Below are 68,503 nucleotides of genomic sequence, written 5' to 3' on the forward strand. Positions count from 1 at the left end.
GTGGTGTATCACTTTCAACACACAATTAATTGGTATCACACAGTAGTGGTATATCACTTTCAACATACAGTTAAATAGTACCACACATTAGCTGTGTATCACTTTGAACACACAGTTAATTAGGATAAAAAAGTAGTGGTGTATCACTTTCAACACACAGTTAATTAGGATAAAAAGTAGTGGTGTATCACTCTCAACATACAGTTAATTAGTATCACACAGTAGTAGTGTATCACTTTTAACACTCAGTTAATTATTATCAACCAGTAGTAGTGCATGACTTTCAACACACAGTTAATTAGTATCACTCAGTAGTGGTGTATCACTTTTATCACACAGTTAATTAGTATAACACAGTACTAGTATTGAATCACTTTCAACACACAGTTAATTAGTATCACACAGTAGTTGTGTATCACTTTCAACACACACTTAATTAGTATCACACAGTAGTGGTATATAACTTTCAACACACAGAAAATTAGTATTACAAAGTAGTAGTGTATCACTTTCAACACACAGTTAATTAGTATTACAAAGTAGTAGTGTATCACTTTCAACACACAGTAGAGGTGTATCACTTTCAACACACAGTAGAGGTGTATCATTTTCAACACACAGTAGTGGTGTATCACTTTGAACACCCAATTAATTGGTATCACGCAGTAGTGGTATATCACTTTCAACACACAATTAATTGGTATCACACAGTAGTGGTATATCACTTTCAACACACAGTTGATTAGTATCACACAGTACATGTGTATCACTTCGAACACACTGTTAATTAGTATCACACAGTAGTGGTGTATCACTTTCAACACACAGTTAATTTGGATAAAAAAGGAATCATGTATCACTTTCAACACACAGTTATTAAGTATCAGTATAACTTTCAAAACAGAGTTAAGTAGTATCACAAAGTAGCAGTGTATCACTTTCAACACACAGTTAATTAGTATCACACAGTAGTGGTGTATCACTTTCAACACACAGTTAATTAGGATAAAAAAGTAGAAGTGTATGACTTTCAACACACAGTTAATTATTATAACACAGTAGTGGTGAATCACTTTCTACACAATTAATTAGTACAACACAGTAGTAGTGTATTAATTTCAACACACAGTTAATTAGTATCACACAGTAGTAGTGTATCACTTTTAACACACAGTTAATTATTATCATACAGTAGTAGTCTATCAATTTCAACACAAATTAATTATTATCACACAGTGGTAATGTATCACTTTCAACACACAGATAATTAGTATCGCACAATAGAGGTGTGTCACTTTCAGCACAGTCAATTCGAATCACAAAGTTATAGAGTATCACTTTAAACACAGTTATTCAGTGTCAGACAGTAGCAGTATTGTATCACTTTCAACACACAGTAAACCAACATCAAGAAATAGTGGTGTATCACTTTCACCACACACTTAATTGACATGAAAAAGCGGTGGTCTATCACTTTCAACACACACTTAATTGACATGAAAAAGAGGTGGTGTATCACTTTTAACACACAGTAGAGGTGTATCACTTTCAACACACAGTAGTGGTGTATCACTTTCAACACACAGTTAATTAGTATCACACAGTAGTGGTGTATCACTTTCAACACACAGTTAATTAGGATAAAAAAGTAGTGGTGTATCACTTTCAACACACAATTAATTAATATCACAAACTAGTGGGGTATCACTTTCAACACACAGTTAATTAGTATCACAAAGTAGCAGTGTATCACTTTCAACACACAGTTAAGTAGTGTCACACAGTAGTGGTGTAACACTTTCAACACACAGTTAATTAGTATAAAAAGTAGTGGTGTGTCAGTTTCAACACACAGTTGTGGTGTATCAGTTTCAACACACAGTTGTGGTGTATCACTTTCAATAGAATGTTAATTAGTATCACACAGTAGTAGTGTATGAATTTCAACACACAATTAATTAGTATCACAAAGAAGTGGGGTATCACTTTTAACACACAGTTAATTATTATAAAAATGTAGTGGTGAATCACTTTCTACACAATTAATTAGTACCACACAGTAGTAGTGTATTAATTTCAACACACAGTTAATTAGTATCACATAGTAGTAGTGTATTACTTTTAACACACAGTTAATTATTATCATACAGTAGTACTCTATCACTTTCAACACAAGTTAATTATTATCACACAGTGATAGTGTATCACTTTCAACACACAGATAATTAGTATTGCACAATAGAGGTGTGTCACTTTCAGCACGGTTAATTCGAATCACAAAGTTATAGTGTATCACTTTAAACACAGTTATTTAGTGTCAGGCAGTAGCAGTATTGTATCACTTTCAACACACAGTTAATTAGTATCACACAGTAGTGGTATATCACTTTCAACCCACAGTTAATTAATCCCATACAGTAGTAGCGTATCAATTTCAACACACAGGTAATTAGTATCACACAGTACTGGTGTACCACTTTTAACACACATTTAATTAGTATCACACAGTACTCGAGTATCACTTTCAACACACAGTTAATTAGTATCACACAGTAGTGGTATATCACTTTGAACACACAGTTAATTAGTATCACACAGTAGTAGTATTGTATCAATTTCAACACACAGTTAATTAATGTCACAAGGAAGTTGTGAATCACTTTCAACTCAGAGTTAATTAGTGTCACAATGTAGTTGTGTATCACTTCGAACACACAGTTAATTACTATCACACAGTAGTGGTGTATCACTTTCAACACACAGTTAAATAGGATAAAAAAGTAGTGGTGTATTATTTTCGACACACAGTTAATTAGGATAAAAAAGTAGTGGTGTATCACTCTCAACATACAATTAATTAGTATCAGACAGTAGTAGTGTATCACTTTCAACACACAGTCTATTAATACCACACAGTAGTAGTGTATGACTTTCAACACACAGTTAATTAGTATCACGCAGTAGTGGTGTATCACTTTTATCACACAGTTAATTAGTATTACAAAGTAGTAGTGCATCACTTTCAGCACACACTTAAATGACATGAAAAAGAGGTAGTCTATCACATTCAACACACACTTAATTGACATGAAAAATAGGTGGTGTATCACTTTCAACACACAGTAGAAGTGTATCACTTTCAACACACAGTAGTGGTGTAGCACTTTCAACACACAGTTAATTAGGATAAAAAAGTAGTGGTGGATCACTTTCAACAGAATGTTAATTACTATCATACAGTAGTAGTGTATGAATTTCAACACACAATTAATTAGTATCACAAAGTAGTGGGGTATCACTTTTAACACGCAGTTAATTAGTGTCAAAAAGTAGTGGTGTATCACTTTCAACATGCAGTTAATTAGTATAAAAATGTAGTGGTGTATCACTCTCAACACACAGTAGTAGTATATGACTTTCAACACACAGTTAATTATTATAACACAGTATTGGTGAATCACTTTCTACACAATTAATTAGTACCACACAGTATTAACTAATTAATAGTCTATTAATTTCAACACACAGTTAATTATTATCATACAGTAGTAGTCTATCACTTTCAACACAAGTTAATTATTATCACAAAGTGGTAATGTATCACTTTCAACACACAGATAATTAGTATCGCGCAATAGAGGTGTGTCACTTTCAGCACATTTAATTCGAATCAAAAAGTTATAGTGTATCACTTTAAACACAGTTATTTGGTGTCAGACAGTAGCAATATTGTATCACTTTCAACACACAGTTAATTAATACCATACAGTAGTGATGTATCACTCGCAACATACAGGTAATTAGTATCACACAGTAGTAGTGTATCACTTTCAACACAGAGTCAATTAATACCACACAGTAGTGGTGTATCACTTTCAACACACAGTTAAATAGTATCACAAAGTAATAGTGTGTCACCTTTAACACACACTTAATTAGTGTCACAAAGAAGTAGTGAATCACACAGTTAATTTGTATCACAAACTAGAGGTATATCACTTTCAACACAAAGTTTATTAGTATAAAAAAGTAGTAATGTATCACTTTCAACACTCATTTAATTAGTATCATACAGTACTCGTGTATCACTTTCAACACACAGTTAATTAGTATCACACAGTAGTGGTGTATCACTTTCAACACACAGTTAAATAGTATCACAAAGTAATAGTGTGTCACTTTTAACACACACTTAATTAGTGTCACAAAGAAGTAGTGAATCACTTTCAACACACAGTTAATTTGTATCACAAACTAGTGGTATATCACTTTCAACACAAAGTTTATTAGTATAAAAGTAGTAATGTATCACTTTCAACACACATTTAATTAGTATCACACAGTAGTCGTGTATCACTTTCAACACACAGTTAATTAGTATCACACAGTAGTGGTATATCACTTTCAACACAGTTAATTAGTATCACACAGTAGTAGTATTGTATCACTTTCAACACACAGTTAATTAGTGTCACAAAGAAGTTGTGAATCACTTTCAACTCACAGTTAATTAGTGTCACACAGTAGTTGTGTATCACATCGAACACAGTTAATTAGTATCACACAGTAGTGGTGTATTACTTTCAACACACAGTTAATTAGTATCACACAGTAGTGGTGTATCACTTTCAACACACATTTAATTAATATCACACAGTAGTGGTGTATCACTTTCAACACACAGTAGTGGTGTATCACTTTCAACACACAGTAGTGGTGTATCACTTTCAACACACAGTAGTGGTGTATCACTTTCAGCACACAGTAGTGGTGTATCACTTTCAAAGCACACTAGTGGTGTATCACTTTCAACACACAAATAATTGGCATCACACAGTAGTGGTATATCATATTCCACACACAGTTAATTAGTATCACACTGTAGTTTTGTATCACTTCGAACACACCGTTAATTAGTATCATACAGTAGTGGTTTATCACTTTCAACACACAGTTAATTAGGAGAAAAATGTAGTGGTGTATCACTTTCAACACACATTTAATTTTGATAAAAAAGTAATGGTGTATCACTTTCAATACACATTTAATTAGTATCACCCAGAAGTGGTGTATCAATTTCAACACACAATTAATTAATATCACAAAGAAGTGGGGTATCACTTTCAACACACAGTTAATTAGTATCACACAGTAGCAGTGTATAACTTTCAACATAATATTGATCAGTATCATACAGCAGAGGTGTGTCACTTCAAACACACAGTTAATTAGTGTCACACAGTAGTGGTGTATCACTTTCAACGCACAGTTAATTAGGATGAAAAAGTAGTGGGGTATCACTTTCAACACACAGTTAATTAGTATCACAAAGTAGCAGTGTATCACTTTCAACACACAGATAATTAGTATCACACAGTAGCAGTGTATAACTTTCAACATAATATTGAAGAGTATCATACAACAGAGGTGCGTCACTTCAAACAAACAGTTAAATAGTGTCACACAGTCGTGGTGTATCACTTTCAACGCACAGTTAATTAGGATAAAAAAGTAGTGGTGTACCACTTTCAACAAACTGGTAATAAGTATCACACAGTAGTAGTGTATCAATTTCACACACACAATTAATTTGTTTTAAAAAGTAGTGGTGTGTCACTTCAAACACACAGTTAATTAGTATCAAAAAGTAGTGGTGTATCACTTTCAACGAACAGTAGTGGTGTATCACTTTCAACGAACAGTAGTGCTGTATCACTTTCAAAGCACAGTAGTGGTGTATCACTTTCAACACTTCATTAATTAGTATCAACCAAAAGTGGCATATCACTTTCAACACACAGTTAACTAGTATCAAAAACTAGTGGTGTATGGCTTTCAACACACAGTTCATTAGTAAGACACAGTAGCGGTATATAAATTTTAACACACAGTTAATTAGTATCACACAGTAGTAGTAGTGTATCACTTTCAACACACAGTTGATTGGTATCACACAGTCGTGGTGTATTACTTTGAACACACAGTTAATTAATATCACACAGTAGTTGTTTATCTTTTTCAACACACAGTTAATTAGAATTACAAAGTAGTAGTGTATCACTTTCAACACACACTTAATTGACATCAAAAAGTAGGTTGTGTATCACTTTCAACACACAGTAGAGGTGTATCACTTTCAACACACAATTAATTGGTATCACACAGTAGTGGTATATCACTTTCAACACAAAGTTAATTAGTATCACAAAGTAGTTGTGTATCACTTCGAAAACACAGTTAATTAGTATCACACAGTAGTGGTGTATCACTTTCAACACACATTTAATTAGAATCACACAGTAGTGGTGTATCACATTGAACACACATTTAATTAGTATCACCCAGAAGTGGTGTATCAATTTCAACACACCATTAATTAATGTTACAAAGTAGTGGGGTATCACTTTCAACACACAGATAATTAGTATCACACAGTAGCAGTGTATAACTTTCAACATTCAATTGATCAGTATCATACAGCAGTGGCGTGTCACTTCAAACACACAGTTAAGTAGTGTCACACAGTAGTGGTGTATCACTTTCAACACAAAGTTAATTAATACCATACAGTAGTAGCGTATCACTTTCAACACATAGGTAATTAGTATCTCACAGTAGTGATGTATCACTTTCAACACACAGTTAATTAGTATAACAAAGTAGTAGTGTATGACTTTCAACACTCAGTTAATTATTATCAACCTCTAGTAGTGTATGACTTTCAACACACAGTTAATTAGTATCACACAGAAATGGTGTATCACTTTCAACACACACTGAATTAGTATTACAAAGTAGTAGTGTATCACTTTCAACACACACTTAATTGACATGAAAAAGCGGTGGTTTATCACTTTCAACACACAATTAATTGACAAGAAAAAGAGGTGGTGTATCACTTTCAACACACAGTAGTGGTGTATCACTTTCAACACGCAATTAATTGGTATCACACAGTAGTGGTATATCACTTTCAACACACAATTAATTGGTATCACACAGTAGTGGTATATCACTTTCAACAAACAGTCAATTGGTATCACACAGTACTTGTGTATCAATTCGAACACACAGTTAATTAGTATCACACAGTAGTGGTGTATCACTTTCAACACACAGTTAATTAGGATAAAAAAGTAGTGGTGTATCACTTTCAACACACAATTAATTAATATCACAAACTAGTGGGGTAACACTTTCAACACACAGTTAATTAGTATAAAAAGTAGTGGTGTGTCAGTTTCAACACACAGTTGTGGTGTATCACTTTCAATAGAATGTTAATTAGTATCACACAGTAGTAGTGTATGAATTTCAACACACAATTAATTAGTATCACAAAGTAGTGGGGTATCACTTTTAACACGCAGTTAATTAGTCTCAAAAAGTAGTAGTGTACCACTTTCAACATGCAGTTAATTATTATAAAAATGTAGTGGTGTATCACTCTCAACACACAGTAGTAGTGTATGACTCTCAACACACAGTAGTAGTGTATGTTTTTCAACACACAGTTAATTATTATAACACAGTAGTGGTGAATCACTTTCTACACAATTAATTAGTACCACACAGTAGTGGTGTATTAATTTCAACACACAGTTAATTAGTATCACACAGTAGTGGTATATCACTTTCAACCCACAGTTAATTAATCCCATACAGTAGTAGCGTATCAATTTCAACACACAGGTAATTAGTATCACACAGTACTGGTGTATCACTTTTAACACACATTTAATTAGTATCACACAGTAGTCGGTGTATCACTTTCAACACACAGTTAATTAGTATCACACAGTAGTGGTATATCACTTTGAACACACAGTTAATTAGTATCACACAGTAGTAGTATTGTATCAATTTCAACACACAGTTAATTAATGTCACAGGGAAGTTGTGAATCACTTCGAACACACAGTTAATTAGTATCACACAATAGTGGTGTATCACTTTCAACACACAATTAAATAGGATAAAAAAGTAGTGGTGTATCATTTTCGACACACAGTTAATTAGGATAAAAAAGTAGTGGTGTATCACTCTCAACATACAATTAATTAGTATCACACAGTAGTAGTGTATCACTTTCAACACACAGTCTATTAATACCACACAGTAGTAGTGTATGACTTTCAACACACAGTTAATTAGTATCACTTTTATCACACAGTTAATTAGTATTACAAAGTAGTAGTGTATCACTTTCAACACACACTTAAATGACATGAAAAAGAGGTGGTCTATCACTTTCAACACACACTTAATTGACATGAAAAAGAGGTGGTGTATCACTTTCAACACACAGTAGAAGTGTATCACTTTCAACACACAGTAGTGGTGTATCACTTTCAACACACAGTTAATTAGGATAAAAAAGTAGTGGTGTATCACTTTCAACAGAATGTTAATTACTATCATACAGTAGTAGTGTATGAATTTCAACACACAATTAACTAGTATCACAAAGTAGTGGGTATCACTTTTAACACGCAGTAAATTAGTGTCAAAAAGTAGTGGTGTATCACTTTCAACATGCAGTTAATTAGTGTAAAAATGTAGTGGTGTATCACTCTCAACACACAGTAGTAGTATATGACTTTCAACACACAGTTAATTATTATAACACAGTATTGGTGAATCACTTTCTACACAATTAATTAGTACCACACAGTAGTAGTGTATTAATTTCAACACACAGTTAATTATTATCATACAGTAGTAGTCTATCACTTTCAACACAAGTTAATTATTATCACAAAGTGGTAATGTATCACTTTCAACACAAAAATAATTAGTATCGCGCAATAGAGGTGTGTCACTTTCAGCACATTTAATTCGAATCAAAAAGTTATAGTGTATCACTTTAAACACAGTTATTTAGTGTCAGACAGTAGCAATATTGTATCACTTTCAACACACAGTTAATTAATACCATACAGTAGTGATGTATCACTCGCAACATACAGTTAATTAATACCACACAGTAGTGGTGTATCACTTTCAACACACAGTTAAATAGTATCACAAAGTAATAGTGTGTCACTTTTAACACACAGTTAATTATTGTCACAAAGAAGTAGTGAATCACTTTCAACACACAGTTAATTTGTATCACAAACTAGTGGTATATCACTTTCAACACAAAGTTAATTAGTATAAAAAAGTAGTAATGTATCACTTTCAACATACATTTAATTAGTATCATACAGAACTCGTGTATCACTTTCAACATACAGTTAATTAGTATCACACAGTAGTGGTATATCACTTTCAACACACAGTTAATTAGTATCACACAGTAGTAGTATTGTATCACTTTCAACACACAGTAAATTAGTGTCACAAAGAAGTTGTGAATCACTTTCAACTCACAGTTAATTAGTGTCACACAGTAGTTCTGTATCACATCGAACACAGTTAATTAGTATCACACAGTAGTGGTGTATTACTTTCAACACACAGTTAATTAGTATCGCACAGTAGTGGTGTATAGCTTTCAACACACAGTTAATTAGTATCACAAAGTAGTGGTGTATCACTTTCAACACACAGTTAATTAGTATCACACAGTTGTGGTGTATCACTTCAACACACAGTAGTGGTGTATCACTTTCAACGCACAGTAGTGGTGTATCACTTTACGCGCACAGTAGTGGTGTATCACTTTCAAAGCACAGTAGTGGTGTATCACTTTCAACACACAGTTAATTAGTATCACACAGTAGTGGTATGTATCACTTTCAACACACAGTTAATTAGTATCACACAGTAGTTTTGTATCACTTCGAACACACAGTTAATTAGTATCACACAGTAGTGGTGTATCACTTTCAACACACAGTTAATTAGTATCACACAGTAGTGGTGTATCACTTTCAACATACAGTTAATTAGTATCACACAGTAGTGGTGTATCACTTTCAACACACAGTTAATTAGTATCACACAGTAGTGGTGTATCACTTTCAACACACAGTTAATTAGTATCAAAAAGTAGTGGTGTATCACTTTCAACACACAGTTAATTAGTATCACAAAGTAGTGGTGTATCACTTTCAAAACACAGTTAATTAGTATCACACAGTAGTAGTGTATCACTTTCAACATAATATTGAATTAGTATCATACAACAGTGGTGTATCACTTCAAACACACAGTTAATTTGTATCACACAGTAGTGGTGTATCACTTTCAACACACAGTTAATTAGGATAAAAAAGTAGTGGTGTATCACTTTCAACACACTGGTAATTAGTATCACACAGTACTAGTGTATAAATTTCACACACACAATTAATTTGTATCAAAAAGTAATGGGGTATCACTTTCAACACGCAGTTGATTAGTATCAAAAAGTAGTGGTGTATCACTTTCAACACACAGTAGTGCTGTATCACTTTCAAAGCACAGTAGTGGTGTATCACTTTCAACACACATTAATTAGTATCAACAAAAGTGGTGTATCACTTTCAACACACAGTTAATTAGTATCAAAAAAACTAGTGGTGTATCACTTTCAACACACAGTTAATTAGTATCACACAGTAGTGGTATATCACTTTCAACACACAGTTAATTAGTATCACACAGTAGTAGTAGTGTATCACTTTCAACACACAGTTAATTAGTATCACACAGTAGTGGTGTATAACTTTCAACACACAGTTAATTAGTATCACACAGTAGTGGTGTATCACTTTCAACACACAGTTAATTAGTATCACACAGTAGTTGTGTATCACTTTCAACACACAGTTAATTAGAATTACAAAGTAGTAGTGTATCACATTCAACACAAACTTAATTGACATCAAAAATAGGTTGTGTATCACTTTCAACACACAGTAGTGGTGTATCACTTTCAACACACAATTAATTGGTATCACACAGTAGTGGTATATCACTTTCAACACACAGTTAATTAGTATCACACAGTAGTTGTGTATCACTTCGAACACACAGTTAATTAGTATCACACAGTAGTTGTGTATCACTTCGAAAACACAGTTAATTAGTATCACACAGTAGTAGTGTATCACTTTCAACACACATTTAATTAGTATCACACAGTAGTGGTGTATCACTTTCAACACACATTTAATTAGTATCACCCAGAAGTGGTGTATCAATTTCAACACACAATTAATTAATGTCACAAAGTAGTGGTGTATCACTTTCAACACACAGTTAATTAGTATCACACAGTAGCAGTGTATCACTTTCAACATGCAATTGATCAGTATCATACAGCAGTGGTGTGTCACTTCAAACACACAGTTAATTAGTGTCACACAGTAGTGGTGTATCACTTTCAACACACAGTTAATTAGTATCACACAGTAGTGGTGTATCAATTTCAACACACAATTAATTTCTATCACAAAGTAGTGGGGTATCATTTCCAACACACAATTAATTAGTATCAAAAAGTAGTGGTGTATCACTTTCAACACACAGTTAATTAATATCACATAGTAGAAGTGTATGACTTTCAATACACATAAATTAGTATCACACAGTAGTGGGGTATCATTTCCAACCCACAGTTAATTAGTATCACACAGTAGTGGTGTGTCACTTCAAACACACAGTTAATTAGTATCACACAGTAGTGGTGTATCACTTTCAACACACAGTTAATTAGGATAAAAAAGTAGTGGTGTATCACTTTCAACACACAGTTAATTAGTGTCACAAAGAAGTAGTGAATCACTTTGCACACACAGTTAATTAGTATCACACAGTAGTGGTATATCACTTTCAACACACAGTTAATTAGTATCACACAGTAGTAGTATTGTATCACTTTCAACACACAGTTAATTAGTATCACAAAGTAGTGGTATATCACTTTCAACGCACAGTTGTGGTATATCATTTTAACACACAGTAGTGGTGTATCAATTCAACGCACAGTAGTGGTGTATCACATTCAAAGCACAGTAGTGGTGTATCACTTTCAAAGCACAGTAGTGGTGTATCACTTTCAACACACAATTAATTAGTATCAACCAAAAGTGGCATATCACTTTCAACACACAGTTAACTAGTTTCAAAAAGTAGTGGTGTATCACTTTCAACACACAGTTAATTAGAAAGACACAGTAGTGGTATATCACTTTCAACACACAGTTAATTAGTATCACACAGCAGTAGTAGTGTATCACTTTCAACACACAGTTGATTAGTATCACACAGTCGTGGTGTATTACTTTAAACACACAATTAATTAATATCACACAGTAGTTGTGTATCACTTTCAACACACAGTTAATTAGTATTACAAAGTAGTAGTGTATCACTTTCAAAACACAGTAGTGGTGTATCACTTTCAACACACAATTAATTGGTATCACACAGTAGTGGTATATCACTTTCAACACACAGTTAATTGGTATCACACAGTAGTGGTATATCACTTTCAACACACAGTTAATTAGTATCACACAGTAGTGGTGTATCACTTTCAACACACAGTTAATTAGGATAAAAAAGAAGTTATGCATCACTTTCAACACACAGTTAATTAGGATAAAAAAGTAGTGGTGTATCACTCTCAACATACATTTAAGTAGTATCACACAGTAGAAGTGTATCACTTTCAACACACAGTTAATTAATACCACACAGTAGTAGTGTATGACTTTCAACGCACAGTTAATTAGGATAAAAAAGTAGTGGTGTACCACTTTCAACAAACTGGTAATAAGTATCACACAGTAGTAGTGTATCAATTTCACACACACAATTAATTTGTATCAAAAAAGTAGTGGTGTATCACTTTCAAACACACAGTTAATTAGTATCAAAAAGTAGTGGTGTGTCACTTCAAACACACAGTTAATTAGTATCAAAAAGTAGTGGTGTATCACTTTCAACGAACAGTAGTGGTGTATCACTTTCAACACACATTAATTAGTATCAACCAAAAGTGGTGTATCACTTTCAACACACAGTTAACTAGTATCAAAAAGTAGTTGTGTATGGCTTTCAACACACAGTTCATTAGTAAGACACAATAGCGATATATAAATTTCAACACACAGTTAATTAGTATCACACAGTAAGAGTAGTGTATCACTTTCAACACACAGTTGATTAGTTTCACACAGTCGTGGTGTATTAGTTTAAAGACACAGTTAATTAATATCACACAGTAGTTGTGTATCACTTTTCAACACAGTTAATTAGTATTACAAAGTAGTAGTGTATCACTTTCAACACACAGTTAATTGACATCAAAAGAGGTTGTGTATCTTTTTCAACACAGTTAATTAGAATTACAAAGTAGAACTGTATCACTTTCAACACACACTTAATTGACATCAAAAAGAGGTTGTGTATCACTTTCAACACATAGTAGAGGTGTATCACTTTCAACACACAATTAATTGGTATCACACAGTAGTGGTATATCACATTCAACACAAAATTAATTGGTATCACAAAGTAGTTTTATATCACTTTCAACACAAAGTTAATTAATATCACACAGTAGTTGTGTATCACTTCGAAAACACAGTTAATTAGTATCACACAGTAGTAGTGTATCACTTTCAACATGCAATTGATCAGTATCATACAGTAGTGGTGTATCACTTTCAACACACAGTTAATTAATGTCACAAAGTATGGGGTATCACTTTCAACACACAGTTAATTTGTATCACCCAGAAGTGGTGTATCAATTTCAACACACAATTAATTAATATCACAAAGTAGTGGGGTATCACTTTCAACACACAGTTAATTAGTATCACACAGTAGTGGTGTATCACTTTCAACACACAATTAATTAGTATCACACAGTAGTGGTGTATCACTTTCAACACACAGTTAATTAATATCACAAAGTATGGGGTATCACTTTCAACAGACTGTTAATTAGTATCACACAGTAGTGGTGTATCAATTTCAACACACAATTAATTTCTATTACAAAGTAGTGGGGTATCATTTCCAACACCCAATTAATTAGTATCAAAAAGTAGTGGTGAATCACTTTCAACACACAGTTAATTAATATCACATAGTAGAAGTGTATGACTTTCAATACACATATAATTAGTATCACACAGTAGCAGTGTATCACTTTCAACACACAATTGATTACTATCATACAGTAGTGGTGTGTCACTTCAAACACACAGTTAATTAGTATCACACATTAGTGGTGTGTCATTTTCAACACACAGTTAATTAGGATAAAAAAGTAGTGGGGTATCACTTTCAACACACAGTTAATTAGTGTCACAAAGAAGTAGTGAATCACTTTGCACACACAGTTAATTAGTATCACACAGTAGTGGTATATCACTTTTAACACACAGTTAATTAGTATTACACAGTAGTAGTATTGTATTACTTTCAACACACAGTTAATTAGTGTCTCAAAGTAGTGGTATATCACTTTCAACGCACAGTTGTGGTATATCATTTTAACGCACGGTAGTGGTGTATCAATTCAACGCACAGTAGTGGTGTATCACATTCAAAGCACAGTAGTGGTGTATCACTTTCAAAGCACAGTAGTGGTGTATCACTTTCAACACACAATTAATTAGTATCAACCAAAAGTGGCATATCACTTTCAACACACAGTTAACTAGTATCAAAAAGTAGTGGTGTATGGCTTTCAACACCCAGTTAATTAGAAAGACACAGTAGCGGTATATCACTTTCAACACACAGTTAATTAGTATCACACAGTAGTAGCAGTGTATCACTTTCAACACACAGTTGATTAGTATCACACAGTCGTGGTGTATTACTTTGAACACACAATTAATTAATATCACACAGTAGTTGTGTATCTCTTTCAACACACAGTTAATTAGAATTACAAAGTAGTAGTGTATCACTTTCAAAACACAGTAGTGGCGTATCATTTTCAACACACAATTAATTGGTATCACACAGTAGTGGTATATCACTTTCAACACACAGTTAATTGGTATAACACAGTAGTGGTATATCACTTTAAACACACAGTTAATTAGTATCATACAGTAGTGGTGTATCACTTTCAACACACAGTTAATTAGGATAAAAAAGAAGTTATGCATCACTTTCAAAACACAGTTAATTAGGATAAAAAAGTAGTGGTGTATCACTCTCAACATACATTTAAGTAGTATCACACAGTAGAAGTGTATCACTTTCAACACACAGTTAATTAATACCACACAGTAGTAGTGTATGACTTTCAACACACAGTTAATTAGATAAAAAGTAGTGGTGTATCACTTTCAACAAACTGGTAATAAGTATCACACAGTAGTAGTGTATCAATTTCACACACACAATTAATTTGTATCAAAAAGTAGTGGTGTGTCACTTCAAACACACAGTTAATTAGTATCAAAAAGTAGTGGTGTGTCACTTCAAACACACAGTTAATTAGTATCAAAAAGTAGTGGTGTATCACTTTCAACGAACAGTAGTGGTGTATCACTTTCAACACTTCATTAATTAGTATCAACCAAAAGTGGCATATCACTTTCAACACACAGTTAACTAGTATCAAAAAGTAGTTGTGTATGGCTTTCAACACACAGTTCATTAGTAAGACACAATAGCGATATATAAATTTCAACACACAGTTAATTAGTATCACACAGTAAGAGTAGTGTATCACTTTCAACACACAGTTGATTAGTTTCACACAGTCGTGGTGTATTAGTTTAAAGACACAGTTAATTAATATCACACAGTAGTTGTGTATCTTTTTCAACACAGTTAATTAGAATTACAAAGTAGTAGTGTATCACTTTCAACACACACTTAATTGACATCAAAAAGAGGTTGTGTATCTTTTTCAACACAGTTAATTAGAATTACAAAGTAGAACTGTATCACTTTCAACACACACTTAATTGACATCAAAAAGAGGTTGTGTATCACTTTCAACACATAGTAGAGGTGTATCACTTTCAACACACAATTAATTGGTATCACACAGTAGTGGTATATCACATTCAACACAAAATTAATTGGTATCACAAAGTAGTTTTATATCACTTTCAAAACAAAGTTAATTAATGTCACACAGTAGTTGTGTATCACTTCGAAAACACAGTTAATTAGTATCACACAGTAGTAGTGTATCACTTTCAACATGCAATTGATCAGTATCATACAGTAGTGGTGTATCACTTTCAACACACAGTTAATTAATGTCACAAAGTATGGGGTATCACTTTCAACACACAGTTAATTTGTATCACCCAGAAGTGGTGTATCAATTTCAACACACAATTAATTAATATCACAAAGTAGTGGGGTATCACTTTCAACACACAGTTAATTAGTATCACACAGTAGCAGTGTATCAATTTCAACATACAATTGATCAGTATCATACAGCAGTGGTGTGTCACTTTCAACACACAGTTAATTAATGTCACAAAGTATGGGGTATCACTTTCAACACACAGTTAAGTAGTGTCACACAGTAGTGGTGTGTCAATTTCAACACACAATTATTTAGTATCACAAAGTAGTGGGGTATCACTTTTAACACGCAGTTAATTAGTGTCAAAAAGTAGTGGTGTATCACTTTCAACACACAGTTAATTAGGATAAAAAAGAAGTGGTGTATCACTCTCAACATACAGTTAATTGGTATCACACAGTAGTAGTGTATCACTTTCAACACAATTAATTAGTATCACAAAGTCATGGTGTATCACTTTCAACAAACAATTATTATCACACAGATGTAGTGAATCACTTTCAACACGTAGGTAATTAGTATCACAAAGTAGTGGTGTATCACTTTCAACACACAGTTAATTAGTATCACAAAGTAATAGTGTATCACTCAACACACAATTGATTAATATCATGCAGTAGTGGTGTATCACTTTCAACACACAGTTAATTAGGATAAAAAGTAGTGGTGTATCACTTTCAACACAGTTATTTAGTGTCACACAGTAGCAGTATTGTATCACTTTCAACACAATTTATTAGTATCACAAAGTTGTAGTGTATCACTTTTAACACACATTTAATTAGTATCACATTGAACACACAGTTAATTAGAATCAAAAAGTCATCGTGTATCACTTTCAACACAAAGTTAATTAGTATCACAAAGTAATAGTGTAACACGTTCAACACTCAGTTAATTATTATCACACAGTAGTGGTGTATCACTTTCAACAAACAATTATTATCACACAGTTGTAGTGAATCACTTTCAACACACAGTTAATTTGGATAAAAAAGTAATGGTGTATCACTTTCAACACACAGTTAATTTGTATCACCCAAAAGTGGTGTATCAATTTCAACACACAATTAATTAATATCACAAAGTGGCAGTGTATCACTTCAAACACACAGTTAAGTAGTGTCACACAGTAGTGGTGTATCAATTTCAACACACAATTAATTAGTATCACAAAGTAGTGGGGTATCACTTTTAACACGCAGTTAATTAGTGTCAAAAAGTAGTGGTGTATCACTTTCAACACAGTTAATTAGAATAAAAAAGTAGTGGTGTGTCACTCTCAACATACAGTTAATTGGTATCACACAGTAGTAGTGTATCACTTTCAACATGCAGTTCATTAGAATAAAAATGTAGTGGTGTATCACTTTCAACATACAGTTAATTAGTGTAAAAATTTAGTGGTGTATCACTCTTAACATACAGTTAATTAGTATCACACAGTAGTAGTGTATCACTTTCAACACAATTAATTAGTATCACAAAGTTGTACTGTATCTCTTTTAACACATTTAATTAGTATCACATTGAACCCATAGTTAATTAGAATCAAAAAGTCATCGTGTAACACATTCAACACACAGTTAATTAGTATCACAAAGTAATAGTGTAACACGTTCAACACTCAGTTAATTATTATCACACAGAAGTAGTGTATGACTTTCAACACACAGTTAATTAGTATCACACAGTAGTGGTGTATCACTTTCAACAAACAATTATTATCACAGAGTTGTAGTGAATCACTTTCAAAACGTAGGTAATTAGTATCACACAGTAGTGGTGTATCACTTTCAACACACAGTTAATTAGTATCACAAAGCAATAGTGTATCACTTCGAACACACAGTTAATTAGTATCACACAGCAGTGGTGAATCACTTTCAACACACAGTTAATTTGGATAAAAAAGTAATGGTGTATCACTTTCAACACACAGTTAATTTGTATCACCCACAAGTGGTGTATCAAGTTCAACACACAATTAATTAATATCACAAAGTAGTGGTGTATCACTTTCAACACACAGTTAATTAGTATCACAAAGTAGTGGTGTATCACTTTCAACACACAGATAATTAGTATCACACAGTAGCAGTGTATCACTTTCAACATACAATTGATCAGTATCATACAGCAGTGGTGTATCACTTCGAACACACAGTTAATTAGTATCACACAGCAGTGGTGAATCACTTTCAACACACAGTTAATTTGGATAAAAAAGTAATGGTGTATCACTTTCAACACACAGTTAATTTGTATCACCCAGAAGTGGTGTATCAAGTTCAACACACAATTAATTAATATCACAAAGTAGTGGGGTATCGCTTTCAACACACAGTTAATTAGTATCACAAAGTAGCAGTGTATCACTTTCAACACACAGATAATTAGTATCACACAGTAGCAGTGTATCACTTTCAACATACAATTGATCAGTATCATACAGCAGTGGTGTGTCACTTCAAACACACAGTTAAGTAGTGTCACACAGTAGTGGTGTATCAATTTCAACACACAATTAATTAGTATCACAAAGTAGTGGGGTATCACTTTTAACACGCAGTTAATTAGTGTCAAAAAGTAGTGGTGTATCACTTTCAACACAGTTAATTAGAATAAAAAAGTAGTGGTGTATCACTCTCAACATACAGTTAATTTGTATCACACAGTAGTAGTGTATCACTTTAAACATGCAGTTAATTAGTATGAAAATGTAGTGGTGTATCAATTTCAACATACAGTTAATTAGTGTAAAAATTTAGTGGTGTATCACTTTCAACACACAGTTAATTAGTATCACACAGTAGTAGTGTATCACTTTCAACACAATTAATTAGTATCACAAAGTTGTACTGTATCACTTTTAACACATTTAATTAGTATCACATTCAACACACAGTTAATTAGTATCACAAAGTAACAGTGTAACACGTTCAACACTCAGTTAGTTATTGTCACACAGAAGTACTGTATGACTTTCAACACACAGTTAATTAGTATCACAAAGTAGTGGTGTATCAATTTCAACACACAATTAATTAGTATCACAAAGTAGTGGTGTATCACTTTCAACACACAGTTAATTAGTATCACAAAGTAATAGTGTATCAATTTCAACACACAATTAATTAATATCACAAAATAGTGGTGTATCACTTTCAACACACAGTTAATTAGGATAAAAAAGTAGTGGTGTATCACTTTCAACACAGTTATTTAGTGTCACACAGTAGCAGTATTGCATCACTTTCAACACAATTAATTAGTATCACAAAGTTGTAGTGTATCACTTTTAACACACATTTAATTTGTATCACAAAGTAATAGTGTAACAATTTCAACACTCAGTTAATTAGTATCTCACACTTGTAGTGTATCAATTTCAACACACAATTAATTAGTATCACAAAGTAGTGATGTATCACTTTCAACATACAGTTATTTAGTGTAAAAATTTAGAGGTGTATCACTCTCAACATTCAGTTAATTAGTATCACACAGTAGTAGTGTATCACTTTCAACACAATTAATTAGTATCACAAAGTTATAGTGTATCACTTTAACACACATTTAATTAGTATCACATTGAACACAGTTAATTAGAATCAAAAAGTCATTGTGTATCACTTTCAACACACAGATAATTAGTATCACAAAGTAATAGAGTAACACGTTCAACACTCAGTTAATTATCATCACAAAGAAGTAGTGTATGACTTTCAACACACAGTTAATTAGTATGACACAATAGTGGTGTATCACTTTCAACAAACAATTATTATCACACAGAAGTAGTGTATGACTTTCAACACACAATTGATTAGTATCATGCAGTAGTGGTGTATCACTTTCAACACAGTTATTTAGTGTCACACAGTAGCAGTATTGTATCACTTTCAACACAATTATTAGTATCACAAAGTGGTAGTGTATCACTTTTAACACATATTTAATCAGTATCACATTGAACACACAGTTAATTAGTATCACAAAGTTGTAGTGTATCACTTTTAACACACATTTAATTTGTATCACATTGAACACAGAGTTAATTAGTATCACAAAGTAATAGAGTAACACGTTCAAAACTCAGTTAATTATCATCACAAAGAAGTAGTGTATGACTTTCAACACACAGTTAATTAGTATGACACAATAGTGGTGTATCACTTTCAACAAACAATTATTATCACACAGAAGTAGTGTATGACTTTCAACACACAATTGATTAGTATCATGCAGTAGTGGTGTATCACTTTCAACACAGTTATTTAGTGTCACACAGTAGCAGTATTGTATCACTTTCAACACAATTATTAGTATCACAAAGTGGTAGTGTATCACTTTTAACACATATTTAATCAGTATCACATTGAACACACAGTTAATTAGTATCACAAAGTTGTAGTGTATCACTTTTAACACACATTTAATTTGTATCACATTGAACACAGAGTTAATTAGTATCACAAAGTAATAGTGTATCAATTTCAACACACAATTAATTAGTATCACAAAGTAGTGGTGTATCACTTTCAACACACAGTTAATTAGGATTAAAAAGTAGTGGTGTATCACTTTCAACACAGTTATTCAGTGTCACACAGTAGCAGTATTGTATCACTTTCAACACAATTAATTAGTATCACAATGTTGTAGTGTATCACTTTTAACACACAGTTAATTAGTATCACAAAGTAATAGTGTAACACTTTCAACACTCAGTTAATTATTATCACACAGAAGTAGTATATGACTTTCAACACACAGTTAATTAGTATCACACAGTAGTAGTGTATCAATTTCAACACACAATTAATTAGTATCACAAAGTAGTGGTGTATCACTTTCAACACACAGTTAATTAGTGTCACAAAGAAGTTGTGAATCACTTTCAACACACAGTTAATTAGTATCTCAAAGTAGTGGTATAACACTTTCAACACACAGTTAATAAGTATCGCACAGTGGTGTTGTATCACTTTCAACGCACAGTAGTGGTGTATCACTTTCAAAGCACAGTAGTAGTGTATCACTTTCAACGCACAGTAGTGGTGTATCACTTTCAAAGCACAGTAGTGGTGTATCATTTTCAAAGCACAATAGTGGTGTATCACTTTCAACACACAATTAATTAGTATCAACCAAAAGTGGCATATCACTTTCAACACACAGTTAACTAGTATCAAAAAGTAGTGGTGTATGGCTTACAACACCCAGTTCATTAGTAAGAGACAGTAGCGGTATATAAATTTTAACACACAGTTAATTAGTATCACACAGTAGTAGTAGTGTATAACTTTCAACACACAGTCGTGGTGTATTACTTTGAACACACAGTTAATTAACATCACACAGTAGTTGTGTATCTCTTTCAACACACAGTTAATTAGAATTACAAAGTAGTAGTGTATCACTTTCAACACACACTTAATTGACATCAAAAAGAGGTGGTGTATCACTTTCAACACACAGTTAATTGGTATAACACAGTAGTGGTATATCACTTTCAACACACAGTTAATTAGTATCACACAGTAGTTGTGTATCACTTCGAACACACAGTTAATTAGTATCACACAGTAGTGGTGTATCACTTTCAACACACAGTTAATTAGGATAAAAAAGAAGTGGTGTATCACTTTCAACACACAGTTAATTAGGATAAAAAGTAGTGGTGTATCACTCTCAACATAAGTTAATTAATACCACACAGTAGTAATGTATGACTTTCAACACTCAGTTAATTATTATCAACCAGTAGTAGTGTATGACTTTCAACACACAGTTTATTAGTATCATGCAGTATTGTGTATCACTTTCAACACACAGTTAATTAGTGTCACAAAAAGTACTGAATCACTTTCAACACACAATTAGTATCACACAGTAGTGGTGTATCACTTTCAACACACAGTTAATTAGTATCACACAGTAGTGGTGTATCACTTTCAACACACAGTTAATTAGTATCACATAGTAGTGGTGTATCACTTTCAACACACAGTTAATTAGTATTACAAAGTAGTAGTGTATCACTTTCAACACACACTTAATTGACATGAAAAAGAGGTAGTGTATCACTTTCAACACACAGTAGTGCTGTATCACTTTCAACACACAATTAATTGGTATCACACAGATGTGGTATATCACTTTCAACACACAGTTAATTAGTATCACACAGTAGTTGTGTATCACTTCGAACACACAGTTAATTAGTATCACACAGTAGTGGTGTATCACTTTCAACACACAGTTAATTAGGATAAAAAGTAGTGGTGTATCACTTTCAACACACAATTAATTAGTATCACAAAGTAGCAGTGTATTACTTTCAATACACAGTTAATTAGTATCACACAGTAGTAGTGTATCACTTTCAACACACAGTTAATTAATACCACACAGTAGTAGTGTATGACTTTCAACACTCAGTTAATTATTATCAACCAGTAGTAATGTATCACTTCGAACACACAGTTAATTAGTATCACACAGTAGTGGTGTATCACTTTCAACACACAGATAATTAGTATCACACAGTAGCAGTGTATCAATTTCAACATACAATTGATCAGTATCATACAGCAGTGGTGTGTCACTTCAAACACACAGTTAATTAGTGTCACACAGTAGTGGTGTATCACTTTCAACACACAGTTAATTAGAATAAAAAAGTAGTGGGGTATCACTCTCAACATACAGTTAATTGGTATCACACAGTAGTAGTGTATCACTTTCAACATGCAGTAAATTAGTATAAAAATGTAGTGGTGTATCACTCTCAACACACAGTAGTAGTGTATGACTTTCAACACACAGTTAATTATTATAACACAGTAGTGGTGCATCACTTTCAACACACTGATAATTAGTATCACAAACTAGTAGTGTATCACTTTCAACACACAATTATTTAGTATTACACAGTAGTAGTGTATCACTTTCAACACAATTAATTAGTATCACAAAGTTGTAGTGTATCACTTTTAACACACATTTAATTAGTATCACATTGAACACACAGTTAATTAGTATCTCAACAAATAATAATGTAACACTTTCAACATTCAGTTAATTATTATCACACAGTAGTAGTGTATCACTTTCAACACACACTTAATTAGTATCACACAGTAGTGGTGTATCACTTTCAACACACAGTTAATTAGTATTACAAAGTAGTAGTGTATCACTTTCAACACACACTTGATTGACATGAAAAAGAGGTGGTGTATCACTTTCAACATGCAATTAATTGGTATCACACAGTAGTGGTATATCACTTTCAACACACAATTAATTGGTATCACACAGTAGTGGTATATCACTTTCAACACACAGTTAATTAATATCATACAGTAGTGGTGTATCACTTTCAACACACAGTTAATTAGGATAAAAAAGTAGTGGTGTATCACTTTCAACACACAGTTAATTAGTATCACACAGTAGTGGTGTATCACTTTCAACACACAGTTAATTAGGATAAAAAAGTAGTGGTGTATCACTTTCAACACACAGTTAATTAGTATCACACAGTAGTGGTGTATCACTTTCAACACACACTTAATTTGGATAAAAAGTAATGGTGTATCACTTTCAACACACAGTTAATTTGGATAAAAAGTAATGGTGTATCACTTTCAACACACAGTTAATTTGGATAAAAAGTAGGGTGGTATCACTTTCAACACACAGTTAATTAGTATCACAAAGTAGTAGTGTATCACTTTCAATACACAGTTAATTAGTATCACACAGTAGTAGTGTATCACTTTCAACACACAGTTAATTAATACCACACAGTAGTAGTGTATGACTTTAAACACACAGTTAATTATTATCAACCAGTAGTAGTGTATCACTTTCAACACACAGTTTATTAGTATCACGCAGTAGTGGTGTATCACTTTTATCACACAGTTAATTAGTATAACACAGTACTAGTATTGTATCACTTTCAACACACAGTTAATTGGTGTCACAAAAAGTACTGAATCATTTTCAACACACAGTTAATTAGTATTACAAAGTAGTAGTGTATCACTTTCAACACACACTTAATTGACATGAAAAAAAAGTAGTGTATCTCTTTCAACACACAGATAATTAGTATCACACAGTAGCAGTGTATCAATTTCAACATACAATTGATCAGTATCATACAGCAGTGGTGTGTCACTTCAAACACACAGTTAAGTAGTGTCACACAGTAGTGGTGTATCACTTTCAACACACAGTTAATTAGAATAAAAAATGTAGTGGGGTATCACTCTCAACATACAGTTAATTGGTATTACACAGTAGTAGTGTATCACTTTCAACATGCAGTAAATTAGTATAAAAATGTAGTGGTGTATCACTCTCAACACACAGTAGTAGTGTATGACTTTCAACACACAGTTAATTATTATAACACAGTAGTGGTGCATCACTTTCAACACACTGATAATTAGTATCACAAACTAGTAGTGTATCACTTTCAACACACAATTAATTGGTACCACAAAGTTGTAGTGTATCACTTTTAACACACATTTAATTAGTATCACATTGAACACACAGTTAATTAGTATCACAAAGTCATCGTGTATCACTTTCAACACAGTTAATTAGTATCTCAACAAATAATAATGTAACACTTTCAACACTCAGTTAATTATTATCACACAGAAGTAGTGTATCACTTTCAACATACACTTAATTATTATCACACAGAAGTAGTATATGACTTTCAACACACAGTTAATTAGTATCACACAGTAGTAGTGTATCACTTTCAACATGCAGTTAATTAGTAAAAATTTAGTGGTGTATCACTCTCAACACGCAGTAGTAGTGTATGACTTTCAACACACAGTTACTTATTATTACAAAGTAGTGGTGCATCACTTTCAACACAGATAATTTGTATCACACACTAGTAGTGTATCACTTTCAACACATAGTCAATTAGTATCACACAGTAGTAGTATTGTATCACTTTCAACACAGTTAATTAGTGTCACAATGAAGTTGTGAATCCCTTTCAACACACAGTTAATTAGTGTCACAAAGTAGTGGTATAACACTTTCAACACATAGTTAATTAGTATCGCACAGTAGTAGTGTTTCACTTTCAACACACAATTAATTAGTATCGCACAGTAGTAGTGTTTCACTTTCAACACACAATTAATTAGTATCACAAACTTGTAGTGTATCACTTTTAACACACAGTTAATTACATATCAAGTAGTAGCGATATATCACTTTCAACACACATTTAATTAGTATCACACAGTTGTGGTGTATCACTTTAACACACAGTAGCGAAGTATCATTTTCAACGCACATTAGTGGTGTATCACTTTCAAAGCACAGTAGTGGTGTATCATTTTCAACACACAATTAATTGGTATCACACAGTAGTGGTATATCACTTTCAACACACAGTTAATTTGGATAAAAGTAATGGTGTATCACTTTCAACACACAGTTAATTAGTATCACCCAGAAGTGGTGTATCAATTTCAACATACAATTAATTAATATCACAAAGTAGTGGGGTATCATTTTCAACACACAGATAATTAGTATCACAAAGTTGCAGTGTATCACTTTCAACACACAGTTAATTAGTATCACACAGTAGTACTGTATCAATTTCAACACACAATTAATTAGTATCACAAAGTAGTGGTGTATCACTTTTAACACGCAGTTAATTAGTGTCAAAAAGTAGTGGTGTATCACTTTCAACACACAGTTAATTAGGATAAAAAGTAGTGGTGTATCACTCTCAACATAAGTTAATTAGTATAACACAGTAGTAGTGTATCACTTTCAACATGCAGTTAATTAGTAAAAATTTAGTGGTGTATCACTCTCAACACACAGTAGTAGTGTATGACTTTCAACACACAGTTAATTATTATAACACAGTAGTGGTGCATCACTTTCAACACACAATTAATTTGTATCACACAGTAGTGGTGTATCACTTTCAACACACAATTAATTAGTATCACACAGTAGTTGTGTATCACTTTCAAAATACAATTAATTAGTGTAAAAATGTAGTGGTGGATCACTCTCAACATACAGTTAATTAGTATCACACAGTAGTAGTGTATGACTTTCAACACACACTTAATTATTATAACATAGTAGTGGTGCATCACTTTCAACACACTAATAATTAGTATCACACAGTAGTAGTGTATCACTTTCATCACACAATTAATTAGTATCACACAGTAGTGGTGTATCACTTTCAACAAACAATTATTATCACACAGTTGTAGTGAATCACTTTCAACACGTAGGTAATTGGTATCACAAAGTAGCAGTGTATCACTTTCAACACACAGATAATTAGTATCACACAGTAGCAGTGTATCACTTTCAATATACAATTGATCAGTATCATACAGTAGTGGTGTGTCACTTTCAACACACAATTAATTAGTATCACAAAGTAATGGTGTATCACTTTCAACACACAGTTAATTTGGATAAAAAGTAGGGTGGTATCACTTTCAACACACAGTTAATTAGTATCACAAAGTGGTAGTGTATCACTTTCAATACACAGTTAATTAGTATCACACAGTAGTAGTGTATCACTTTCAACACACAGTTAATTAATACCACACAGTAGTAGTGTATGACTTTCAACACTCAGTTAATTATTATCAACCAGTAGTAGTGTATGACTTTCAACACACAGTTAATTAGTATCACGCAGTAGTGGTGTATCACTTTTATCACACAGTTAATTAGTATAACACAGTACTAGTATTGTATCACTTTCAACACACAGTTAATTAGTGTCACAAAAAGTACTGAATCATTTTCAACACACAGTTAATTAGTATTACAAAGTAGTAGTGTATCACTTTCAACACACACTTAATTGACATGAAAAAAAGGTAGTGTATCTCTTTCAACACAGATAATTAGTATCACACAGTAGCAATGTATCAATTTCAACATACAATTGATCAGTATCATACAGCAGTGGTGTGTCACTTCAAACACACAGTTAAGTAGTGTCACACAGTAGTGGTGTATCACTTTCAACACACAGTTAATTAGAATAAAAATGTAGTGGGGTATCACTCTCAACATACAGTTAATTGGTATCACACAGTAGCAGTGTATCACTTTCAACACGCAGTAAATTAGTATAAAAATGTAGTGGTGTATCACTCTCAACACACAGTAGTAGTGTATGACTTTCAACACACAGTTAATTATTATAACACAGTAGTGGTGCATCACTTTCAACACACTGATAATTAGTATCACAAACTAGTAGTGTAATACTTTCAACACACAATTAATTAGTATCACACAGTAGTGGTGTGTCACTTTCAACACACAATTAATTAGTATCACAAAGTAATAGTGTATCACTTTCAACACACAGTTGATTAGTATCATGCAGTAGTGGTGTATCACTTTCAACACACAGTTAATTAATACCACACAGTAGTAGCGTATCACTTTCAACACATCGGTCGCACAGTAGTGGTGTGTCACTTTCAACACAGTTAATTCGAATCACAAAGTTATTGTGTATCATTTTCAACATACAGTTATTGAGTGTCACAAAGAAGTAGTGAATCACTTTCAACACACAGTTAATTAGTATCACAAAGTAATAGTTTATCACTTTCAACACACAGTTAATTAATATCAACCAGTAGTAGTGTATGACTTTCAACACTCAGTTAATTATTATCAACCAGTAGTAGTGTATGACTTTCAATACACAGTTAATTAGTACCACACAGTAGTGGTGTATCACTTTCAACACACAGTTAATTAGTGTCACAAAAAGTAGTGAATCACTTTCAACACACAGTTAATTAGTGTCACAAAAAGTAGTGAATCACTTTCAACACACAGTTAATGAGTGTCACAAAAAGTAGTGAATCATTTTCAACACACAGTTAATTAGTATCACACAGTAGTTGTGTATCACTTTCAACACACACTTAATTAGTATCACACAGTAGTGGTGTATCACTTTCAATGCACAGTGGTGGTGTATCACTTTGAACGCACAGTGGTGGTGTATCACTTTCAATGCACAGTAGTGGTGTATCACTTTCAACGCACAGTGGTGGGGTATCACTTTCAACGCACAGTGGTGGGGTATCACTTTCAACGCACAGTGGTGGTGTATCACTTTCAACGCACAGTAGTGGGGTATCACTTTCAACGCACAGTAGTGGGGTATCACTTTCAACACACAGTAGTGGTGTATCACTTTCAATGCACAGTAGTGGTGTATCACTTTCAACACACAGTAGTGGCATATCACTTTCAACACACCGTTAAGTAGTATAAAAAATTAGCGGTATATCAATTTCAACACACAGTTAATTAGTATCACACAGTAGTAGTAGTGTATCACTTTCAACACACAGTAGTGGGGTATCACTTTCAAGATGCAGTTAATTAGTATCAAAAAGTAGTGGTGTATCACTTTCAACACAGTTAATTAGTATCACAAACTAGTTGTGTATCACTTTCAATACACAGTTAATTTGTATCACACAGTAGTAGTGTATCACTCCCCACAGCCAAAATTAAGTTATGTTATGTTTTCTGCTTCCCAAAAGTTACCAAATCTTTAAGTGACAGTTTTGTATGAATGAGAGAAAAAATTGAGAAAGAGTACAGACTAGACAAATTTATTCATCATTAGTAAATCACCCATTATTTACATATACAACCGTTTTTAAAATCCTACATAGATATTTATTTCACTCATATTGTAAGTAAAGTTGTCCACTCTTCAGTAAAATGTTGTAAACCCCAAAATGTTCATGTTAAGTTAACCAATCATAGTATTAGTAAAGTGCTACTGAAAAGCATTTCTGAGTTCTACTACTCTCTGCATGAGCATCATTGGCTATTTCTTTTGAAAAGTGAATATTAAAAATATTTTCTGTAAATTAAACAATTTTTAATTACTGCAGTCAGAAAAGAACTCGCTGTATTGTTATATTATATTTTGATATTACAAAAAAAAAGCCTAAACTTCAAAAATCTGTTAAGGTGAAGTTTTTTAAATTATGTTGACACAAGAGAAAACATTAAACTTATCTTTTCGTCACTGTGCTGATCCCTCACAAGTGACATTCTGAATTAAGTGTTCAATACAATGCATATTTTGTACATGCACAATGGTAATTTTACAGTACTTTGTCATATATTTATCACCAGTAAATTTTAGAATGCAAGATGAGGAAAATGTCACCTCTTAAAACCAAAAATACAAAACATGGGTTAAAAATTCATTCTTAATGAATTGTTTATTGTAGCATTTCATATGGCTTCCCTGTAGATTTGGTTTGTGTGATATACATTTCTTCCTGAATATTCCATGAAACAGTACCTATATTCTGAAAAGAATGCAAACATTTAAACCAAAATCTTCTACTGACATAACAGTATCAGTTAATAAGTAGTGTACAAATAAAAATGAAAGGGTGGGGTGATTTGTTGTTCTTATTTTTATGTTAAACTCATTTTTAATTGAAACCTAGCCCATACTTTTTTTTCTTCTCACTTTGGTAGAAAGTGATTTAGAGAAAATATCAGAGTACCACACTTCTGTTCTTCTTGGTTATTTTGCATCTTGTTCTAAAGGGTTGTCAGATCCATTTATCAACTTAGTTTGACAGCACTGAGATTAAGATCTTGTTTACTTGCTCTTTTAACTTCCCGATCCAATTTCCTCCTCTGGTGTTCTTGAAACTTACGTTCTCGTTCAGCTTGTCGACTTTCTTTCAGTACGCTATCCGAAACCCATACATCTTCTGAAGCCATAACATCTTCCCAACTTTCTATATTGTCTTCTAATTCTCCAAGCTCAGAATTCTAAAAGAAAAAAAAGCAACTAGATTTATACAATAAACTAAGTAACATAAGAGTAATTAAAAATCAATTGTTCCTTTTTGTTTTACGACAATTCATAATAAAATCATTTAAAATGAACAGTCCAACGAGCTCAAAATGTAAAATTGTAATGTTATCCAAAAAACACAGTAATACTCGATATAATAAAATTTCTTCACAATGTATGCTTATGAACAATGTGTGCATTACATAATTCAATACAGTAACTTGAGCTACACTTTTGCTGAATGATTTTCAACTTGTATGGTGAAATTCTTTGTTACTTATGAATCAAAGGGTTGTCAAAATAATAAAAGGATAAATAAATGCATAATGTTATGAGCTTTAAGCTATTTAAGAAAAACAACTGTACTATCCTTTTACAATTGATAACCATTTTTAAAAGAAAAAAGGGTAATTTAAAGTTCATATTTTTTATGCTGGTTACAAGGTCAGTCAAATTGACCAAATGCATATAGAGTTTAAGATAGAGAAAATAGCATACAAAATATAGTTTTACTGAAAAACACAAAAACATATTTATGTTGGAGGTTTCAGAGATTACAATGAAATTCGACAATTTTCAGATGAAGAAAAGTATTTTTAATCTTAACAAAAAAAATAATAATTTTCCACTTGAGCACTCAGCACTTTGACTATATATTCAGAGACAATGTTTTTGTAAAAATACTTATTAAAATTTTTGTGATATTTTCGTGCGTAAAAGACATGTAATGTAACTGTAGGATATTAGAATATTCATTCACACATAAAACTGTTATGTTCTGTTTAATGAGTCTGTAATAATGTGCATCCAACAATGTATAGATTATTATTATTATTACAGTTTCATCATTGTTCTAATACTATAGTGTAGTTATAATACAAACAATACAGCTATACTAACATTTAACATAAATTACTTTTATATGATATAAAAACAAAGAGAACCACAATATGTTTTATGGTTAGCTAAATAAATGCCTAGATGGAAAACAGAGGCTGCTAAGAAACAATGAACAGAAAGGATTCAAAATTTAAGAGCATTAAAAACAAGTTTGTAAAGAAGTGTTCTGCTGGAGCACTTTCATATTGGTCATACACACATAATGCATTGATGATATGTTCCAAGATGCAAGTGTGCAAAAACTCTTCCAGTTTCTTCTATATGTGCCTCTCCATATTTATCACAAATGAATTGATAGGTGAAATATTGGTTAAAATAATTCTTTTATATGTATCTGTAACATAAAGGGTTGTTTTATTCTGAACTTTTTATCAAGTGTTAATTTTAAAACCTACATGTAGCTCTTTCTGTGAATGAATTACATAACAAAAAAACTTGTGTAATTCTGTAACAACCAGCTTTACTCATCTTACAAACCAAATGTGAATCAATTAACTCGTTTGAATACATGTAATTCTATAAAATAAAAAAAAAACAGCTTGTATATAAAACAAACACACTCTTATCCAAGTGTTCAACTTAACTTTTCAGTATCTATGGCCTTACCTGTATGATTAAACCCTTGGTATCCAAAGCTAGTCTACTTGACAAACCTTGGAATTTTGTGTTTTCAGTCTCTTGCTTCCGTACAAGTAGCTTTTAAAAGATAACATTTCATGAATAATAGTAATTTTGCAAAAATAACTACTCATAAGGCAATCAAGATATATATGTTTCAAATCACTTTCAACATCATTTTTGGAAACTTGGTATCTTATGATAAAGTCACTTAATAGTTTCCCTGTGAAGGATTTTTTTTTACATTACTAACCCCTCCCGTGCTAACAGTTTTTCCACAAATTTTCAATCTTATGGATATAATGAAATAAAGTTATAAAAGGTTTTCTTCCAACTTCACATTATGTCTTTTATTCTTTTTTAGCTCTTTATGACCAGTAGATTTTCTTGGAATGATACACTTTGAAACACATTTGGATGACAGGAATTTTACAGTTTTTAGAATACAAACAAGACTCTTTCCCTTTTCCAGTTTCCTAGCACACCTGACATGGCCCAGTTGATCTTACCTTCTTTCCAGTTTTTGAATATTTTTCCAGTAATTGCCTCTTTACTTCTTTGGAGAGCATTGTGGGTTGATCAGATCTAGGTATTTTTATGACAACTAGTCCTCAAAGCTCATAATTCTTTGTCGAAGAGTCCTCTTCTGCTGTGATACACTGTTCAAACACTAATTTTATGCAGCTCATAAGAATATCATATAACCTCTTCTTTTGCTTCTGCTGTTTGTTATACAGCACTTGAACAAGATGAATACCAACAAATTCATCAGATGGAACACAAGTTTCTTAGTTCACTTTGCAATTCATCTAATGCAGGGATAGTGGGTTGGTTGATTTAGTGTTTTATGGCACAAAGCAGCTAAGCTATCTGCACCAAACATTCGGTAAAAAGTTAAAAGTAAATTTAGTAAAATTCATAAAAAGAAATTAAGGTGAAACAAAACAAAGTTTAAAAAACAACAAAAAACACATAAATAGCATAAAACCAATGTTTACATCTACTCTACAACGTCAAGAGAAAAACTACAGTAATTCAAGTTGTAAAGGACTTTCTGTAATGTAACTGTAATAATCATAACTCACCAGGAAGACTAACAGGTAAGTACAAAAACCACCATCAGTCACCTGAAGTTGGCCTTTCTAGTCCTGGTTCCGAGTTATTTTGACATTATGGCCAATTTCAAAAAGGAAAGTAATAAAAAGGTTTTAAAAGATGTGGAGCAAAATTATAATAATAACTCACCAGAATGACTAACAAGTAGTTCAAACAGAAGTGTTAGTCACCTGAAGTTGGCCTTTCTAGTCCTGGTTTCGAATTATTTAAGGTTCTGGCCATTTCTAATTTCAAATTGATCTAGATGAACTGTGGTTTATAAAAGGGAGACATTAAAAAGGTGTAATGTATAAATTAAAAAAACTTAAATGGCATTAAAAAGATTAATGGCCTTTAAAAAGTTTGTTGGTTGGTTGATTTAGTGTTTTATGGCACAAAGCAGCTGGGCTACCTGTGCCAAATGTCTGATAAAAAGGTAAAAGTAAATTCAATAAAATTCATAAAAGGAAATTAAGGTAAAACAAAACAAAATTAAAAAATAAATAAATAGCATAAACCCATGTTTACATCTAGTCTACAACATCAAGAGAAAAAACTACAGTCATTCAAGTTGTAAAGGACTTTCTGTAGCATGACTGTAATAATTGTAACTCTCCAGGAAGACTAACAGGTAAGTAAAAAAACCGCTGTCAGTCACCTGAAGTTGGCCTTTCCAGTCTTGGTTAGGGGTTATTTGATGTTATGGCAGTTTCTAATTTCAAACTGAACTAGATGAACTGTGATTTTTAAATGGGAGCCACATTAAAAAGATGCAAAGTATATATTAAAAAATTTAAATGCCATTAAAAAGATTAATAGCCTTTAAAAAACTAAAAACATTACCAAGGTGTACAGTGTCACCATCACCAACAACACTGGTTACGGACAAACCTTGGGACAGAACATGCTTAAAATTATGCCATCATTGAGAGCCGTAACGATGACAAGAAAGTAAAATGTGGCTTATTGTGATTTGAGTGTTACACAAACTACATATTGGTGCATCAGTTCCAGATAAAAGAAAACGATGAGTTAAAAAACTGTGACCAACTTCCTCTTTCCAATCCTTACAGAAGCAAGATGGCCAAAGTCAACATAGGGTTTTATTTGGAAAAGCTTGTTTTCTCGTTGCTCACTCCATGTCAACTGCCTGCTGGCACGGAGCCAAGCCTTGAATACAGGACCATAGTCCATGTACAGGACAGGCACAGCAGTAATAGTGCCAGAGCAGATAGACTTAGCTGCAGTGTCAGTGAGCTCATTCCCACGAAGTGGCCTGGTGTCCAGGAAACTTGGACAGAAGTAGATGTTAAAGAGAAATGGACCAGTCAGTTTTGAATATCAGCAAGAACAGGCTGTGAACCAACATGAAGCAATTCCAGGGCCAGTAGAGAACTAAGGAGTCAGTAAAATATTGCAGATTGAGTACTGCTTAGCTTCTATGTGATCCAGGGCAAGAGAAATGGCATACAGTTCGGCAGTGAACACAGAAGCTGGAGAGGAGATTCTGCATGCAACTACCAAACCACAACAAACTATAGCAGAGCCCACACAGTCACCTGATTTCAAACCATCTATATAAATAGGAATGGAAGGATGGTTCGAAAGATGTTCAGCTAATAGCAGACAGTATTTCCAATCAGAAGAGTCTACTTTTCTCAGATGACTCAAAAGATGGGTCACAATTGGGGACTGTAAAAAGACCTGGTGGGATGGACTGACCAGCAGATACATCAATGTTATCCAAGAACAGACCCAATTCATCCAACTGCACCTGGATATGAAGGCCAAAAGGAGCAATGACAGAAAAAGTTCTGAAAAACTGTGGCCCATCAAGGAAGGAAAACACAACCCCAGGTGGGATGCTTTGGTAAGGAACAAAGCTTTGAAGCATATAGTAAAGACAGTTGCAAACGTCAGAGGTGCAAAGAAGGTTCATGAGACTCTATATGTATAAGCTCTGAACTGGGGAAGTGCAGAAAGCCCCAGTGCAGAGCAGAAGTCCTTGATAATGAATAGGGTCTAGCATTTTTAAGGCTGATGGTCTGGCAGAGCTATAGACCAGTGATCCATAGTCGAGCTTTGATATATCTTTAGCATAAAACGTCGATCCACTTGCCAAGTGGTGGAAGAGAGGACACGGAGGATGTTCAGCGCTCTTGTACATTTGACCCATAGCTGCTTGATGTGTGGTATGAAGGTCAGCCTTCTCAATGTCAAAGAATATTGATACAAGATGTTGTCATTTGAGAAAGGCTTCTCTGATTGATGTTTCAAGTCGAATCAGGTGGTCCATGGTGGAGCAGCGTCGTTGGAACCTACACTAGATGGACGAGAGGAGGTTGTTTGATTTGAGGAACCAAACAAGACGGGTATTAATCATCCTCTCTAAGGTCTTACAGAGACAGCTCGTCAAAGTAATTGCACGGTAGTTTGAAGGAATGTTGGGATCCTTCCCAGGCCTGGTGAAAGGTAGGATAACAGACTGGTGCCAGGCATCAGATAAAACATTCTCCTGCCAAATCTGGTTAAAACAATCAGCAGAATAGCAAGAGAAGCAGGAGATAGATGGTGCAGTATCTTCATAGTATATATCATCAGGTCAAACCGATGTACTGCCAGACCAATGAAGAGCCAGTTTGAGTGTAAAGGGACGATTATAGTCACAGAGACAATCAACTCGAAAGGAAAGAGGTAACTGCTCTGCCTGAGTCTTGATGGCTAAGAAGGTGGACAAAGAAGCAGAAGTGCTAGATACCCGGTAAAAGCTTTCACCTAGAGTATCGGCAATGCTCTGGGTATCAGCTACTTCCTGGCCATCAGAGAGCAAGATCAAGAGAGGGACAGAGTTACATTGCACACTGACCTTTTGAATCTTGTCCCATATGACTTTGGAACAGGTGGTAGAAGATATGCTGGTTGTAAACTTAATCCAAGATTCCTTCTGGTTTTGACATCTTACCCATCGAGCATGTGCACGGGCCCACTGGAAAGCCATGCAGTTTGAGAGTGGGATATCTATGCAAAGTATCCAAAGCTCATTTTTGAGCCTTCCGTGCCATGTAGCAGGCAGGATTCCACCATGGATGACGATATAGTGGAAAATGTGTGGAGGTTTTAGGAATACATTGAGCAGCTGCTTGTATAATACAGTCAGTTACTGCTGCCACACGGTCCTCTATTGATGGCTTACAGACGATAGAAGGATCAAGTTCTGCAAGAGCAGTGAAAGAGGGCCAGTTTGCTCAATCCAGTTTCCACCTGGGCACATGGGTCGGGTGGCATTGACCACAGCCAGTCTCTCTCAAAATTATAGGAAAATGATCACTGCATCATGGATTATTGTCAACCCTTCAAGAAAAATGGAAGAATAGTGAAGGGGTGCAAATTGAGAGATCAATAGCAGTAAAGGACTGACTAGGTGAATGAAAATAAGTAGAAGAATTTTAATTAAAAGAGAAAGGTTGTGATCAGAGAGCATATGCTCTATGGAGCAGCCCCTCCAATCAATATCAGCACTTTCCCAGAGGGGATGATGTCCATTAAAGTCCCCCAGAATTAAAAAAGGAGATGGCAACTGTTCAATGAGAGCATCAAGGTCTGATTGATCACATGTCACTCCATGCAACAGGTAGAGAGAACAAACAGTGATGGTACGATCCAAGGAAACACAGATGACTACGGCCTCCAAGGGTGGGTCGAGTGGCAGATGGGGTGGGCACATGCCGATCAACCAACAGTGCCACCCCTCCATGCACTCGTCCATCACACAGCCTGTCATTTCTGTGTAAAGAAAACCACCAAAAGGTGAATGATTCGGCATATTTCAGAAATGTTTCCAGTAAGGAGAGACAAACAGGATGGTAGGAAGCAATCAGTATTTTGATGTCATCCAGATTAGAACGTAAACCTCGATAGTTCCATTGTATCAGGGTAGCCCTTTTTATCTACGTGTTGGCGAATTGAGCGGAGAACCCTTCTGTTTACAACCATGTCTTTTTTTCCTCACTTTCCTTATTTGAGAGAGGTCTATCACCCACCATGGATCCTGTCCTGGGTCAGTCTTCGCTGTTGGAAGGGGATTTCAGAGACTTAGGACGTGAACAAATGATTGTTTTGCATCTTGGGGTAAGAGAGGAAAATGGATCCAAGGAAATGCCTGTACCTGGAATCAAAGGATGTGGATCTTGGGATTTGGTGGAACGTATATCAGAGACAGAAATAAGTGTTAAAGTTGATTCATCATCCTTTTAACCATGAAGATCAAAAGACTTTTCATTTGTTTGGAGAACAATTCTTTATTCGGCAAAGAGTGATTTGTCTGCACTCCCACAGTAGCTGTAGAATGAAGTGCAGCAGCATACGTCCGAGATAAGGTGGTGGACAGCAATTTTTGAGCCTCAGGATAGGTAATGTTATGAATCGTTTTCAAATGCTGCACCTCTTTTTCTTCCAACCATTTAGGGCAAGACCAAAAGTAGGACACATGAGCCATTGTAATTCTTCAAATTCCTCTCAACAATCACTCCTCATGATGAATTCAAAGTAGCATGAGGTGTAACCTCTAGAGGTATATCCCCAATTGCCTTTGAATGCAACAGGAGTTCACAGTGTTGAGATGTGGATGTTTCCACCAATATGTCACCAGATCAAAGCTTTTTTACTGACTTTGGAGAGCTGGCAAGTCCCTCTAGACCCTTTTGAATGAAAAAGGGAGACATTTGCCCTAAAGGTTGATCTGAAAGAGAATGTAGGATAAGAAAATGAGGTACAATAGATGGTACAGATGGTGAGGATTGTTGCTCAGAATCTTGAAGACGTGGTCGTTTACCTATAGACTATTTTTTCACTATTTCATTAAGATTTTTAATTGGAGTATCCATAATGAAAAAAGGAAAATTTTTGTGCCCACTGACCCCACCCACCATGGAGCCCTACGAGGGGACGCACTACAATGTCAAATAAAGACACTGCAGCAATGCCAGGGTTTTGTGAGCACTATACCCAAACACCAGCATCAGATATAATGTCCAAAACAACTGTTGAGAACATCTAACACTGGTACTTGGTTGACCCTAGCCCGAGTGGACCAACCAATTGACCCTAGGGGGACCACCACAAGGCTGCCCGTCTACAGGAATTCAAGGCCAAAGTGGTGTTAGGGTTGGACCCCTCAACCACCAGGATCCTCTCCTCCCCTTCACGGGTTGCCATGAATGACAAACACGTGGGTGGATGTTTAGATCCCAGAGGAGGTAAAGTGAAAGAACAGAACCTTCCCTGGGAGGTCCCCTCACCATGTACAGGAATCCACACCGAGGGGTTTACAAATGTATAGAACAACTTAATAAGTGACAGTCATTATTATTATTACTGAAAAGAGAATTAACCTCAAAATACAAAAAATATAGTTATTCAGAAACTTACAGAAACAATTGCAATAAGATTTGGAAACTTAAGACTTTACCAAATGAAAAACTTACTCTCTGTAGATACCATAGATATAATGAGCAGCTGTTAAGTTTCTTATGCCAAAATCTTCTAATTAAATTGTTCACAGTTAAGTTTTATTGTTCCATTTTGTTTCATATGATCTATGTTTCTGTAATCCTTTCTTTTATTGTTTCTAACACTTTTAGTTCATCTTTCACATGTATTTCATAAACCCTTTGTCTTTTAATTCTTTCTACTGTGTGTCTACAAGGTTGTAAACTGTGTAATGAGAAATTTCTTTACATTGACTTGTTATAGCATTATATGAAAAAATTATTTTTATAACCCAATCCCCATACAAACACAATAAAATAAGCTACCTACAAAACATTTACTGAATCAATCTAGATGTAACAATTAATTTAACACATCTAAAGCCTGCAATAGAACTGCCTCTAGTTTCAGATAACCCAGTATCTACATTTAGTATCAAATAAATGTTTATCTCCCAATAAAAAAAAATCATCAAAACACATTCAAAAATGACTGTTAAATGCCCATATAACAGTTTTTCTATTATGAATATTCTCAATAAGTATGAGAGTTGCACCAAACTTAACTAAATAAAATGATGTAAAGTGATAAAGTATAGACCATCAGTTAATGTCAACAATGATCTACTAATAATAGAAATACTTCTTATAAATTGGAAAATACTTTGTGAAAAATAATGTACTTAATGGACCAAACAATTAAAACTCATATATTTTGTAGTTTTAATGATTTTAATATTTGAAAAAAGACACCCATAAAAAGACTTGATCAGGACTTATACATTCAGTATGCTTTTCTACCTGGATTACCCAAGATTTAAATCAATCCACTCTAAATCTTCACAATACAGTGTAAACAGAACAACAAGGCTAATTTTCTGCTATCTGTGCTACACAGGGGCCCCAGCCATCACAACATTAAATCTGTCTTGCAATACTACCACTCTTTAATTTAACAGTTAAATCTGTGCCTTTACAGGGCACATTGGGTCAGTGCTTTTGAACTCTGGTTTCCAGAGGCACAAGCAGATGAGAATTGTTTAATTCACCCTGAATGGGTCGCCAGTCCAATGCAGATTAACCCCTAGCTAAAATCTGGTACACATCATAGATCTGGGTGGATTGTAACAAGTGGGGTAAAGTATCTTACATAAAGGCATGGGTTAGCCACAAACTCGTGGTTGCCAAGACATGAAACCACCGAGTCGTGATGCTCCATTCAATTTATAAGTTACAACTAAAAAACAAACATATTTACCCTCTTTGGTTTGGTAATTTCTGGTGTCATATCCTTAAAAAAATCCACATCATATTCCTGTTCTGTGAAACCTGATGTACTGTTATTTCTTTCAACTCTCACAGAATTTGGTATTTCATCCTCCCATACTTCCCAGCTCTGCAATTCTGGTGCCTAAAAAACAGAACAAAAAAGCACAGAAAATTATTAATTAAATACTTGGTAATAAGCTTAGCATGAATACAAGAGAAAGATAAGTCTTGGAAACTACATAAGATAAGAGAGAAACTTTGAATATTTAAAGGCACCTTACAGTGTCTTAATATCACATTACAGTCATTAATGTTGTACTAACTTTTAAATACACTTGTACTAGGTATTACTAGGTGCCTACATGTTCATCTATTTTCTTTTTACTCTCAAATCTTTTTTTTTTTTTACTCTAGCCTCTCTGCACATCTTGAATGAGTTAAGTCAGACATCTGTCAGTAGAACTCTCCAAAACTTTTATATATCCTTTACAGTTATATGGACAAGAATTACAAACATTACTCCAATTGAAACCACACATTTTATTTTTAAATTCAACATTCTGATAGACAGAATAAAGAACCCCTATTACCTTTATTACTAATGATGAACACTTTGCAGTGTGTTGTAACCCTACACATATGAGCTTAGTCAGTATGACCAACCTTGTAACCAACATGTAATCATGAAAGTGTATATGCTAAAACTGTAACTATACAAAATTTGAAAAGCTTTAGTAAATGTTAAAAGTCTGTTATAGGCAAAAAATCAGATTTTTGTAATAAACTATTTCTAATAAAGATTTGCAAAAGTCTGAGAAGCCTTCACTGAGTCAACCTAAATGAAAGGTAATTTTCATGTTAAGATTAAAAACACTTCATCTTATGGTTTTCACCTTTCATTAACAGTGTTGCTTCTAGGATTCTTCTCAAGTGGGCCAAATCCTCCACTGTCTTCCCAAAGGTGAGCAATCCATGTAATGAAGTAGGTATCAACTTTGCAAGTTATACATTTATAACATGTTCAAGTAACTTTTATTTGAATAAGCAGTAAACTAAATCATAGAAAATTGTTTAATTTGTGTATATACTGAAAATATGGTATTTAAGCTAAATCTGATAAATTAATTCGCATTCATTGAAATATCTACACGTTTACCGACAAGCATTACATTGTAGTCATATTCTTTACACATTTTTTCTTTCCTTATTTTTATTTTTGCATTTTATTGATGGGCAAATTTAGAATTTTTTTTGAAAATTAATCACTTCCTAAACATTTTTGTACTACCTTTACTTTGCCATTTTCAATCATCAATAGTCCATAATGTCAGGAGAACATCCCACAAAACAAGGACATCAGAACACAACCAATCACATTCCTTCGCATATCCAAATGAGCTAATCACACCAAACTTCTCATTTTGCACAACACCAGTGCTCCTCTTACCAAATCTTTTGTCACACTTCTTAATATTAAAAATATTACTCCTGAAGGTTGAACAACTAACGACACTATCAAATTAAAGAAATAAAATAAAGTACAATTTATAACAATACATGTGAGTAATATTTTATCTTAACAAATAATAACTTGCAATTAAAGTAAGCTAACAGACTGGAGCAAAATAAAAATTTCAACCTGGCTATCAGTATAACTGATAAAATACATTTATTAACATTAAAATTCATCCTTTCATCAGTGCAGTGTTGCTTTTAACAATATTTTTGGTTGTAATGCTATTTGCCTCAATGATCTTGCTTCATAATTTGTAGCCAGTTATACATTCAAGTTACCTGCCCTCAAAACAAACAATTTATATATTGCAAACAGACTTTACCTCTTCTCTATGTTTGTTTTTAACTGCCTTGCTGATTATAGTTCTCTTTATATCAGTAAAGTTTATGATTAAATATATAAAATTTTGATAACCTCCTTTCAAAATTTAAATTAAAAATTATTTAAACAGTAAATAATATGCATGTAACTTGATTATTCTAAAGAATTTTCTTGTGACATGTTAACTATTATAACATTAAAAAACATTCATATATCAATACATGAATACCTGGAGATTTAATGGTGGACTCTCATGCTTTGAATTCACTGTCACCGGAAGAACAGTGTCAGAATGTCTCCGTCTTCGCTTAAAGCAACATAAAGCTCTTCTGATAACTCCAAAAAGCGCAAGGAATATTCGTCCAACTTTTCCTAGCAAAGCTTTTAATACAGTCATAACTGGTGAATTCATTACACAGCAAAGGTTTTCAATGGATGTAAAGTAATAGAAAACTCGTAAGTGGCTACTTTTTGTAACACTCAATTTAACAGAAAAGTTACAGATACATTGTAGTATGTTTCACAATTTGATCGACAGGTGGCAGACTTTATGTTGAAGATGACATGTGCCATGTATTTTCTGTCTGATCTTTCCAAACAACGTTATAGGTGTATACTTGGGTAAATCATCTACATCTGAGGCACCTATTCATTAAAGAAAAATTAATGTTAAAGTATAATATTATACAACAAAGTTCATGAAAAGTCAGTAAGCTCTGAACTTTATGTTTAAAGAAATTTTAATCTTTCTGAAAAATATTGCAATAACTCTTATTTTCTGGCATTGTTCAATAAAAAACTTGGAAACAGCCAACGACAGATCCTGAATGTTAATAATAGGTACATAATTATAATTAACAACTCCTGGACTCCATTCTATATCTAATGCTGAAAAAAAACAAGCTCAGAGACTGTAAGAAAGTAGAGCATTATCAGAGTAAATGGCTTTGGTAATTTAATATAGATAATAGTTTTGTATTGAGCATTCAAATGACTTCCTAAAACTGACAGATGACTGATTTACTGCAAAATGAAACAATTTACTGAAGAAATATACAATTCCTCAATAACTAAACCATTTGTTGCTAAAATCCAAGAGGAATAAATAAACTTCCTTATCGTAGAGCATGTTAGCACTATGTAGTGATGGCAGGAATGTTGCTATTAAAGCAATACAAAAGTCATTCTGGATTTTCATTTCCACAGCTTATCAGGAGCTACATGTGAAGAGCTATCTTGCATATTCACTTTATCTCAGGTGTATATAACACTTTTCAGCTATTCAAAGCATCCCAAAGTTGAAAACTAGCAAACAACAAAAGCTGATACTTCTTATTTTTATTTATCACCATTTTTCTCCAACAGGCCTAGCACCTACTTAATTCTAGCAGTAACTATTTTTATCATTTGACAGAGCTAAACAGTCTTCACAACCTTTGACTACCTATTTTATTATTATTCTATGCAAAATTTATAAAGCTTTAGAATAAGCTCTAACCTAATAATCTACGTATGCCATATTAAAAGAAAAAAAAATTATTGCTAAATACAAAATAGCCAAGTTGGGCTGACTACTAAACTTGAAAGAAGGAACCAAACAAGAGAAGGATGGAAGTGGACGTAACAAGATCAACTAAATGCTCTTTGCAAGCTTCCACAATTATAGATAATTGCCTAATTATTATTTTTTACATGGACTATAAATGTAAGTGTGTTTCTTATAACTACCATAAGACCAAAATTCCAAATATAGAATAAGAATTAAAAATTGAGAATGTACAGTACATGGAACTAATATATCTATTTCCAACTTATTTTAGTTTTATAGATGTTTCCAAACTATCCTTTATTTATGGCAGACATTCAGATACAGCAGTTTAGGATTAAGTTAACCTTTTTTTCATCTGAACTGTTGTTATATATAAAAATATCTCATAAATGCCATACACATAATAGTAACAAGCTGAAAGTATGATTACCATCCCATGGGTTTCTCAATCATTTTGCACAATACTACTGTACTACAAATAAAATTCCCAGTTTTCTATTGGACATTACTCTTTTACATACACTTTAGAATTTTTTTCCAGTAGTGTAAAAGTGTTGTATGACCAAGCAGTTAGTAAGGTTGAAAAAAAGAAAAAATATAACACTGTTTCAAAAAAAAACTGAGATACTTCATACTAAATAAATTTTCATTAAAAATAATCATAGTTAAAGAAAATGGAATAGCATTGTTATAGATAACTGAGATTGGTGCAGTTACCTATGGATATAGTTCCAGTGTTGTTGGTAAGATTGAAGCAAAAAAATAGCATAGCATTATAATAAAAAACTAGGATAATTAGTACTAAATTTTTTGTTAAAATCAATTGCTGTTAAAGGAAATAGAATAGCACTGTTATAAAAAAAACTAGGGTATTTTATACTAAAAGTATTTCTTTGTTAAAAACAGTCACCGTTAAAGAAAAGAGAATAGCATCATTACAGAGAAGTGGGATTAACCCAAATACCTATGAATATAATTCCAGTATCATTAGGGGTTGGATTAGAAATTCTACAGAAATTAATATAGCTTTGGATATTTAAATTCAATCTAAAAAAACAAGCAAAAAAACCTTGCATAGTTACACTAATAAATCACACAGAAGATGTCAGGCATAATAAGAGTTCTAGCATAAATGTATCAGGTTTTACTAAATCAATATTATGTATACAAGTTTCAAAATATTTTTATAAGAATTAATTTTGGAGAGCCTCTGTATTTTTGACTGATTTTTTTTTCTTGGATGTAATATTTGAATATTTTAAAAAATAATTTACTAAAAAATCAAAAACTAATTGAGTTCTACACATAGCTATAGAAATACATCAAATAAGAATCAAATACATCATTTATCACATCTGCATGACTTCCTACCAATGCAGGTTAAAATTGCACCCCACACAGACAAGTCAGAGTTCAAACATACCCTGAAATGTCTCCTTTATATGCAACAGTAATGAGTAAATTACAATAACTAAAAGTAATTCTCATTACAGCTGACTGATTAACTCTATTAACCAAAATTACAATTAAATTAATTAATGTAATTAAAACAATCATGTAACTGAAATTAGTGATTTCACCTGTAACCATTTTTGATTATTTCAACTAATTTGTAACCAAAATGTTGTAATTATGATTTTTCAAATATGTTTTAATAAACTTTATTACACTTTGGTCTCACACAGCCTAATGGTGGAGAAGGTTGCCTTGTTATTCTAGATCAATGTTTCTCAACTTTTTCCAATATCATTCACCCCTACATTTTTCAAAACTCACTCACCCCAGTTCAAAACCAGATGACAAAAAATTACTAAAGTAAACTTTTTTTACAATGACTTAAATATACATTGAAGTATAAGAACAATAAATAACACCCTGGGTCAACCATTCACCCAGTCAAAAGCACTGCTCTAGAGTTTTGAGTTCAATTCTCATTGCCATCAAACATGTTTGTTCTGTCAGCCATGGAGATGTTATTCTTGTTTATATTTAAGGAATAACATAGCTACTACAGGTATATGCTATTCCCTAATTTTAAAATGCTGACCAGTTGATATAAAATCAGCCAAGAGTATGCATTGCTAACTTAAGATAATATTTTAGAAACTAATATTGGAATTGACTGTGACATGATAAACTCTTATGACTGAAAGGGGAAACACATTTGATAAGTGCAGAGTTAATGAGCAGAGCCCACCAGATGCCTTCTTGCTGGTCACCAATTGAAAATTTGAGATGGTAAAAAACAGCCTTAGAAGTTTTGTCCTAACTCAGTATACATATTCCTTATGCAATCAAGATGCACATCTCCAAAACTGTTTTATTTGGGGGGAGTTAGAGGAGATCTTTTGAAGGTCTCCAAGCCTGTTTATTCAATTAATAGTTTAGATGCATCAAGAAAATCAGTACAGCAGGACACAAATTTTGACAGGATACAAGATATCTTCAGCTTAGAAAGTTTACTTTTCTAATAGGGTATGTAGCCTTTAGAATAGGTTGCCTTAAGATGTGGTGAATGCAGTGAATATGAGGTTCAATAAATATTTAATTTTAAAATATCAGTGCCTTGATTTACTTGAAGTGGATGAGACAGTCTTAAAAGGCCTGTTTTTGCTCTTACGTGTTATATTTAAACAATTTTTTTTTTTTTTCATTGTTCATAATATATTGCTAGGGAAGATTATATTCAGTTTTGCATATACTGAGGTAAAGTACTTCAAGATACAGGAAGCATGAGATAGTGCATGAAGAAAATCACTTCTTTTTATATGTACATAAGTGATACTCTATTATTTCTTGAATTTTATTTTCATTAACATCGTAACTTATAATGTTTACTACATTCATTTCAAATATTAATTTTATTATTAGGGTTATTTTACATTTTAAGCTTAATGTATTACTATGAATTTGGAATTCTTTTGTCACATACGACAGGCTACAACTAAGTTAAAAACTTACATCATCATCTTATCATCATAGAAATTGCCATACAAATGTAAACAATACAAGATAACAAAGTTCAGTAGTAGTACTCTAATGAGTTTAGATAATTCTGTTCAAATACATTTTCAAGTGAGACTGCTGTATGTAAGAACACTGTTTGGTTTAAAAGTCTGAAATTAAAAACCTAACAGTTTTCTTCAATCAACAGGCCTGAGTTAAAACTTAAAAATATAATTATAATTTATAAAGTATAAGAATAATTTTATGCTTCAAGAATAACTTACACACTGCTCCCAGAAACTGTTACTAGCGTTAGTGTTAAAAACTTAAAAACACACGAAAATAACAAACAAGTTCTTCTTATACTTCCGGAATATACAATTTTGCTGTCCGGAATGAACATCGTCCCTACTCCGGACAGTTGGTAAACCTACATCGTACATTAATTACACTTACATTTGAAACTGAAGTTAAAAGTGATGTAGTAAAGCGGTAGCCTACCCTAATTACAAATTCTAGTGATACTACTAATTATCAATATCATTCAGTATTACGATTCACAGTCCCACACTCCTACCACAGTTTTTTTTATGTTAAATTTTAATAATTTTTAGTTTTACGAACATCTTCCCGCTGAAGAGTGAAGCACAGATTCAGACACGAAGTTTTATCCGAAATTTAGAATGTCTGTCCAATATAAACAACCTGTAAAATAATAAACAACTAAATACTTTTATACAACCACATAATTCTGAACTCTTACCCAGAATGCTAAATTCAAATAATATCCTACTCTCTTACTGAATGGTGTATGAGAAAATTCTACTTGCGATAGTTCATGTAAGCTCTACTAGGTAACCCATTTTAAAGAAAGATAAATATCACTTAATTGACTTTTTGAAATATTTAACTATTTTAAGAGTTCTTTACAAGCCTCTAGGCAATTGCTTTTTCGTCTTAGACTTATAACATTCTTTACCTTTCATAAACTTATTTTAGTTCATCTGAACAATGTAAACATCTTGTAAAATTCTGGCCAAGTGTGTTAAGGCGTTCGACTCGTAATCTGAAGGTCGCGGGTTCGAATCCTGGTCACATCAAATATGCTCGCCCTCCCAGCCGTGGGGGCGTTATAATGTGACGGTCAATCCCAATATTCGTTGATAAAAGAGTAGCCCAAGAGTTGGCGGTGGGTGGTGATGACTAGCTGCCTTCCCTCTAGTCTTACACTGCTATATTAGGGACGGCTAGCGCAGATAGCCCTCGAGTAGCTTTGCGCGAAATTCAAAACAAACAAACCGACATGGCCAGATGGTTAAAGGGCTCGCGGGTTCGCGGGTTCGAAACCTCGTCACACCAAACATGCTCGCCCTTTCAGCCGTGGCGGCTTCAATATGTAATGGCCAATTCCACTATTAGCTGGTAAAAAAGTAGCCCAAGAGTTGGCGGTGGAAAGTGATGACTAGCTGCCTTCCCTCTCGTCTTACACTGCTAAATTAGGGATGGCTAGCGCAGATAGCCCTCAAGTAGCTTTGCAGGAAATTCAAAAACAAAACAAACAATTATATAACTAAACAAGTCAGAAATTTTATCAAACACCGCTAAATTTGAGTACCATTCTATTGTCTAAAAAAGAAGAAGGAAGAAATCTAAACATGATGGAGATTTAGTTCGAAGTAAGAGAAAGCAACATCACAGTTGCTTCCTCTTCCCAACTGGGGTGCTCAGGATTGTTGTTTCTCTTTAACCCCGGCGCCTGAGAAAAATTTACCGCAGTGACTGGAATTCTTGAAATAATTTTTAAGAAAGAAGAAGGTCGGTTGCAGTATGATGGAATTCTTCTTGTCTAGCAGTGGCAGATTCGATGAGGCAACGTCTTACTCGAAGGATTCTTATAAGGGCGCAAACAAATACCAAGACATCAATAGCCTCCAATCAAAAGACAAAGGGTTGACACTAGAAGCTTTTCTAATGGGGTTTTGGTGGATGGAGGGAAACCTCAACTACTTTCGAAATTGAATGTACACTTTGTGCAGCATTAATTTGTTGTAATTTAGAATGTATATTTTGTGCTTAAATTAGAGTGTTCTCTGTTTTACACACGCATTAATGTATGTGGAAAACACGAGCCTAAAAATGTTTATTCTATATCTTGTATGCAACTTTGTACTCCTTTTTTATTATTATATCTACATACGTATTTTATATTTGTAATTATTGCATCCTTGCTCTTTCATGTATGTCAACATGTATGAATTGACAGAAACTAAAACATTTTATATACACATTGTTCCTGTTATTTGGTCCCACGCTGGTGCAACTAGCACAAATATTTTTTATTTAGCTGTAGGGCTAAATTTTTATTTAGTTAGGGTTCTAGGATCGCAATCTGAAGGTCAAGGGCTCGAATTACTGTCCTATCAAACATTCTCGCCCTTTCAGGCGTGGAGACGATACAAAGTGACAGTCAATTCCAGTAGCGTATTTAGGTAGGGCTAGAGAGAGCTCAGCCTCAGAGCCCACGGTCTTAAGGGAGGCCCATTGATAATTTCATTCCATATAAAATTACATGGGATGAAGGTCCAACAAAAGTTATTAGTATCTAGGCTCACACAGCATTAAATTTTCCACTGGTCAATTCCATTATTCATTGGTAAAATAGCAGCCCAAGAATTGGCAGTGGGTGGTGGTGACTAGCTGCCTTCCCTGCCAGCTGTCTTTCACTGCTAAATTATCGGTATCCATGGAAATTTCATATCCACGCACAATATGGCGACCAAATTACACCTTCATGCACATGAGTGAACATTTTCTGGGCTTTAGTTTTAATCTGCCTTTATATCCACGAGAATGTCATTGGCGCCCTGCTGTAAGTATGAAGTTAAAATCAAGGGTTTGATTCCCCTCAGGTAGGCCGATGTGGCTTTGATCAAATAATAAAAACAACACAGAATGCCATTTTTAGGTTATAAAACACAAATGAAATAATAAAATCAAATACCAAGATGTCATTGGTATTTGGTCCCAATACCAAATATTTATATGGTGATGTCTACCATGTAGCTAATAAAAGAGAAAAATTGCAACAGTTGTGTAACACAGAAAGAGACTAAACACAAATTTGTATACATAACAAATATTTAATGATAATGTTCATTATTAACAACATAGATAAACAACACAAAATGCCAAATAATAAACTATATTACAAATGATTTTGTTTTTGAGTTGGTGTATAACTAAGAAGAGAAGAAGTCTTTAACAGAAAAAATGAAGAGCTTTTGTTGTTGTATGTAAGAATGTCTTGTAAACTAAACTAAGTTAGATCAAGATTAAAGATAATGCTAACTGTAAATGCGCCTTATATAAGGTAATTATCACGTTACCTTAATATGTATAACTACTTCATGTGAAATCTAAGATCTTACTTCGATGTTAAGAGAAAAGCTTTGAAAAACTCTTTGAAATTTAAATTGTCGAGCTAACGGTACACTTCACATTCGCTGTCATGTGCTCCACCAACAGATCACAGTCAACTTTTAGTTATGGACCAGTGACACACTGGTGGCTTACAGCCAACTATAGTTGAAAGCCAAATTTTTTGTGACGTATGAGTTTGGGACACGGTGACTGCTCATTGGCATCTCTTGAATGTTTAATTTTTAAACTTACTTTTTTATGTGGCTGCGAATGTGTTAACCTAATTACACTTGTCGTGAATCAATACCATTAAAACTACTAACATGAATTTATATGAGAATAATACTTTAAATTTTTTTTGTTTAAGGTGATCACGAGAACACCATTAAATGAAAGTGTACTGTTTTAAGTTAAAGTAACTGGGAAAGTAATAGTGTAAATAATATACAGTAGAAACTGAATATTTGTGCCAATTATCCTCATTAACACAGTTACAAAAATGATCCAATACTTCAGAGAAACAGGAAACCATGCAAGCTATTAAATGCAGTGAAATCTTTACGAAAATATCAAATAAATTTAAATCTTATAGTAAATCTAAATCTGTTTAAATCACTGTACTGAAGTTCAATATTGTTTTGAATATGAAAATAACCTCCTAAGTTCCCGACCAAGAAAATAGTGGTAGGTTTTTGCTAGATCAGATGGCTGACCAAGAACTCTGAATAACAACGTAATTTTGAAAATTTTATTTTTATAAACCGAAGGTGTAGAAACATATAGTTCGAGAATATTCGCTTTGATAAGTTTATGGAACGGCTCGCCAGTGAAATGATGAGCCATCACTTGGGTATGAGAGATCTTCTTGCCTAAACCGAGTCAATTCTTATGATGACGATTTTTTAAGTCTGTACTTTGAATAAGAGGTAAGAGAAGGAACAGCTAACAGTAGCAGCTTTTGTTGCCGTTAAATCAATTTCCCTATTTAAGTGAGTGTCTCACACTGAGATTGAGCTATACAAAGGGAAAAGTCGCAGCTAATACATTCCAGCATTGTGATGCAACTCCACTGCTTCAAGTAAATTAGCAACGATTTTCTGCTCCACCAATGATGTTTGAAACAAGGCGATATTGCAACGTGACTTGGTGTATCTAGGCAGACCGTCAACATAATTTTCGGAAGAAGAGCTACAACTGGAAGTGTGAGTTCCAGCAGAACTACGAGCCGTCCACGTGCCAATACAGCACGCGATGATCGCCGGATCCTTACCATTGCTCGTCGAAGCCGTACGATGTCCTCCAGATCGATTGCTTCTGACTTACATGCGCAACAAATGATCTGGATTTCACGCCAGACGGTTAATCTACGGTTGGTGTAAGCTGAATACAGAGCAAGACGAATGGCCAAGAAACCTAAACTGACAGCTAGACATCGCAACAACAGGCCTGCAGTGGGCTCAGCAATACAGTAATCTGACGATCGCACACTGCAATCGTGTAGTTTTTGTTGGCGAATCCAGATTTCTACTCTACCCCACTGACGAACGGATACGAGTGCTGAGAATTCATGGAGAACAGCTGAATAACGAAAATGTTCAACCCAACGTCGGAGGAGGCGAAGGTTTAGTGCACGTCTGGAGTGCATTCTGTTCTACAGCTGTCAGCCAATTGTTCATTCTGGATCAAAGGGTCAATGGTGCTGTGTATCAGGATATCGTGGAACGTCACATACTGCCATTTGCCCAGGGTATTTTCCAGGACAATTTCCGGCTGCAACAGGACAATGTACCGGCTCATAATGCTCACAATGTGCAAGATTTCTTGCAACAACGTGAAGGAGGCGAAGGTTTAGTGCACGTCTGGAGTGCATTCTGTTCTACAGCTGTCAGCCAATTAATCATTCTGGATCAAAGGGTCAATGGTGCTGTGTATCAGGATATCGTGGAACGTCACATACTGCCATTTGCCCAGAGTATTTTCCAGGACAATTTCCGGCTGCAACAGGACAATGTACCGGCTCATAATGCTCACAATGTGCAAGATTTCTTGCAACAACGTGTTGGGCCTTGAACAAGCTCAAAATATCACATACAACAACTTTTTTGAACAAGAGTGTATAGGTGGAATTTTCTGATTAATCGCGGAGGAAAAAAAAAAAGAGCTCTCAGTGACCCTGCAAGTATTACAGTCATACAGGAAAAGCCTGAAACTGTGACTAAATTAGAAATCCACAATTTTCTTTTATCACATTGTACCTGTTTTGTATCATATTGCAGACTTTTATTGTGGCTATTCTCTTCAAGATTGTTACCCATTATTTGCTCTTATTAAAGTTAGTGTACCTTTTATATGGACCAAGTAGCGTGACTAAATGTTCCTATTCCTGAAGCATACAAAGTTCACGTGCTAGTTTATTCAAGATATAATTTTGAGTTCTTGTTGGATATTGATACCATTGATAGTTGAATAGTGGTAATGTTAACACAATTGCAGAAGGGAGTGAAACATGTTATAACATGTGCTAGTTTCATGCTCATAACTCTTGAATGCAGATAATGCACATAATGAAAATATAATTACTTGCATTTATGGTCTTCATCAGACACTACTGATGTTACCTGTATAATAGAAAGATCATCATTCGGGTAGGCATACATCACTGATGTTTCTTATGAGCTTTAAAAATATGAAAGTGGTGACTACACATGGATCACAATGTTGCAGGAGTACAACTCTGCTTTGCTGCATCGTCTGGACCTGCAACACAGAAAAGGTGATGGTTTGTCTCGATGCACAGTGAAATACGGTCTGTTGTTTATCGAGTATTCTAGTTTTGTACATTGTATGGGAATTAGGCCCATTCCTGCCATGAAAATATAAACCCATACGATAGGAGATTCTACTAGTAGTTGTATAATGCAATTAATGTTGCAGGAGCTCCATGAAGAGTAAACGAAATACTCACTTAAAAGGTCAGGAAGGTGTATTCTGCTTTTGTTAATTGCTAAAACATGGTTCTCAACCTGTGTTTTAGCTAATGATCCCCACAGGTTTTAAATGCCGCCCAGTGGCACAGCAGTATGTCTGTGGACTCACATCACTAAAAATCGGGTTTCGATACTCGCGATGAGCAAAGCACAGATACCCCATTGTGTAGCTTTGTGCTTAATTCTAAACAAATAAACAAGCTTTTAGGTATCGAATTCTTCAGTGTCTGCATAATACGAAGACTGAAGGCCACCAATATGGTTCATAAGCAGGATTGTCCTTCTTTTTTTCTCTCTCTCTATTATTTTTAATACTGTTCCACTAGCCTACAGCAAAAATGGCTGTGGATAGTGTAATAAAACTTGAGAAATATTACTAAATGTATCATTGTACTTTGTGTAGGGTAGTTTTAATTCTATTTGGCTACCAACAAATACCAGTAGCTGTATAATCAATGACATCCAATCTTTTTTATGTAGCTTGTAGTTTATATGGAACCTCATACTTTACTAAATGCATACGTTTATTTTTGCGTGAAAGCCGTGAATGTAATTTAACGTTTAAATGGGAGGCGTGATTATTAACTTATTGTTGTAACTATACTGATGTCGCGTATCATTTGTTTCTGTATAGGGTTTCTGCCCTTTCGGACACAACGCTGCTGACAGAGTCACAATTTTTCTTACTACAATAAGATTAACATCGACCAAGTTACAGAAACATCCAAGCTGTCTCCCACAAAGGAAATCTTTAGACCGTGGTTTAAAAGATAGCAACAAGCTTTGTTTAGGGCATAGTATCGGCATTCATGGTGATGGATGATGGCAAGTGTCGAATTATAGCCAATACTGTGTGATTGCGAATGTTATAGATAACTGCAGATAAAGTAACTATCCTTGAAGCTGAATACTAGGAGTGACAAAAACTGTGCAAACAGAAGATGGCGAAAATGATAGCAGGAATTCTGTAACTACGTATTTCGTCTAGAAAATATTTAGTTTCAGATAAAGTTTGGGTCGTCACAGTGGAAGAAAGTTGTAGAAGTGTCATGACCCAAACTCCATCAGGCATTGAGGGAAAAAAGTCGTGTTAATATAATCACTTCGTAATTGGTAATTAACACGTTTTCACCTCGTAGAGGGTGCAAAATGTCGCTTTGAGAGGAAATATGAACAGCTGTACCAAAACTGTGACTGGTGTTACTATGCCCTGGGGAGAGGGGGAAGGGAGAATTATATTAACTATAAGAAATATTAAAAATATGTATCTGTATACATATGCTATTATATTATTACACATTACTTTACATATTTATTAAACATATAAGCATGCACTTATACAGCTTGATAAACACATAAGGCTATCTGTATATACGGCTTTACAACTTAAAAAGTATATTGTCTGCAGGTATATAGATGTAACTACTAGCTAATATCCACTGCATCTACTTGCATGTATAAAATTCATGAGGTTATAAAATCCAGTCCATGTACCATTCCAGTATAGTTCAGTAGTCCTTCCAACCCAACATTTACAGACTCTCCATATAGCTACAGGGTATAAAAATAGGCCATACATATCTTATAAGCTTATACATAACATGTGTTACGTTGATCACAATACATCATAGTGGTAATGATATCTGGAGTAAAATCCGTCCAATGTTCATGAACCTAATCCAAGGGTCCTCACTGTTTCCCAACAGAGCATAATACACCAACTACGTATATCATTAAACTAAACCGTTTCAAATAAGACAGTATTACTGGTATACAAATTTGTATCCATGGCGAACATTAACATAAAGAAATAGGAGTATTAAAAAATCTTAGTTATTACAGAACTGGGGAAGACAAAGGCAGTTGTATGTTTGACCAATATTTCTTTCAACACTGCCACCGTTTTGCCAGAAAAGACACCATTACAGCCTTTACTGGGGAAACTGTGGTGAAAGTAAAGCAAACATTTGTGAAACGTACAAGATTTCTTGTTATTTTATTCAAATCTGTAATTGCATCCCTACCAGAAGTACAGCGGTACGTCTGCGAGCTTACGGCTATAATCCGAGTTTCGAAACCCGTGATTGGCTAAGCACAGAGAGCCTATTGTGTTGCTTTGTGCTAAACTTAAAACCAACGTTTATGTAACTATGGTGTTTCGCTACCTATTGACAATGTCAATTATTAATTATATATCAGTAATTATTTAGAGAGCATGAATACGTGTCTTCACGTGAACATATTCTTATGTCACTGAGTGCAGCATTGAAACTTATTAATATTTAAACAAATAGTCCATATTCATATACTAAGGCACAAGGTATGAGGGTCAAGGTTACACAAGTTCATACAATTTAAAGGTATACTTTTTCTTCTGTAAATTAAAATATAGTAACAGTTTTAAACACGAGCGTGAAAATTGTAAGATAGAAAAGTTGAGATAAATACTCCGAATGATCTTTCAATTTAGTAATTTTTAGTGAGTAAATTACTCTGAAATAACTATAAATATTTGTATGTTTGTTTAGAATTAAGTACAAAACTACAGAATGGGTTGTCTTTACTCTGCTCACTACGGGTATCGAAACTCAGTTTCTAGTGTGGTAAGTCCGCGGATATGCCGCTATGCTACTTTGGGGCAAATTAAGACGTAAAACCGTGAATTTCAAAATGCACGTGTTTTTGAGTACATTTTAAAATCGATGATGGATTTTAACACGAGAACTCACCTTCTTCTATTACCTACAATGTTTTGCTCCTGTATAAATATTTTGAACATCAAAATATCAAAATAAAGTAAGCACGTGAAGTTATTTAACCAATAACAACAAACTTACAAAAAACAATGAGTCTTCTTTCTGATCTGGAACTGACTGTTTTATCGACGGTTCACGAGGAGCGAATTCTACGTCGCTATTGTTATGCTTCGATTAATGGCTAGCTTCACACCGTTTACAAGCTGTCTTTTCTCCGACTAAGGAATTTAATGTCCTCGTAGAAATACTAACGTCCAAAGTCAATTCACTGAAGTTATACCGTATGTAATGTTCAAATTCTATAAAGCTTCCTGGCCAAATATCTGTAGTTTTTCTGATTAATAAGCGTTTATGACAATTATAGCTTCCGAGATTTATAGTATACTTATATTCAATGTAGCGACCCAACAATCTGTTAAACACCCTCTCCATGTGGATATGTTTTATATTCATTAATGGAAATTAACATAAATTACTTATTATAATATTCGTATATTACTGAGGTAACGATTTACTTCTACAGACTTCAATCTTTTTTGTTTACGGAGTCATAGACTTGGTTTGGTTTGTTTCGAATTTCGCGCAAAGCTACTGGAGGGATTTCTGCGCTATCCGTCCCTAATTTAACAGTGTAAGACTAGAGGAAAGGCAGCTAGTCATCAACACCCACCGCCAACTCTTGGGCTACTTTTTTACCAACGAATTGTGGGATTGATCGTAACATTATAACGAGCATGTTTGGTGTGACGGGAATTCAAACCTGCAACCTTCAGATTACGAGTCTAGTACCTTAACCACCCGGCCTTGCCGGGCCTAGAGTCATAAATTAGAAAATAAGATCCACTTGTTATGTCCAACTGTCACATCCTTTCCTTAAAAAAATTGATAGCAGTTCTCTCTTACCTTCTGCAGTATATTATTTATAATAAAGAGAAAGACATAGTTTTAACCTGTGAAAAAAACCATTGTATTACAATGTTACTATACAGAGTATTGCCTGTTTTATCTTCAGGTGAGAAATTTCTGTCGGTTGAGAAGCGAAAAGCATTGGAAATTATTTTAAGACTACTGAGTGTAGTTAGAAAGCCACCAAATTTATTTTTACCTTCTCTCTCTATACTTTTATAGCAAACATCTGTGGTCAAACTATTTTTAAGGTAGTTAAGTGTTAAATCTGAAGAGTTATGTAGTGTTACTATAACTCCCATATTTCGCCCCGAAAACAATGGTAGCCACAGAACGTTGTTTGGCTTGTTTGTTTTATTATTCCGTGCTCTTAGGTGCATTTTTAAGTAGATAAAAATAAATTAATGTCATCGTAACATCAGTATAAAATCTAGACTTATATTTCATCAGCAACTGTAATACCAGCTCTTGAACTACTTACTATTTTACCAACGAATAGTGGGATTGACTGCCACATTATAGAGCCCCCTTTCCCGGGTGAAAGGTTAAGCGTTAGTAATCTAACGGGGATTTGAGCCCGCGATCCTCAGATTACAAGACAAGCGCACTAACCACCTGGCCATGCCGGGCCGTGGAAATAAGATTAACGTTTTTTCCAATTTGTGAAATCTTAATACACTTAACCTACCATACAGAGCTTCATTTATAGCTATGAAACAACTACATGTTTACATTCAGGTGACGTAGGTTGTATGTTCATGAAAACGTTTGCACGAATCAACATTATTATTATTATTAGCTATTTGTTCAAAATATTTAGTTTGCAATAATGCTTTTCGAAATAATTATACGAAGGATGACACCGGAGATTCAGCGATAAGCTTAAAGACTTATAACACTAAAATTCCGGGTTCGATCGTTGTGCTGGAGAAAACGCATGAAGACATTGTGAAACCTTCCGCTTAAAACAAAACCATCCAATTTAAAAGAGACATTAGTTAATGATAAGGAGAAAAGTATACTACTGGAAGTGTCAACTACGGTTCTCCCAGTGTCACAATGATATACTACTGAAAGTGTGAACTACGGTTCTCCCAGTGTCACAATAGTATACTACTGGAAGTGTGTACTACGGTTCTCCCAGTGTCACAATGGTATACTACTGAAAGTGTGAACTACGGTTCTCCCAGTGTCACAATGGTATACTACTGAAAGTGTGAACTACGGTTCTCCCAGAGTTATACTACTGAAAGTGTGTACTCCCAGTGTCACAATGGTATACTACTGAAAGTGTGTACTACGGTTCTCCCAGTGTCACAATGGTATACTACTGAAAGTGTGAACTACGGTTCTCCCAGTGTCACAATGGTATACTACTGGAAGTGTGTACTACGGTTCTCCCAGAGTCACAATGGTATATTACTGGAAGTGTGTACTACGGTTCTCCCAGAGTCACAATGGTATACTACTGAAAGTGTGTACTACGGTTCTCCCAGAGTCACAATGGTATACTACTGGAAGTGTGTACTACGGTTCTCCCAGAGTCACAATGGTATACTACTGGAAGTGTGTACTACGGTTCTCCCAGAGTCACAATGGTATATTACTGGAAGTGTGTACTACGGTTCTCCCAGAGTCACAATAGTATACTACTGAAAGTGTGAACTACGGTTCTCCCAGAGTCACAATGGTATACTACTGGAAGTGTGAACTACGGTTCTCCCAGAGTCACAATGGTATACTACTGGAAGTGTGTACTACGGTTCTCCCAGAGTCACAATGGTATATTACTGGAAGTGTGTACTACGGTTCTCCCAGAGTCACAATGGTATATTACTGGAAGTGTATACTACGGTTCTCCCAGAGTCACAATAGTATACTACTGAAAGTGTGAACTACGGTTCTCCCAGAGTCACAATGGTATACTACTGGAAGTGTGTACTACGGTTCTCCCAGAGTCACAATAGTATACTACTGGAAGTGTGTACTACGGTTCTCCCAGAGTCACAATAGTATACTACTGAAAGTGTGAACTACGGTTCTCCCAGAGTCACAATGGTATACTACTGGAAGTGTGTACTACGGTTCTCCCAGAGTCACAATGGTATACTACTGAAAGTGTGTACTACGATTCTCCCAGTGTCACAATAGTATACTACTGAAAGTGTGTACTACGATTTTCCCAGTATCACAATAGTATACTACTGAAAGTGTGTACTACGGTTCTCCCAGAGTCACAATGGTATACTACTGGAAGTGTGTACTACGGTTCTCCCAGAGTCACAATGGTATATTACTGGAAGTGTGTACTACGGTTCTCCCAGAGTCACAATAGTATACTACTGAAAGTGTGAACTACGGTTCTCCCAGAGTCACAATGGTATACTACTGGAAGTGTGTACTACGGTTCTCCCAGAGTCACAATAGTATACTACTGGAAGTGTGTACTACGGTTCTCCCAGAGTCACAATAGTATACTACTGAAAGTGTGAACTACGGTTCTCCCAGAGTCACAATGGTATACTACTGGAAGTGTGTACTACGGTTCTCCCAGAGTCACAATGGTATACTACTGAAAGTGTGAACTACGGTTCTCCCAGAGTCACAATAGTATACTACTGGAAGTGTGTACTACGGTTCTCCCAGAGTCACAATAGTATACTACTGAAAGTGTGAACTACGGTTCTCCCAGAGTCACAATGGTATACTACTGGAAGTGTGTACTACGGTTCTCCCAGAGTCACAATGGTATATTACTGGAAGTGTGTACTACGGTTCTCCCAGAGTCACAATGGTATACTACTGAAAGTGTGTACTACGGTTCTCCCAGAGTCACAATGGTATACTACTGGAAGTGTGTACTACGGTTCTCCCAGAGTCACAATGGTATATTACTGGAAGTGTGTACTACGGTTCTCCCAGAGTCACAATGGTATACTACTGAAAGTGTGAACTACGGTTCTCCCAGAGTCACAATGGTATACTACTGGAAGTGTGAACTACGGTTCTCCCAGAGTCACAATGGTATACTACTGGAAGTGTGTACTACGGTTCTCCCAGAGTCACAATGGTATATTACTGGAAGTGTGTACTACGGTTCTCCCAGAGTCACAATGGTATATTACTGGAAGTGTATACTACGGTTCTCCCAGAGTCACAATAGTATACTACTGAAAGTGTGAACTACGGTTCTCCCAGAGTCACAATGGTATACTACTGGAAGTGTGTACTACGGTTCTCCCAGAGTCACAATAGTATACTACTGGAAGTGTGTACTACGGTTCTCCCAGAGTCACAATAGTATACTACTGAAAGTGTGAACTACGGTTCTCCCAGAGTCACAATGGTATACTACTGGAAGTGTGTACTACGGTTCTCCCAGAGTCACAATGGTATACTACTGAAAGTGTGAACTACGGTTCCCCCAGTGTCACAATGGTATACTACTGAAAGTGTGTACTACGATTCTCCCAGTGTCACAATAGTATACTACTGAAAGTGTGTACTACGAGTATCACAATAGTATACTACTGAAAGTGTGTACTACGGTTCTCCCAGAGTCACAATGGTATACTACTGGAAGTGTGTACTACGGTTCTCCCAGAGTCACAATGGTATATTACTGGAAGTGTGTACTACGGTTCTCCCAGAGTCACAATAGTATACTACTGAAAGTGTGAACTACGGTTCTCCCAGAGTCACAATGGTATACTACTGGAAGTGTGTACTACGGTTCTCCCAGAGTCACAATAGTATACTACTGGAAGTGTGTACTACGGTTCTCCCAGAGTCACAATAGTATACTACTGAAAGTGTGAACTACGGTTCTCCCAGAGTCACAATGGTATACTACTGGAAGTGTGTACTACGGTTCTCCCAGAGTCACAATGGTATACTACTGAAAGTGTGAACTACGGTTCCCCCAGTGTCACAATGGTATACTACTGAAAGTGTGTACTACGATTCTCCCAGTGTCACAATAGTATATTACTGAAAGTGTGAACTACGGTTCTTCCAGTGTCACAATGGTATACCACTGAAAGTGTAAACTACGGTTCTCTCAGTGTCACAATGGAATAGTACTGAAAGTGTGAACTACGGCGCCCCCAGTATCACAAAAGTATACTACTGAAAGTGTGTACCCATGATGAGAAGAGCACAGGTAGTCCATTGTGTAGCTTTTGAGCTTATATACAAAAAAAATGTGCTACGTCTTCTTGGCATTTACGAGATTGAAACGAACTGAAATAAATATTAGAAAACTCGTGAAATATGTAATGAGTGAAATATGCGAAAGCAAATTTATGCATCAGTCAGTTAAAGCTAAAAACGTTGCGAACTCAAAAAAATTTTGAAGAAGAGATTAAAGAAGCGTATTATAAAAAATGTATATTTGATATTTTAAAACAGCTTTCACAAAACACAGCTAGTTCTTCGTATGTTGCGAAACTGAACTAATAACATTACTAGCAATAGTGAAATCATGCTTGCATAGGCGATATTTTCACAATATTTATATGTCCAGCAAATAAGATAAGTTAATTCAGAGATTACCATTCACTTGCTTTCCACATTGCCCTCCTGCAAAGTACAGTCTTGAATTAAGTTTATCAATCAAACGCCAAGTAGAAAGAAATCTCCATCAGCTCACACTCGATAGTAAGCTCATCTGATGAGCCCATCAGGTGGAATAGTCAGAATTTCATGAGCTCAAACTAACTGTGCAACCCCAACAAAAATTAGAACGTCATTTCATAGTATTTGTGCGTACACTTTGAAATTAATTTTTCTTTTCAATGTTACTTATTCATCGCCATAGCAATGAAAGTTTGTTGGAATGACCGAAACATATTCTTTTGTTATTGTGGTAAATTTATTGCAAAGAAACGAAGGCAAAAGATTACAGTATTCGTCAAAAAAACAACAACATATTAAACGTATTTTGAAATAAAACTTGGGGACCAAGACAAATCATGGGCTCTGCACAAAATTTTCATCGTTTATGTCGAAGAGTTGAGATAATAGACTAAAGGTGAGAAAAAGTATTTGTCTTTTGGAATTCTACTGATCTGTAGTGAGTCTGGAAACCACAGAGATGACTGCTAATTTTGCTCATGTAACGTTCAAAGATACAACACTAGAAATAAAAATGTAATACCTTATGTTAACTTTCAATCTACTATAAGACATGTTGTTCATGGACCTGATGTACCAGTACCTACTCCATCAAAGACTCTTGATAAAGTTTTAATTGATTCTGAATCTGATGTCAAAGGAATAATAATAATAGGGATTGTTTTTAATGTGAGACGTCTGGTGAACCACAACTTTTCATGCAAGGTGAACTTAATGATTTGATGATATATTTGGAGCTTCCGAAAGTATCTATGTGGACAGTTCTCATCTCTTTCAAAAGTAAATCTTAAGGAAGGAATTTTTGTTGGGCTTTAGATTGAAAAATTGACTTCAGATGAACAATTCGTAAGAACAATTAGGATAATTGAACACAAAGCGTGGATTGCCTTCAAAGATGTTATTAATAATTTTTTAGGAAACAATAAGGGACCAAAATGAGAAAATATTTTCAGTAAAATGCTCGATAAATTCAAAAAGTTGGGTTGTTATATGAGCTTCAAGGTTTCTTTCTTACACTCACATATTGACAATTTCTCTGAAAGTCTCTGTGCCATCGGCGAAGAACAAGGGGGAAGGTTTCATCAAGACATCAGGGAATGTGGAACGTCAACATGATAGTTGAATACTGCTGGTCATTGAAACGAGATGCTCCAGACGCAATACATAAAAGACCACAACATGTTAACTAAAAGATGTAGATCTCACAAAAAGATCAGGATGAATGAGATGGATATTCGTTTGGTATTAATGTTTTCTCTCTTTTTCAGTTTGCTTGTATTTTTTTAACTAGCAAAATAAAAAAATTTCATTGTGTTAAACGAAATATTAATTTGATTTAAGTAAAAGTTTTCCTTCCCGATTTACAAAAACAACCTTACATGATAGAAAAAAATGAATATTGTTTTCGAAAACTGCTTAGCAGAATTATGGAAAATACGTTATTAAAACCAAGACAAATTTAATAAAGTTTAAGTTTGCAGGCATGTGTAATCTAACTTATGCATGCGCATATCACTTGGCATGAGGTTGCAGATTATTTATTAGAAGATTATTAAAAACAACTGGCTTCGTGAAAGTCTATCGAAAAACATGATAACTGGATTACAACAACGTTAGAATAAACAACAATATATATATATATAATCAAAGTTCTGATAATTAGTTGCACGAAATAGATACAAAGTGAAACGACGTACGTCACAACAAATTTTCTCCGAATTTTACGACCTCATTCAATAATGGTGACACTCCGAATAAACTTAAAATTTATAAACACTTATTTTCAGACACATTAGATTGATGTATATTACGATATCTAATAGATTCTTTTCTAGCACCTTTTAGTACTATATATTAATGGTAAAAAAAATTAAACAACGTTTTCTAGCAGAACGTTAACGCAGATTATTTCTATTACGATATTCAGAATCCCACATAATGGTAACTAATTGTCATAATTGATGTTTACTAATTGTGTTTTGTTGTTGTTGAATGTTAGATTTAACATTTTTATTTTTTCTTCAGATACTGCCGATCCGATATAAATACACTTCGACTGTGCTGTCTGCAATTCAGGGATAAGTTGCTCACAATTTGTGACGTAATCCATTTAGGTTTACAAAGAATACTACTGTGTGCACGTCTGTTTACAGAAGTAAATTTATTTCACCATGGTCAGTAACTTTAATACCCAACCATGGTCATTTTGACCAACAATTACAGTCAAGCATTGTTTGTTTGTTGTTTGGAATTTCGCACAAAGCTACTCGAGGGCTATCTGTGCTAGCCGTCCCTAATTTAGCAGTGTAAGACCAGAGGGAAGGCAGCTAGTCATCACCACCCACCGCCAACTCTTGGGCTACTCTTTTACCAACGAATAGTGGGATTGACCGTCACACTATAACGCCCCCACGGCTGGGAGGGCGAGCATGTTTGGCGCGACTCGGGCGCGAACCCGCGACCCTCACATTACGAAGCGCACGCCTTAACGCGCTAGGCCATGCCAGGCCCTACAGTCAAGCAAGCATTCAATAGTTAAACCATATACAAAAAATCTGAGGGGATAAAGATTCAACATGCACTTAATAGAGGTGAGAAACATATCCTCAGTAATTGGGTAGACGGTTTATATGTGGAGCCAAATGACATTTATGAGTTTTATGGATGCTATTAATATGGTTGTAATAAATGTTACGACTATGATACAAATAATATAGTTTTAATAAGATAGCTCTTTGGAAGAACATTTGCTGTCGCTACTAACTTGCCGCGAATAAGAGAGTTTAGCGTATGACGTTAATATTTTCAACGTTATCGTGTAAGTAATGAAGAACATGTAAGAAGGACACACATATTAACTCTCTAAGGGTTGTACGCTTTCTAAGCCTCGTGCTATCGTTATTGACTTATTTTTTCTATAGTAACATGTGGAATTAGGCTTAGATGCGACGTTAGTTTCTGAAGTAACAGCAGTTTCACCTGGTGGTCGAATATGTATTTTTGTGTGTGTGTGTTCATCTATATGTATTGTTGCAAATAAACGAAATACGGACTGAAATATATCTAAATTACAATTGTGTGAATTTGGGTTTGAAAATCCCGAGGTGTTCCAAAACCAGCCGATTACCCTTCGTCCACTCACAGTGGTTTAGACTTTACAAAAACAATGATAACGACAAAACAAGTATATCAACACTGTCAGTGAAAAGAAGGCAAATAAGAAGCGGTCGACGAGAACTTAACGAACACATGGTTGGGATCTACAGACCCTGTTGCTGTGAATTGTGACGTGGGGGGTTGGGAGAACATAAAAAAAAAACACTTTCACTGATTGGACACCGAAAAATCTACCAAGTCAGTACCCAAAATACTATCTGATATTATAAAGCTGGATAAAATAAGGATTAAAGGAAAACAAACAAAGTGAATGATATAAAACAGTTAAGTTTACGTGGCACTAGGCTGGTTTGTTAGAATATCAACTTAAAATGAATTACGTATGCTTCCCATGAGAAGAGGCTGGCCGCTATGGTAGGAAACTATGCAGAAAATGGGTTTTTCTTGTATAATTTGGTTGCTGGTTTCATGAATCAGTTTTGTATAGAAGGTATGGTTGAGAGTTTGTCTGTCTAGCATGCCAAACTGTAAGACCCCAGAGGGATGTCTCCGGAATATCAATACTAGAAACCGGGTTTCGATACCCGTCGTGGTAAGAGCACAGAGAGCCCTTTGTATAGCTTTGTACTTAAATTCAAACAAAACGGAATGTAAGACAGAAGGTGCAATTATTACAATTTTAACAGTGATGTCCGATGTGTTAGCAAAAATTTGAACTGTAAGCATATTTTGAAGTTCGTTCGCTCTCTCTCTGTATGGGTATTTGGGAATTGATGTTTATCTACCCAGGAGGGTCAGGTTTCGTTAACCTCTTCCTCCCTTCAAATTTTGGTTTCACAACTGTCAAGCGTATTTATATATGGTACACGAGGGTCAGAGTAACCCGCACTTACTCAGGCCCCTTTCAGGGCAATGTCCATGCACTATCTACACATACACTTAGTGCAAATAAAACGTTTCTCTTATAGTTCCATAATTATTTGCACTTTCATCAGTTAGGTATTAACTATAAAACGTTTACATAAAAAACCCTTTCAATGTTTTGTAATTAGTCTCTAATCTAATGTGGAGTCTAGTTTATAGGTGGCCTTTTATTTATTTTATTTTTTTTATTTAGGAAGTATATATTCACTGGGGAAAAGTGCTTAGGTCTATCCTCATCATGTAAACAACACCAGTCAAGTTCGCTTACTAGTTCATTTTTTCTCCAATTTTTGTCAAAATAGTTTATTGTACTATGTAGGAATCTATCTGCTATTGTTTCCATGTGTGCGTATTTATGTATGAATCCAGATGATGTTGTTCTGAGTACTTTATAAGCTGTTGTGAATAGTGTATTTTGTATTGTTTGTAGTTTTATTTGAAGTAGTTTTTTTGCTTACATTTATCCATGCAGGGGCTGCATAGTCAATGACGGATCTAATGTATGTTTTATATCTTTTTATGATGTTGTTTGCCGTAGCTCCCCTGTTTTTGCCAGTTTGACTCCCAGCATAGTTTGTTCTTCGCCAAATTTTTGTTCTAATATTATTTATGTGGTTCACCCACGTAAGTTTTGAGTCAAACGTAAGTTCTAAAAATTTTGCTGATGTAGCAGTCTGGAGTTGTTCTCCATTCATGTAGATCTGTGGTTGTGTTTTTTTTATGTTTAGTTAACTTAGTGAATACTACTAGTTGTGTTTATTTTGATTCTACATTTTTGCAACATTCACTTATTCTATTTAATTGTGGTTGTATGTTTGTGGCTGTTATTGATGGTGTTGGTGCACTTTTCCAGATTGTTACATCGTCTGCGAACTGTGATGAGTATCCATTATTTGGATCTTTGATAGGCATATTATTCACGTACATGATGAATAGGATAGGGCTAACTATCCCTCCTTGAGGGACACCAGCTTCTGGAGTGAAACTTTCAGAGAAGGTCCCTTCAACACTTATTTTACATGATCTCTTTTCCAGAAAGTTTGACAGCCAGCGAATAGTTCCCCGCGTTAGTCCCATTTCTTGCATTTGGAACCGGAGACTGTTATGCCAAACAGTGTCGAATGCCTTCTCAATATCGAGAAGGCAAGCGACAGTGCATTTTCGTTTATTTAAACTATCTACAATTTCTTCGGTTAATCTGACTAAGTGGTCTGTCGTTTGTCTGAATTTTCTAAAACCATTTTGTTCTTCTGCCAATTTTGATGTTGTCTCCAGGAATGTGGAGAGTCTGTTACTAATTATTCTCTCTAGAATTTTGCCTACACAGCTGCTCAGGCTGATTGGTCGGTAGCTATTTGGGTTATTGGCTGGCTTTCCTTGTTTATGGAACATTAATACATTTGCATGCTTCCAAGAAACCGAGATATAACCAGAATATAATGATAGATTAAAAATTGCTGTGAGATATTCAAATAATTTCGGAGTGGCTTTTTAAAGAAGAATGGTTTGTATACCATCTTCTCCTGGTGATTTATTTTTGGTGTTTATTATTACTTCTATGAGTTCTTGTGCTGAAATTGTGTTTGTGTTGTTGGTTTGATAATTATTTAAGCCTACTGGGAAGAATGGTTTGAATAGTTCACTGTTATTCATTATAAAGTTGTTTGCTTTATTATAGAAGTATGTGTTCATGTTTGGGTCGTTGTGTATTTTAAACGTGTTTTCAAGTTTGAATATTTCGGCTTTTTCTTTATTTGTATATGCTGTGGTATTATTGTGTTCTAGTGGCGGGTATTTTTTTGTTGTTGTATCTCCATTTGTGAGTCTTTTCAGGTGTGTCCAAAATTGCTTCGGATCTGTTTTTTCATTATGTTTGGTGCAGAAATCGTTCCATTTTTCTTGTTTTAATAATTTTGAAGTGTTATGTTACATCACTAGCTGTTAAAAACGAGAAAAACAATCTACGAAAGTGTCCAATTATTATATAATCCTGGTCTTTATCGTTCTGAAAATTCGTCTAAATACGGACCATATTTTTAGGAACTTCCCTTATCTTGAAAGATTGTTTGTTTGTTTTGTAGCGCAGACATACACAAAAAACTGTGTTTTAACCACGAGGTGAAATGAAACATCGATTTTTAGTTTGTAAATTTCTAAGATTACTGCTGTTCCACCTTGAAATAAAACTCTTCTCAAGTGTGAATGGGTTTAAACAGCTCCACTAGAACAAATGAAAGTAAATGTTAACTTATATTGTTGGTTAATAAATTCACACAAAGATATGAACAATCGTAAACATAAAATGGTGAAATTTGTGTTTCGAAACAATTTCTTGTACGTGACTATTTTCACGAATTATTAACTTTTTCACCACTTGTAAATTTCTTGTTAAAAGAACTCAGAAATGGAAGTGTACTTCACTCCATCGTGTTTTAAAACGTCGACAAACTCTCCCTTTTCGGCAGGACTAATTAAATCGGATAGTCTGAGTTCATCTGCTCTTTATAACCTACACGTTTTAGAATGTACTTCAACCCAGACCCGGTACCAGAACTCTCCTGTTCACTGCAATGTTAATTTTCTCTCGAAATGTACTTTAAATCAGATCAGATGCCAAGGATCTCCTATACTCTATAATGCTAATTTTATCTTGGAATATATTATAAGCCAGAATTCTCCTATACTCTACAATGTTAGTTTTATTTCGGAATGTACTACAAGTAAGGTCAGGTATCAGAACTTTCCTATGCTTTACCATTTTAATTTTATTTCGGAATGTATTACAAGTCAGGAAAGGTGCCAGAACTCCCTTATACTCTACAATATTAATTTTATTTTGGAATGTACTACAAGTCAGACCCGATGACACAACTTCCCCATACTCTAAAATATTAATTTTATTTAGAAGTTCAGCTCTTACGCAGTTGGGGATGTGTCACAGAATAGACACTACAAGTGGGTAAGAAATAGGTAAAAAATACATTTTGTGTTTTTAACAACTCATCCTTAATACCACTTTAGAATGTTCCTTATTTACAAGCAATAAAATAAAGAACGACCTCTAGAAATTCAAATCTCTGTACATGTGTTGTTTGTCAGTAAGTCTGTTTTGCAGACTTAATAAATTACGTAAAAATATATATTTGTACCACTGACGCAGCAATATTTTTGCTTTTATTGTTGACAATATGACATACGATTTAGTATACCTGTTATAACTTTTTGTTGCCCATTCCCTAAGGCAACATACCTGTAACATTTTCAGTGGGTTTCCTCCCCTGTTTAGCGGTGCATATTACATCCTTTACGTATCTCTGGACACTTGTTGCGTTTGCCTTGTTTAGGGCCCTATTGTCCTGCCAGCTTTCAGAATTTCTCCATTTTTCGGTAACTGAAAATTGAAATTTATCCAAGAGGGAAAGCTTATCATCGTTAATAAATAAATGCTTCCTATACAAGGATGAAATAATTATTAAATAAACAAAACTTTCGATAAAAACCAGTGTAAACTTCAACACTGAGGAAACTTGAATACAGCATACATTAACATATTTCTGTATATTTATATAAGCTAATTTAAAGTATATTCAATGCTACATGACGCCTTTTCTTTTTATTTTGCTAAATATACATCACCTTCTGATGCTGTTTGAATGTCATCGCAGGGTCTGTGCTCCCTGAAAAGTGATTTACATTGTCACATGAATTATTATTTAAAGACAGACTTATTTGCCCAGAGAAACTGAAAGGAAAGAATTATTTGCAAACTAAACTACTGATTAGCCTATTGTTCATTGCAGTAAATACCTAAACGGATCAGTACTTAATAACAGCTACAAATATTGTATTATAATATGATAGAACTGTAACTACTAGCCGCTAGAATAAAATACATAGAAGGTT

General features: G+C 34.3%; 1 protein-coding gene across 3 annotated transcripts; it reads right to left on the reverse strand.

The window, feature by feature from the left end:
• Positions 1–28,924: 28,924 nt before the first annotated feature.
• LOC143257022 (receptor-binding cancer antigen expressed on SiSo cells) lies at positions 28,925–46,770 on the reverse strand. 3 transcript variants are annotated; one of them, XM_076515086.1, is made up of 5 exons: positions 46,619–46,770; positions 41,590–42,005; positions 39,513–39,665; positions 31,662–31,751; positions 28,925–30,130 (listed from the first exon to the last, which is right to left on the reverse strand). In XM_076515086.1, the coding sequence occupies exons 2-5, from the start codon at positions 41,770–41,772 to the stop codon at positions 29,918–29,920; spliced, it is 639 nt and encodes a 212-aa protein (XP_076371201.1). In that variant the 5' UTR covers positions 41,773–42,005; positions 46,619–46,770; the 3' UTR covers positions 28,925–29,917. The 3 variants fall into 3 exon arrangements, with proteins under 3 accessions (XP_076371201.1, XP_076371204.1, XP_076371202.1); XM_076515089.1 differs by lacking the exon at positions 46,619–46,770 and adding an exon at positions 46,140–46,600; XM_076515087.1 differs by lacking the exon at positions 46,619–46,770 and adding an exon at positions 46,312–46,598.
• Positions 46,771–68,503: the final 21,733 nt, after the last annotated feature.

This window comes from Tachypleus tridentatus, chromosome 7 (genome assembly GCF_004210375.1).
Source record: "Tachypleus tridentatus isolate NWPU-2018 chromosome 7, ASM421037v1, whole genome shotgun sequence".
Taxonomy (NCBI): domain Eukaryota; kingdom Metazoa; phylum Arthropoda; class Merostomata; order Xiphosura; family Limulidae; genus Tachypleus; species Tachypleus tridentatus.

Excerpts from the sequence above, each read along its gene's own strand:
- LOC143257022 (XM_076515086.1), bottom strand. The coding sequence starts at position 41,772 with ATGAATTCACCAGTTATGACTGTATTAAAAGCTTTGCTAGGAAAAGTT. Across the intron at positions 31,752-39,512 it reads AAATTACCAAACCAAAGAGG|CTACTTGTACGGAAGCAAGA; the intron begins GTAAATATGTTT and ends ATCTTTTAAAAG. Across the intron at positions 30,131-31,661 it reads CCAAGGGTTTAATCATACAG|AATTCTGAGCTTGGAGAATT; the intron begins GTAAGGCCATAG and ends TTTTTCTTTTAG.